General features: G+C 34.3%; 1 protein-coding gene across 6 annotated transcripts; it reads left to right on the top strand.

The window, feature by feature from the left end:
* Nucleotides 1–19,061: 19,061 nt before the first annotated feature.
* arm (armadillo) lies at nt 19,062–46,651 on the top strand. Of its 6 annotated transcripts, XM_089634853.1 has the most exons (14): nt 19,062–19,173; nt 19,529–19,592; nt 22,994–23,221; nt 25,181–25,391; nt 26,735–27,317; nt 28,195–28,344; nt 32,323–32,460; nt 33,526–33,681; nt 35,736–35,918; nt 37,140–37,349; nt 37,811–38,080; nt 40,033–40,099; nt 43,201–43,235; nt 44,823–44,958. In XM_089634853.1, the coding sequence occupies exons 2-13, from the start codon at nt 19,556–19,558 to the stop codon at nt 43,203–43,205; spliced, it is 2,238 nt and encodes a 745-aa protein (XP_089490979.1). In that variant the 5' UTR covers nt 19,062–19,173; nt 19,529–19,555; the 3' UTR covers nt 43,206–43,235; nt 44,823–44,958. The 6 variants fall into 6 exon arrangements, with proteins under 6 accessions (XP_089490979.1, XP_089490978.1, XP_089490976.1 ...); XM_089634852.1 differs by lacking the exon at nt 43,201–43,235 and having other exon boundaries at nt 28,195–28,341; nt 35,736–35,906; nt 44,823–46,651; XM_089634850.1 differs by lacking the exon at nt 43,201–43,235 and having other exon boundaries at nt 28,195–28,341; nt 44,823–46,651.
* Nucleotides 46,652–72,089: the final 25,438 nt, after the last annotated feature.

The raw sequence follows: 72,089 nt of genomic DNA, 5'->3' as shown, positions 1-72,089 counted from the left end.
TTCACACTTTTGTTGCTCTCAAGGGAAATTTTCTTTTCTTGAGTGATGTTTACGACGTTGAACCTTTTTCTGTCATGTTCGAATGAAATTTGAGAAATCATTAGCGAATTCTAGAGAAATTATATAAATACTGGCGTAGACTATTATAATACCAATTTTGAAAAAGAAAATTAAAATATTTTCATATTAAAATATCATATTTTAGAAAGGTACCCACTTTATCGCTTGTCTGAATCCTTCAGCAAGGAAATTTGAGTTCATTGAACCAGTTTACGAGGACGAATAACCACGCATAAACAACCGAAATGTAAAATATGATTTAAGTTTTTTAATAACACATCTGCCCTGATGATGGACACTGCAATGCTGTCCGAAACGTTGGCTAAAGAAGGAGTTAGCGAAACACGGCATAACACCCCAAAAACAAATAACAAAAAAAAACGAAATGTATTTTGTATTTTTGATCATCGCGTATGGTCACTTTGTCCAAAACAAAACACGTTCACAAAATTTCATTAAAATCGTTTGGGCGGTTTCAGAGATTAGCGTGTACGAACACAGTGACAAGTGATTTTTAATTTGATTTTTATTTTTTGATATTAATGATATGATATGTTCCACATATTCTCTACTAAAGACTAGTTGTTTCATAGATTTTGCAAAATTCATGAAATTTTAAAGTCAATATTCTATTTCTGTAAAAGTCCTATTAAAGTTCTATCACTATGCAAGTGCTGGGAAAGTCTAAAATTGGTATGTTTGATGATCGCGCATGGTCACTTTGTCCAAAACAAAAGCCGCTTTCAAAAAGCTACAAATATATATTTTTTAACATACAAAATTACTAAACACAAAACTAAAAATGTAAAGCGTAATTGTATTTATATATAATATCTACTATCGACAGTACGACCAATAAATAATATCGCAATCATACGTGTTCATCAAAAGTAATAAACCATTTTTGTTCCATTTGCAAGAACTCTATAATATATATATATATATATATATTTTTTTTTTTTTTTTTTACAGTATTACCGCACAAGAGTCCCAACTGCTCCCGTCTGGAGCCAGTGAGACTATGGCATCCCCAATTGGGGTATGTTGTGAGGCTGAGGGTATTGGGGAGGGGATGGAGATGGGGAAGAGGAAGGTGAGGAAGTACCTGGCTATTCAGATCTGGTCACCAAACACGGCTAAAGCCATTTCAAGCAACGTTTCAATTCTGAATGGTGGTCTTACACCAGGGCGATACTGAGAGTATCTTCCACTCTGGAACGTGCCGCAACTATACTATATATTATTTTAAATTAATTAATTGTGAAATAACACAAATTAATCAAATAAAATTTATTTGCGCACGCCGGGTTCGAACCCGCGACCTTCGGATCTGTAGTCAAAAGCGTATACCACTAGACCACGCCGGCCGTCAGATGGACTTTTATGCGTGCGCTCAATGAATCTTGGACATTTGAATACATAATAACATTATCAAGTATTCTAATAAAATCAATTATTTTACAATATTCCAACATTGCTTTAAGGACCATAATAATATGTATTACAAAATTACAACTTTCCCTATTGTGAGTTCGTAGATATTGCAAAAAAAAGTTTTAAAGTAACTCTATTTTTTTAGCAGCATAGTAAGTCTCGGGGTGAATATACGAATTCCTAACATCAAAATTCAATACAATTGAAAACTAAATTTAAAACGTATATATTATTCACAAAGTTTATAGTATTCGTACTGATGAAGCAATGCCACAATAGGGCGCGCGCAACGACTTTGGTATTATGAAAATCAGGACGTCAAACAAAAATTTTCTCAAAAGAAATCATTAGTTGCAACTTCCAAACGAATACCTTTATTTGGAAAGCGAAGTCAAATTACTTTTGCGTTACTTTGAGTTAATTAGAGACATCATGGGTTAAATCGCTGCATTTTAAAATAATTTCAATTATTTTAATAATTCGAATGAATTTGCGTCTCACACAAGTTTTATATCTTCTGATGGTTTGGCCTTTTTCACCATATGGCTCGTCGGTAACCGGATAAATCATAATTTCTAATGACTTTATATCACTTTCTTTTCTTTCTTTCACAACATCAAGTTTCTAATGACTTTATATCACTTTTTAAAAGTGTGTTGAATCGTCACTGTGTTGAGTTATCATGGAACCATTATAGTCGCGAGCGATGTGATGAAATAAACAATGAGAGTATAGCGCGTGTGTGAGACTTGCATTAGAACGTACATTATTATAATAGATATAAATATACGGCCAACGAATATTCACTTATCTTGTACCTTATATATTTGATAAGATGCTGATGGATGTAAAAATCAAATCAAATTGCAACAGTGAACTTAAAAAAGAAATTTATTTTAATTGATCAAGATTTTCTTTATTGATATTGTTTATAAATACACTAATATTCATTGATTTTTTGCATGTAATTGTATAAATATATCTATGAATGTGCTTAAGCATGTTTATTTATTTATTTGTATTAATTTTCGGGAAATCAGGACAGTTTACATTTAATCAGTTTGTACATATGTATAATATAGCCAAAATAAAACTAATTACGGATTTCCTTCTTGTGACTTTACCTCTACTGAGACAGCATAATATGGAATAAGTAAATTAAATTTGTAAGAAAGGAATATGTATTAAAAAAAATATACAAAACCAAAGATTATATAAAACGAAAATTTACAAAACAATACATTTTTAGCCATGGAGAGAGTTTGTAGATATAAATGAAATCATAATTGAGATATAAACAATAGAGACATAAAATTTATTCACAAACCATCAGAGAAATATTCTTTTATGGACCTCTCGTATTTGGTAAGTTCGCAACTAAAAATATCAACCTTGGATAATACGCTATTGTAATTATTGCATAGACTGTTTAGGCGAGAATTCTGCTTAGAGTTCGTTTTGCATTGATCAACCCTGAACAGGCTATAAGAGTGTGTTGAACGCCCAGGTACATTGAATGGAAACTTGTTTAGCAACTCTGGGCATTGGATATTATTGTGTACCTTTGAGTGTATGTATGCCTATGATGTATGTTGACTGTGTTTTATCTATCTATGTACGAGTACATATGCTATGCCTTTGTATTGTAGTCACTTTAAATGTTATTCTTCTTTATCTATTTTCTATATTGTGGCTTTATTATTATGAAATTGACCCGCTGACACACTGCTTTGGCAGTTTAGCAGGTGTTTGTAATGAAGAATAAAAAATATATATTTTTTAATATTTATATATGTATATCTATGAGGTTGGTATCTAAAACAGTCATATTGAAGATAAAACGAAGAACGTAAAATATATGCTTTATTCCGCTTTTAGTTCAATAATAGTGGGAGCTTTCGATATTAAAAAGGCTTTTAATTTTGTGTTAAATCAGGATCAATACATAATTATATTAATTTTTTTTCGTAAGCCAATATTATGTTAGAAATCGCTTTAATTAAAGAGCAAATTGTACAAAAGCCTTGTGAAATTTTAAAAAAAATACATTGGCCCTTTTAAAAGCAAGCCACAGATATCCATTTGACATATAGAGCAGAATATCATTTCAAGGTTGATGTCGGCAGCATTTTTAAATAACGAGTAGGTTTTTCGACTAGTTATTTAAAAAGGTACGCATACGGAACCGGTTGGCGATATAATTCCCCCGATTGTATACAGTACAGACATGAGAGAAAAATATAAATAAATAACCATATTGATTTATTCACGCGTGTAGATATTTGCGAGCACGTAAACCCACGTACTAAATATAATATTATAGTGAATGGCTTACCCTGATTGTATTATCCCAGCTTCCACTGACAAATGTGTCGGGATGCTGGTGGCTCCAACTCAGCGACACCACTTTACTCAGGTGAAACCGGTCTGCTTCTTGAGGTGGAGGAAAGAAGTTGGATTCGAGGCTGAAAACACCTGTTATCTAAGAAAAAAAAACATTTAGTTACATCCTTAGGAAATAGATATATCGCGTATTTATCTGTAGGCTTTATCTTAGATATACCCATATTAAATTATTTTGATGTATCTCATAAGGTTTAGCCAGCTTTAACAATGCAGTGCATATAACGAAAACATATTTTTACGACTTGACTATAAAACATGGAATTTTCTCTACTTTCTATAAATATAATATGCATGTTTTATATATGTTAACCTTCCGGAAAAAAAATTCTAAAATATCATGAAAATCTTATCAAAATCCTTTGCGTAGTTTAGAAGAACTAAGCGCACAAAAAGACGGACGAGGATAGCGACTTTATTTTATACTATTTAGAGGATAACTAACTAGCTATCACGCCGTTTCCCCGTAGGGGAAAGCAGAGAGGACGGACCGACAAACAACTCTGTCTTCAACACTCCTTGTCTCATTCACATTCATATATACTCTTCTATTATTCTGACTCTTGACTCCCCGATTCAAGTATCTGATTCACTCGATCGTTTCACGTCTTCATCGAGCGTCCCTTACTTCTTCTACCATTCACAAAAAAAATAATGTTACATCATAATCTCTATAAGGAATACTCTTTTTTTCTGGTTAACTAGGTACATTTTCATACATAAATATTATTTATCGAACAACTCAATTTCTGTCTGACGAAATTGGCGTCCGAATTATGGGACATAATTTATCTTTGAATTTATTAGGCATTGATCACCCTTTTGTGGATAATTTGATCGTTTGTAATAATTAATAAATCATTACCATAAGGTTTAATCAATTTCTTAAAATCACCATTAGTATTCTCATCAGTTTGCTATTAGGAAAACTAATAACTAGCATTCAGATATGATACCGAACCCTTTAATTGCTATCTTAATTGTTTGCTCTTAGCGGGTGTAAAATAATTAAAGTGTCGATGATTTCCATACGAATCAAGCACTTCGAAGCTAACACGCATGGTAACGAAATCAGCTAATATCAAAATCTAGAACTGTTCTGATTTTGATCAGAAAATTAACGAAACCAATCTAAATGAACCTTCAAACAGCCTTAAACAGGCCCGCCGTAAGTGAGGGTGCAGTTCGTACACCGCACCCGGGCGGCACGCTTAGGGGGCGGCAAATACAGCGATCTCGTAATGTTCGAAATTATTCAGTACACTCAGTAATTAGCAAGTACAGCATTAGGCAGCCAGTGTTACCAACTTAACCCCTTTAAATTTACATTTAGCTATAAATCGAGGTTATCAGCTTAAAATAGCGTGGTCAGATATTTTAGCTTTTTCAGATACTTTTAATTTTCCTCTATTTGAACTCCACCTTTGTTTTCGGTAATGAATGAATGCAAATTTTGGAAGCGGAAATAATCCCACTTCCGATCAAGCTGAAACTCGGCATATAGACTCGTTGTCGATGACAATGCATTCCATCAACTTTTGTTGGCAATCACACACGTACACAGTACACACCCGGACGTTTACGCATTTCTCTGAAATCAGAATACATTAAAGCAGTTAATCCACATATAAACGTAGGTCCTACCCGAATGGCATTTGTCGATGTTGGTAAAGTTGTCGACTCCAATTCGTGGGTAGAAAGGTTCAATCGTCCGTCAAAGATTTTTTTTCTTTAAGTTTTAAACGATATTTTAAAAGTTCACCACAATTAAGATTCTTGGGGAAGAAGGTTCAATCCTGAATATTTTAATTAAATAACTTTGTTTTTTCTGGTTATTTTTTTTTACTGCTATTTTTATTCGCGTAAAATGGCCATATAAGGGTTGAAATGTGGGTATTTTCTTTATTTCAAAATTTCGCTAGTTTTTTTCTTTGAAATTCTCTAGCGGTGGGCCTAGCCTTAAGGCAAATATAATAACACTTTAGATATTATTGTACGAAATGTATATAAATACCACTACACCATAGATAAAAGAAACAACGCAAATGGTTCACGAACAATTATAATAATGAAACCGTGCACACAATGCGTGTCGCCAACATCGTGAACCCATAATATTATATTTCCACCTTCATCATATTATATTTGTATTTTTCTGTTAATTTTATAAACTTAAAATATTTCAATAGTTAACAAATCAATGAAAAATATTTATTTATTTATTTTATATTATAGCAACAAACAGTACTTGATTTACGGAGATGAAACAGAATACAGGAATAAGATATTTCATGTTGGGTACTTATGATATGTTTCCTAGTAATGTCTGCTAAGTGGTACGTTTGTTCCTTAATTACCAGGTGACGTGTGTAGTTTATAGGTGTGTGTGTGTGACGTATGTAATGAGGGTGTGTGTGTGTGTGTGTCTGTATGTATGCGCATTGAATAGTTTAAATTATTGACACGATGGCAAGTTTGAATTTGGGCAGTGAATCCGAAAAAATGTCGATCTTAGAGTTAAGGCAAATATTTAGAGTATGAAGAGCTCGGTTAATTGGAAAATTAGATGCTGCATTTGTTTTATAATTAAGCGCGTGGAATAGCATTGTATGTCGTGTACGTCTCAAAGGTAAGTAAAAGTTAATAAGGGACAGAAGTTCAGTACAGTCAATGTCATTGTTTAAAATTCTGTGTATAAATATTGAGTCAGCTACTGCTCGTCTTCGCTGCAAAGTTTCAAATGTACACTCAAAGTTATTGTTGAATTTGTAGGTAATATATTTTATAAATTTGTTTTTGATACGTTCTATACTATCTATGTAAAGTTTATATTGTGGATTCCAAATAGGCGATGCATATTCCAGTGTACTTTTGACTAATGCGAAATATAACATTACATAATATACATAATAATATGCATTTTTAGTTGTAATGTGTAAACTTTCTTAAACAAGATTATTGTTATTATAATACTACAAATCGCGTCGGTGGACGACGCGGCGCTCCGCCTTTATTTCTACCTGCACATCAAACACATAAAATTCATTGGCTCCGCCGCTATGATAGTCCGTGCAGTTTGGTCGTAGCTTGGAAATAGTCTTCACGCTTCCTTGCCATGTCTTACCACGGAGACTAGACTTAAAATATTGAAATACGTACAAAGAAATCTATCTGCGTTTACGAGAAAATATGTTGATTCCTTTTCTTTGATACATTAAAAAGAAGAACGGAATGCTTCCTCGCAAGAATGAACGGACGTCCCCGATTTCATTCGTAGTTCGTAGGAATCCTTTCAACGCGGCGACATTTCGTATTAAATTTTGCATTTGATGTTTCTCCTTTCGAAGTATAGGATTGAGAAGGATTCAAAAACTGAAAATAGAGACTGCCAAAATATACAGTACGATTATCAGAATCAAATACCTACTTGAAGGGGGTTATAACGTACAATATACATGTAACTGTATATCATAATAATAATTTTTCATGACTTTTGATGGAGTAATGGTTTAGCTGTGCCGCGTTCCATCATTACTACCTACATCAACAGGAAAATGGCGTGGTAGTTTTCTAGTAGCACTTAAAAGCATACTGAATTATTTCTAGCACCTAGAGAACACCCCCCAATTTTCCCACGCCAAAATCGTATCTCTGAAAGTTCCGCTGTCACTTATCTTACGGTTACATACGTCGTTTATGGGAAATGGGGAAAGATTACAACAAATCTTTCATCGGAATAGCTTATACCTTACACTAATGCGATAAAAGAGAGAATATTTAATTATTTATAGGACTGACTTATAAGACTTAATGAGGAATTTTATTAAAAACACTAAATTTCGTTTCTGAATACCAACAATAATGTACTGTGTAACAAACCGATCAACTACACGGTGAACAATGACAATTGCTAATTTATTTAATTTAGCTAATTTAATCTCTTCAAATAATTGGAAATCCGATTACAAACGAGATAAACACATATGAATAAAGTCACACAAGAATTCAAAATTTCAATCTTTAAAAACTAAATAACTACTTCATAACAATAGAATAATTTGATTTATCAATCCTTAATAATTTATTATTACCTTTTTCGTTTGTACATCGTATATCCTGATTCTCGTGGATCTGCCTCCCACAGCCATCAAATTTCCGTCGGAAGAGAACTCGATTGAGCCAACATCGTAATTCTCTGAAAACCATTAAAAATATATCTTCCCATTTAATGTAAAATATATTTTTTCCGCGAATTTTGTTCCCCGCCTATGAAACGGCATTTTTAACATGACTAAAATTAAATTTTAACCAGATGAAAGCTTTGATGTTTTTCTCACGGAATGTGTATTTTTCTGTTTTAATAATAACGTCCTGATTATTTATTATTTATTCTTGTGTAGGAATGAATGAGGATTAGCGAAATGTTTTAAATAAAGGTTGGCTCAGAAAAACCATGCTTCCAATTTGTTTATAAACTTAATTAAACCCTCTGACGTCGATGGTGAGCTTTTTGGTCTGGAATTAGAACAATTTTTCGCTCACATCTTCATGTTCATCATTGATTATAAAACTTTGGACACAGAATTGCCAAAGTCATTGCGTGGTATTATTTTCTTCATTTATGAATGATACCTAATTAAAAAAAATTAAAATATTTGTGTGTTAATTGTACAAATGGAAACAAAATAATTAATATTTTCTATTAGGCCAGAGCAACTGGCGCAAAAAAGGGCGTCGCGATCGTAATTATTCCGGTAGTCCCAATTTTTTTATACGTTTTATAGACAGGTCGCATGATGTAAAGTCCAAGTTGTCGACCTTGGATCACATGTGCAAAGGCCGCCATTTTGAAAAAAACAGCTGAAATCGTGCCAAAATCTAGTTTTTCCCAAATACCTCGTTTCCAGTGAAAATTTCGGCTAAGTGACTTATAAAATATAAAATATAATAAATTTAATAGGGCATAAAATTGCCTATAACTTTTTCCAATCAATTTTATTGGTATAAGGGTTGTAATTAATAAAATTCAGGTATCTACTCAGATATCTATACGTGCAGCCAGCGCGGCAGTTCGAACTTGAAGTGACTACGATAATAATAATAAGTAAGTAATGGATAATAATAATAATTTTGCACAACACATTTTCGTGTAATTCTAAAACATTAAGGGATGCATTGATTCTCGCGGCGGCGGTACCCAAAACACCATTGCCCAATTGGGTATGTCATAGTATCTGACCTCTTTTACCAGATTTGAATATTTCTTTAGTAGGAAAACTCCTAAAATTTCTTTGTGGTTTTAAATTAAAGTGAAAATGGTAAAATAATACACAGCCGTTATTTGGCGCTTCTAAATGAATGAAAAGATTGATCCTGGGTGTTATCATTTGATTCAAAATTCATTATATAATTAAAATTTAATTTTAAACCGACGAGAGAGGCTATCTCAGAATTTTCGCTAAACCGGGTTTTCGTAGAAAAGATAATCAATTATAAGCCTTAAGTGGGTAGACGGTACATTCATACTTGTTTAAATTCCTTTGTTTTCTTACAAATATATATATTTATAAAAACAAAAGGATAATCAAAATATTAATTTCATATATTTACGAAACTATTCTCGTGGTACATTATATAAAAAAATCTAAGATTTTAAAAAAGAGACCCTTGTTTGTGTAGTGGTATTGTGTATTATAAAATAAAATATTTAATTTAATAATAATTTTGTTTTTGTTTATAAGCTGAAGATTGAAACAAAAAAAACACAAACGGAACATTGTCGTGTCGAATCGCTAGTGTAAATTTGTTTTGAATTCACAAATGTCGCTACTCACCCAGTTTGATTGAGAATTTTTTGAAACTTTCAATATAGATGTGTATTTAAAAATAATTTTCCAGTAGGTATTAAAACTATCATATTTATTGGAGCACATATTATATAAAATAACATTTTCGTACCATAGCAATTTCAAAGCGATTTTGGTTTTCAGTGCAGAAGTAGGTAGGTTCACTAGGGTCACTAGGTACCTACTTTAAACCCCTCTCATAATGTAACTCTTTATTAAACCTTAGTATAACTACGACATATCCTGATGAAGAGAACATTGTTCTTAAAACATGTAGATTTTGGAACTAATAAAGTGGTCTAGGTCTGGAAATAGTACAACGTGTATATCGGTCGCTTGCGGTAATGTGTAGGTGAATGAATGAAGAGCTGCAGTGCCACGCAATTCGCTTCGCGCTGTATACGAGGACCATCAGTTCAGTTTGTCAGCTCTACGTCACGTCATCAGTCGACCGACGGTACGCGTGAAGCTATTTCCAACCTAAACAAAGTAATTGACTATTATTACCCTTGACAAATACTTGGTCCTCTTGTACCTCAGAAGGCATCACCCTCATGCACCTGACGTAACCCAATTCTTCTGAAACCATCGCGAAGTCGTCGATGGTTGGATGGAAGCGCGCACAAGTAGCTGGCACTTGCGAGACTCGGATCTGACGGATGACGTCACCGCGTAAGCCATCGCGAAACTAGAATTGAGAGAATACAATAAGGATTTGTGGTATGCATCACTTAGTGGCGGGCCATTCTAGATGTGATGTCAGAAGATGTCATCGATGTATATTTAGTGTTAATCTCTTTATTACAGAGGGGCCACACTGGGTTTAGACGTCACTCATGGATACTCAGTGTGACTATTTATCAGAAGGGCTGCTCTAGCCCAACCAACACAACATATAGAAATACGCCATAGTGGCAAAAGAAAAAGATATCTCAACCTCCCGATCCGTCCTTTGTTCCAATAACAGTTTACAATATTGATTTAATTTGAAAAAATCCAAATTCCACAGCATACGAATCGATTTCTTTAACAAAAATTTCGTCTAAGGATTATACCTAGCAAAAACAGTAATTGCATTCAATTCAAACATTTAATAATATTATACCCAACTCAATTCCCGACATATTTTTGACTCGCTGTCGGCATTTAAGAATAACATTGCTGGTGACTTAATCAAAGCGCACTCACAACCCTCTACCAACAATAAATAATTATTAGACATGGTTATAGTGTAAATGACAAAAGTAAACATGTATCATACGAAATGAGTCGAGCAGAAACAATAACCAATTTTTCATTTTCTAATTGAATGTGGAAACCAGCGTGGTTAGTTATTTATGCTTTACAAATGAATGCTTTTATTTACACTTCTCGACGTAGGCGAGTTGAAAAAAAAACGCAAGTTTTTCCATTTAACATTCATTTCATCAAATTTTAAAGTGGAATCGCTTTCAACCATGCAAAAGTTGAAGGTGGGGAAGGCAATATATTTACGGTTGAAAGCATTTGTAGTAGGGGAGGATTTTTTAAGGGGTGTTTGTTTACGCGTGTGGGTACTAAATTAACGGTATTGCCCCGTTTGTGTGAAACCTAATACTCAAAGGGTAAAACCGATGTGGTAGAGATAATAATAGATTATGTGCTGGGGAAGAATGTGCATGCTTATGGTGTTATGCAAAGGGGTTTATCGGTAGGATGGTTCAAACTTATTCAATACAATTACATTATCATAGTTTTTTTATACTCTCCAAATATGGATCCTTGCAGACAAAAGGTCGCACAATTAGAGTTTATGATACACAGAGAAAAATTAATTCTTGCTGACAAAAGGTCGCACAATAAGCGTTTATGATGCACAGAAAAAATAGATATTGCTAATTTATTAACCCTTCAAGCTTATTTGTTCGCTTTTGGGAACAACTCGTTTGGTCTCATAGAAATCGTTGTTCCCTTACTGATATGGTGAGAAATATGATCTAAACAGTGTTAGAAAGAGAAAACACCATGCTTTATATTCAAATCCAGAAGGTTACCACAGAAGAATTAAAATGTGCATATTTATGAAACCACAATCTGAAAAAAAATAACCTTTCAAAAGAGTTTTCAGTTTTTGAATACGTTCAAAAATATTCAGTTAATTTGGATTTGATTGCAAAGCGGCAATACTAAGAGTTAAATACCATAGATACGTGTTATCCATGCAAAAGTCCGCGATAACCGACAAAAAAGTCAATTGACAATAACGTTATACATTTGTTTCACAAAATGCGTGTTTTTTTCGTTATCATTCGAAATATTATAAAAAGAAAAAATGGTTTTATTTAAAAAGGGATTTTTTCTACATTTGAGAGCATATTGGCTGTTAAAAAGCTCACGGCGTCTTTTCTCTCCAATCGACATTTGTAAAAGGGTCGCCAATCAAATTAGTAAGTAAATTAGTCCTCCATAGTCTAGTCGACAAGAATTTGAGTAAAAATGTTTTGTGATTTGATTCCGGGATAGCGCAAAAAAAAACACATTAACAAGTTAACAAATAAGGCTCTCAGCAATGTATTCATAGAACTAAGTCTATACCGCTGCACTCCTAACTGTGTATCAATTTCTAGGGCCTTACTAATAAATGTGTTTTAAATTTTAAACAGCTGATAAACAACCATTAAGTATGTATGTATGTTGCCCAAAATCTTAAACTTGTATGGCAGAGACCACCATCAAGCTTTCGTTCGGCAGTGTGCCAGCTATGTGTGTAACTATATTTTACTGTATGCTGTATGGTACTGTGGATTTCAAACTCCGCAGTGGAAAATGGATTAGGTGACTCGGATATTTTAGCAAGAGGTTTTTGGGTTACCACGCGTCAGTGGCGGTTTTTGGGGTTGGAAAGTGGAGAGGCACAAGCGTTTTTTTTAAGTAGGTATTATGTACAAATCTACCTACCCCTAACTATACCTAAAATAACAATTAAAACTATTACGCATGTCAAACTGTTATAATAATAATAATAATGTGCAAGCATGATCAAGTTAACTACTAGACACATGCTGAAAATTCACTCGATTGAATTAATCCAAGATATAGCGTTACTCCGTAGGCACTGCCGTATGTTACAAAACGAAACAAATCTTTGTCAATAAAGCTTATTGTAAAATATCAGTTCTACTTCAGAAGTGCTCGTTGATTGAAGCTCTCATCAAACTAAACAACGTGCGACCACGTCAGCTTTCGTTCCGTGTGACTTCTCCACCCCCTTCCTCCCACATGAAATCAGTGGCTCTGGGAGGCGGGCCCTATCTCCGCCTCACCAATGTATCACTGTACTGGCTTTGTGAAATAGCAGGGCAAGCGTAAATCCACATGTGGCAGGCCGGGGCACACTTGTATGGTGAGTTACTTAAAGAGAATCAGTCCTAGTTAAATGCGAAAATAATATTGGGTAATATTTAAATTGTATTTTTGATGTGCGGATACGTTTAGGTTTATCTTTTCTCCCTTTTCTCCTCTATTTTTGTAGGGAGGCACAGCCTCCCCTGCCTCATTGCGCGAACCGCCACTGCCACAACAAACGTTTCCAAAACTACAATATACACTCTGAAGCATTTTATAGTAAACTTAAAAGTACCACAAAGGCCGACAAACTAAGCAGCCTCTTAGCGATTCACGTTATCAACCGACCCTTCTAGTTCTAAATGTAAAGAGTTTCATCTGCATTAGTATATGGTTTAATAACCATTCCTGATACTATATGTAACTTTTTCATTATCTACGGATTGAGTAAAAGAGTTTAGTATAATGAAATTTCACCATAAAACACATTTTTTAACACTGACCTTTCCGAACTACTACTAAAAATGTAGGTATAGGTCCGGCCTATTACAGGCGAATTATTTTTTTTAATATATTTTACGTCTTTATGTCCGGGTTAAATCTTCCCCACAGGAAAAACTAAACCCTTCCACACACTTTTCCACAAATGATCATCTAGACAATCCACATTACGCAAGTGCATTATATAAGCATAATAAATACAAAACAATGCAAGAACAACTTTACTAGTCAACTCATCAAATATCAAATGGGAAAATAATTCACCGACTCCAGATATTTTCATATCAGAGGGTTCGGCTCGGTAGAACTTCTAACTGGACCGATAAATCCTACTGAACCTTAATATAAATATTTAAAAATATCTTTCGTAATCCTATAATATAAATTCATTGACAGATCTAATACGCCTAAATTTTGAATGAGAGAGCTAGGTATAATTCCAGTAGCCGAAATAACAACAATTTAAATGTTTATTGTATGATCAAACCGGAGCGCGATTTTATAAAACTTATTCCATTTCAGTCACGGTGGCGATTGTAATAGAATAGGTACTTATCTAGCTTTTGTTGCGCAATATCATATACCTTTTCAGTCCATAGACTTTATTTTAATGAGCTTGGAAGATACATTATGAAAGCAAGTCTAGTATAATGCCGTCGGGCTTCCTGTGCAGGCGCTATTGGAGCAGCCCGCTCTGCGACGACTTGTCAAGGCGTCAAGGAGCCAAGGTGCTGATAATACACCTTATACAGCGCCCTTGAGATTTTTACTGGCACCAGGTGCCGTTTGGCTGAGGGCCGATACTGAATGCAATTTGTAGTTGGTTAGGTTGGCAAAAACTAATTGCCACTTTTACATGGATTTTAAGAAAATAAACTTTTACATGGATTTTAAGAAAAGAATACACCTAGTGAGTTATCGAAAATTATTAAGAAATTTTTTTAAAATGAAATAACAGTAAACTGGATTTAAAACAATATTATTAAAACATTTAACAGTAACAATTATTTTTATAAGCAATAATTGTTCGCCTGAAACACTATCCGCATTGAAAAAATCTCCTGATAAAAAATACATGACGCCAACGGGACTCGAACCCGTGTCCATTCGATTTCCGGTCGAAAGCTCTGACCACTGAGCTATGGAGGCTTATCTCTTACCCGCGAAATTATTCAATATATGCTAGTGTTTCATTCAACAATTACTGCTTGTTACATTTTTTTCACCTGAGAACAACCAACTTTATTTTATATGAGAAAGGCATTGTAAGTGCTAACTCTCTCACTAGATGGAATGGACACGGGTTCGAGTCCCGTTGGCGTCATGTATTTTTTATCAGGAGATTTTTTCAATGTGGATGAGTGTTTCAGGCGAACAATTATTGCTTATAAAAAATAATTGTTATCCTTTGTGCTATGCATAAATAAAATCTTGTCTTAAAAACATTAATTTATAAAAAAAATAATAATTAATATTTGACAAGTTCAAGTATTTCACCTAAAAAATGTAGACAATTTGTCTCAACGCCATCTAGTGAGAGAGTTAGCACTTACAATGCCTTTCTCATATAAAATAAAGTTGGTTGTTCTCAGGTGAAAAAAATGTAACAAGCAGTAATTGTTGAATGAAACACTAGCATATATTGAATAATTTCGCGGGTAAGAGATAAGCCTCCATAGCTCAGTGGTCAGAGCTTTCGACCGGAAATCGAATGGACACGGGTTCGAGTCCCGTTGGCGTCATGTATTTTTTATCAGGAGATTTTTTCAATGTGGATGAGTGTTTCAGGCGAACAATTATTGCTTATAAAAATAATTGTTATCCTTTGTGCTATGCATAAATAAAATCTTGTCTTAAAAACATTAATTTATCAAAAAAATAATATTTAACAGTAACATAAAATAATTTAGAAACTAGAACAACACTACATATAAGACAAATCTCTAAAACTAAATTACCAACTCTACTCTATTTTGTAGGATTCAACAAAGTGCTGGTATTGATTACGCTTAGTTCTATAAATGAAGTCAATAAATATATCAATAGTACCCCCTAACTTGTTGCCCAGATCATGCATCCTATTGGTTAGTGAATTTGTCTGATAGTTGGTTGTGAATGTATTGTATGAGAATGTTACATTTTGTCTTGTGTACATGGAATTTAATAGTGGCAACGATGGCTGGGCTGTCAATTAAGTTGTCGATGACTATGTGTAACACAACGTTTGACATAATTCTCCTGTCAGACGGCGTTATTAGATGCAATTGATTCCTCAAACTGACATAATTAATGCATTCAATTGGAATTTTGAGCTTAAAATTTACGTATCTAATAAATGTGTGCTGAACTTTTTCTACATTTTTAGAGTGAACAAGGCAAGCAATATTAACTGAATTACACGACTTTAAAATTTTCGACATTGCTTGCCCCAACCTAAATCTTTCAGATTCGGATTCCCCGGCCCAAAGTTAGTATAAAGATAACTAGTTTTATTGTCAGAAAGCGTTCAAAATGGCCAGTTAAATTGTTTGTGCGTCGAAATTTTAAAGTCGTGTAATTCAGTTAATATTGCTTGCCCCAATCTAATTCTTTCAGATTCGGATTCCCCGGCCCAAAGTTAGTAGGTATAAAAATAACTAGTTTTATTTTTTAGGAATTTCGCCCATAAACCGAAGTTTACCCGAATTGAATTATTGTCAGGCAATTAATGAATCAAATTAATTAATTCTGCATATTCATCAAAAGTTCACATAACTTACTTCAATACACCCCGTGGTATGTGAGGTAACAAGAAAAGACCCAGTCATTGAATAATCGATGCTAAGTATCGCCCCGTTTCTTTCGGGGTAATATGTTTTGACTACCGATTCATTGACAGTTGACATCCAATATCTCACATAATGTTCTTCGATACACCTTTCCAACTTCCTTATAACTTTGGGGTCTGTAATGTCTACTTCTGCCTCGATTTCTTCCATTGGAACATTTTTTTTTGTATCTGTCATTTTGGTAGTTACTTTTGTAAACAACTCAATGGTCACCACTAAAAGCTAATTGATTTGTGGACTCTGTACAAAGAACATTATTATATTTCTTTAGAATATTGTTTTCTTGAAGTAAATATAAAAAAAAACTTATTAGAGGACTCCTTGTCACTGTCTTGCTGGAAAATTTAATCCGTTTAATCAATAGCGTTACTTTTTTAAAGTCGTTGTAAATTCAGAACAGGTGTAATTATTTGAATATAATTATATTGTGCAGGAACTTTTGACTAGTATTTGATTAGGTGCCTACCTCAGATAAGTACCTACCAAAGATAATAGAATATTTTATTATCTTTGGTACCTACCTACTAATCGGATTTAGTTTGGAGATTTATTTTTCTTAGCTCGCGGACGAGCGAAAACTATTCCAAAATTCAAATTTCAAAAAAGTCTCTCTTGCGCACACCTTCATACCGTAATGAATTTTTATGCCCGCAAGTATCTGTTGAGACGCAACTGTCGCCGCAACTCAAGTATTTCGTCTGCAGGCTGTTTAATTTGTTCTGTATTTCATGGTTTTTATTTAGTCATTTCTTCACGCACACTTTGATAGATTTTGTGAAAAATCGTCGTTTTAAAAAAATACTTCTTTCTTCGTTAATCCCACCTTTGCCGCCTGCAATATCGTTCTATCAATATTTACTTCACAATATCCATTAATAAACAACTCACACAATATCAATACCGTATTTTATTGAAACATTTTCATTTATCTAAACTGAAATGATGGCGCCACGTAGAGACAGTGTGAGAAACAGAAACATAGGTACCTACTTACTCCTACGTTTATTATTTCTTCTCGAGTTCAATTTCATTAGATAAGAAGTCGTGATACTCCATGTTTGTGTTACTGTACTATTTCTCGGTACAATAAAGCTGCTGCCACACGCAAAGCTCACATCAAAAGTTAATGTACAGCGCATCATCTTTTCTACCGACACACGACGCTATCAAATATTTCTTCCTATGGTAGGAGAGGGGGTCAGTTGAATTCGAGAGCGGCCGAGGAACATAATTTCATCTGTCAAAGTGACAACTTTACTTACTGACAGCTTGAGCGCGTTTTCGAAATGGATGATACTTGTCGCCTATTGCTGGATCTGTTGGACAGCTCATCCTCAGATGATGATGCCGCCAACTATATAATTATAAATGCTATTTATAAAATTTTTAGATTTTAAACAATCTGCGCGTAAATAGCGCATTTTCACATAACCTGACATAACCTCTCCGTCGAATCAGGAAATTCGCAGTTCGCACGCCGATCGACGAAAGCGACATACAATAAATTATTGTAAAATAAGCTCACGTCGATTTCCAAAAATGTCGAAGGCAAAGGCGGCAAGGACCAACACCAGGGCAGGGAACGAGAAGAGAGCACGAGAGCTGACGAGAGCAAACCAGATTACCCAGGAAAACAATCAACAAACGAACAAACTAGAAGCTTCTTTATGTAGGTATCAAGCCGTCCAACTTTATCAAAAAACCGAATGATATTACCATATAAACAAGTGAGATTAAAAATATGATTAATTTTGAAAGGGCGAAAATTTGTTTACTTCAAATTCAAATATTGATTATATTTATATTTTAAATATATGTTAAGTATGTTTGCCAAATAAAGTTTTTTTTATGTTTCTAAATTTACTAGCACACATGACGATATGAGCTAACATAATAAATAAGAAATGCATTATTAGGCTGCTTATGTCATGGCTGTCAAAGGGAACACGGAACTTAGTTGGTAGCTCCGTAATTAAAATGACCCCCTCTCCTTTTTACGGCGGAGAGGGGGACGCATAACTTTTCAAATATCGCGTCGGGAGCGGTTACGTAAAATAAATTCGGTTAGCGAAGTTCAGAACCACACTTATAGCGCGTTATCTTTTTACGTGTGTCGGGTCTGTATGGGATTGTATGGCGAGCGCTATTGTGCTTTATATTATCTGTTGATGTGAGCTTTGCGTGTGGCAGCACCATAAAGATTGATAAGTACCGACTTCTTATATTTATTTTTATCGAAATAACAACAGCAAAATTATTAACATTAATGCCATCTATGGAGTCAATACGAAACCCAGCGAAAATATTCAACTGTCGAACTTTTAGCATTTGTTCATAGATGTCGTTCATATTTAATTTTTATTCAAATGTTTTTATTACACAATCCAACAGACCGGCTTACTTATAAAAAAATATGTAATCAAATAAATAGACACGAAAAAATAAACATTCCGCTTTTCACCAACAATATTAATATACTTATTAACACAAATATTTGCTTCCTCCATAGAAATGATTTACGTAGTAATACCAAAGAAAAGTTTTGACAAAGTTATCATGTTTTTGCATTTTTGATCAAAATTTGCCGGGAATGTCACAAAATCAATAACTTTTTTGAGTAAGAACCCGTAATTCAGTCAACGTAAGATTTCACCAATTTAACGTGGCAACACTTGCGCCGCCATTCTGTATTGCTGCGGAGTGTTGCGGGTGGATACCGTTTTCGAAATCGATTAATTGTTTAAATTTGATTGGAGATAAATAAAATTTACTTGGAGGTGAGGTATATTGTTAAAAACCGAGATTTATGTTTGATTTTTGTCTGAAAATAGCCTAAATCGCTTCCGACGGGTGTGGTGTCAATGGACGCACACTAGACTGTCATGGAAGCTGTTTTGTTGTGAAAACATGATTGTGTATTCAGAATTACTACGTTTTTGTGATGCGTGACTTGATAGGGTTGTTTTAAAACTGTTCAATCGTCCAAAGTGGTTCTAATCAAGTTAGTGGTGCACCTGTTTGTTAAAAAATGTAGATGCACTTGTTCTATGCAACTATACAGCGTTGCCAGTTTTGCGTGTATACTTTTCGTAGCTGAGGTGTACTCATCTAGATTTTTTTCTCCTATTTCAGGTGCTGTATACAGCTTCCTAAGCAGCTATGAGTTATCAGCTGCCCCCCTCTCAAAACCGGACAAGTAAGTAACACTAATCCCTATTAAAAATATGTACGTTTTTTATAGGTACCTCATTATAATGAGTCACATTGAGGTAAAACTCCGAACAGTTCCCGGAATTTCTCACAACATTCCAATCGCAGCCTTTTTCTTGTTCTAATTCACTATGGATTATTGATGGCAGCCTCTTACTTCTTCTTAGGGTGTGAAATGTAAAAATAACCATCTATAAATAAAAACATTTCCAACAATACACACCCATAAGAAACCATTCTCACACAATACTTATGTACCTAGCCTCTCGATTTCATGGTAGATGTTTATCTAAAAAGTATATTAATTTATGATATCACTCTTGTAAAAATTATCACTATTATTTTTAGGCAGTATAAACTGCTTGGTACACATTTAATAAAAGGGCAAATACCTAGACAGATAAGATGGGTTACTTGGAATAAAAGATAAGCCACTGATGTAGCAATGGGAAGTATGATAAATAATTTAATGTACTTGATACTAATAGCTGTGTTAAAATATGCTCAGAATTAGTTGGTATTTCCATTGTTGAATTTAAGCTGCAAATTGAGCAATTTAAACTACCTACTCCATTTTACTAATGTTATGAATGAACTGAGTGTGGGAACCAATTAATAATTTAATGAAACAATATTATTTAAAGTACACATTCATTTATTTTCTGGCTGTCTTTTTGAATTGTTAAATTATAGATTTGAGAATTGAACCCTATTTTTTTTTGCACCATTTCATGTCAAATGTCAAATTGCCTGCTATTCCCCTTCGAACCTTAAACAAGTAGAGTTCAATGCCCTCTCAACCACTCTTCCCGTTAAATGGCAAAAGTGACTTAAATAATTATTTTGTGCAATACCAAATTAGTTGTCTACTCAGGCTCTCGCTATGAACAAGACAAATTTTATTTTGTCTTGATTTTGACAGATAAATGATATTTCAAAGTGCGCAATCGAAAATACGATGCGAGCTGAAAATTGTAGCAACGGTCTTGAAATTCCTTACAAAAAAATCTGTGCAATTTTCCTTATGCCAGAACTCACCATTTGAGAGATTTTGCTGCTTTAGGAAACCGATTTTCTGCTTTGTGTTATAAGGTCATCTAACTCAACAATAAACTTTCATCACCTTTCTAAACTGGCAGTGCCAATTAAAAACATTATTTCCTTTGTATACGCACGAAGTGAACTTATTGAAAGTTGTTGTAATTGATAGGATTAGTGGTGAGAAAATGAGATGGCAGTGGTAAGAAAAATTTAAATAGAATCTTTTCAAATCTGAGTCATTCAGAACCAGTCTATACTAGTTCCAGCGAGAGCTTGTATGTACGTCATCTACGATCGTCCTCTTAACACGTCTTGTGTGAAAACGAATAAGACAGAAAATACTAGAACAATGGCGTAACATACAATCTCTCAATGGGAATAGTATATGATATTTGTTACGTAAATAATATTTTAATTCTATATTTGAATTGTGGAGTTGCAAAACCCGCTCTGGTATTTATCGAACTTCTGGGGATAGTCACGAAAAATTATTTGGAACACCTTGAACACGTAAAGAATATACCTTTTATGCTAAATATCAACATAATTATACATTATTCTTTAAATATTTAGCGAAAAATATTAATTTCATATTTATTTTCAATTTACTTCAAGTACTTTTGTAAATGTATCAAAATTGGCAGAAATTTCCTGAGCGGGTTTTGCGTTGCCACAACTCATTTGAAATATGCCTGCACCTTTGATTATATAAATGTCTAGATGGAGTGTCGCACTGTTATTCCGACAGAAAGAACAGGCCAGATTTGAAATACTTGTATGCGTGTCACGCACACAAGTACACGCAACTTATATCGTTGACGTAAGCGCTTAACGTCACTGTAGGCGTATTGAGTGATACCAGCTCCCTAGTATTTCCCAAAAAAGTTGGGAAAAAATATGTTTCGATTTTGCGGGACCTATAATTCGTTTAATTTTGAATACATTTAAGAAAGATAGTTTTCTACATAAATATAATGATATAAATGAAAAGAAAATCATTGTTAAAAGAGATTTATTTTTATTTGATTATTTTTAACAAATAAACAAGAAATACGGAAAATAAGAAAGATACATTCCTAGACGCTGCCAAATGGCCGGCAGGTATCGCTGTGTCTAAATTTAAATTTTTATCATCATCAATTAAAGAAGGTGGCCCACAACCAGGTAAATCTATACCTACCTAAAAATATATAGGATCATTAGGTATTCTGTAAAATATGCATGAATAAAATTAAAAGTTTACTTGATACTTCACCAAACAAACCTGTCACATTTTTTTTGTAATTTTAATAGATAAACAAATTTCGAATTCATAACTCTTTTAAATATAGTGTCAACGCGAAGAATTTACAAACACTTAAACACAAAGACAAACTTTCACATTTATAATATTATTATATATAGTTTACTTTGGGTAATTATTAAAACCTATTTTAAAATTAACAACGCACTCATGGGAAATTTTTTTATTTACTAGATTCTTATATTTCTTAAAGAGTCATTTAAATTTACTGAATTTAAAGTTAATGTTCTTTATAAATAGAACGGCGTCATTTGCGCCTTGCAATTTTTACCTTATGTGGGTATTTTAATTTGAAGAACAGGCAACCCTGTAAACAATGCGTCAAAATATGGCGTTGTCAAGACTAAATTACACTATTAAAACTGAATTGTTTCTTTAACTAAATGGTTATTATATGGCTTTGAAAAGGTAACTTACCTATGATAGGTAACATTTTTAGTTATTTTCAATCGTCCTTTGTAATTTCTGCACACTGTTATAGCGCAAATCGTCATTTTCAAATGTCACACAACACGTGTTTACCGCACAGCGATAGTTTCACAACTGAGCGGACTGAACGAGCTTATCAGCCAACAGTTGGCTGATATTTTTTTTGGCGTTTCGTCGCTCGAACGCTCAATCTAGACATTTATATAGTCAAAGGCCTGCACATAGTAGTTTACTTTTGCAGGCCATTTGTAAAATTGGAACTTTGAAAAGCATAAAAATTTAAAGAAAATGTTTTAAAGTCATTAAGTACCTACCTAGGATATATTTTAATTCTGTATTTGAAATGGGCACACATGGCTTTCTTTTACAGGCAATTTTTGAAAGTGGAACTTGGAAAAGCATAAAAATTTAAAGAAAATGTTTTAAAGCGATTAAGTACCTACCTAGGATATATTTTAATTCTGTATTTGAAATGTGCATACTTGGCTTTCTTTTGCAAGCTATTTTTAAAAGTGAAATTCAAGTTGAGTTAAATCTGATTATATTTCACAGGTAACATTTAGACATTGTTATGCATGAAATTGAAGAATTGTTTTTTTTTTTTTTTTGCATAGTGTCCCACAATAACTACCCCGGGCCAGAGGTTCCGATGGCCTCCAGCAAGGAGCAGACCCTCCTCTGGCAGCAGGGTGCCTACCTGGGCGACTCCGGCATCAACTCTGGAGCCGCCACCCAGGTGCCCTCCCTCTCCGGCAAGGAGGACGACGAGATGGAGGGGGACCAGCTCATGTTCGACCTGGACCAGGGCTTCACTCAGGGCTTCACACAGGACCAGGTTGATGGTGAGTACATTATCATATTCTTACCTGATTTTTACCCTAATACAGATATCTGTGCTCCTGGACTTTATCTGGCTTGCACTCTTATTTCTTGAAGCGAGATATAGATAAATGTTGCAGTTTTTGCCTTTTTAAACTTTCCTCTAAAAGAATGTTTTAAATGGAATGTTCTTTTATATGACAAATGTATACAACCGCAACTGTTACATTTTCTATGTTACAAAAAAATGTAGGAATAAAAATATGTATTTAACATCTAAAGATTTCATGCGTTGATATAACCCGATAAGTTAGGTTAGGTTCACTAAAACATGATTAAAGTATGCTATTTGTTTAATTTAAAACCAGTGGACCCCGCAATGCTTTACTATTGCTAATGTCTTTCTCGGGCGTCCCCGACTTCTTCCACCGTTCAAACTTCTCTAAACACTCCTGGCACTAATAAGTACAAACTTTGAAATTTTCATCTAAATCTATCGACTGCTTTCCGAGATTTGCGAACACAATTAAAACACAGAGGCTGAATATTAGAACTTTAATATTGGTTTCAAAACTCAGCCCTCATCAAAAATTGTGTGAAAAGCTATCTCGGAACCGAATTATCGGTGAATGATTATTTGTTGTGTGTGTATGCAAATTATTATTTTTCATTAAAACATGTTAATTAACATGTCCGCTGTCATAATATTGTGACAGATGTCACTCTGTTGCAAATCTCTTCTGTTTAGAAAAAAAATATTCTTTCTACAGCTGCTGATGTTATTCTTCATCAAATGTCATGTTGACACAGAAATTAACATGCATTCTTTTTATTTTGACGATAATTATTTAACATTTTATTGATAATTAATGTAATTATTACATACATTAATTTATCTTCAACTGGACTTGACACTAACTTTTCCATCATAATTTTTTTGACCAAGTCACGTTGAAAAAATACAATTTTTTTTTATTAGCGTTTAACAGTCTTTTTGACAGTCTTTATACATTCACATTTGACAGCCTTTATACATTCACATTTGACAGCCTTTATACATTCACATTTGACAGCCTTTATACATTCACATTTGACAGCCTTTATACATTCACATTTGACAGCCTTTATACATTCACATTTGACAGCCTTTATAAATTCACATTTGTCAGCCTTTATACATTCACATTTGACAGCCTTTATACATTCACATTTGTCAGCCTTTATACATTCACATTTGACAGCCTTTATACATTCACATTTGACAGCCTTTATACATTCATATTTGATAGTGTTAGGAATTTTTATCATTATCTTCTTTTATGTTGTACCTCCTGTCAGTTAAATTTTACCTTGAAATTTTTCTATTTATGGTTATTATAGACATACGAAATAATAGACCTGCCTATGAGGGAAAGGAGAACAAACCAAGCTGCGGAGAGCGGAGAGGTGGCGTGACCACCTCTCTTTTAAGTGGTTTGCCAATAAATTAATCTGACAGTATACAGGCAACTTGCATTATCCTATCGGTCTTCAAAAATAAAAGTCAAGTCTGCTAAGTAGTCCCTTTTACAATGGCACGTAAATTGCTGGCTGCACGAAAACCTTAACTGCAAATCCCAAATTGAGTAAACAAGAATTCAGGTGTTCTTCGAAAATCGAATATTTTGTTGCAATATTTAGTTAGACATTTTTACAAATATGTCATAATTTACTCACCTCACCTTACTTCACTTTACTTACTTCACCCGATTTGTAGGCGATTTGAACCAACTTTCAGACCCTGTTCAGAAAAGTCCCAAAATGAACTGCGATGTGCACCGTTACCTTACTACATGGTCTGGTTATTTCAATGTGCGCTCTTCGGTGGTCAACGTACGACTAATGTCATTGGTTTTTTTTTAAAGTGTTCTCGAACTTCAATACCGAATTATTCAAGCAGTTAAGATGAGATAGTATTAACGCAATTATTATTTTAATTCCAGACATGAATCAACAGTTATCCCAGACACGCTCCCAGCGCGTGCGTGCAGCCATGTTCCCAGAGACCCTGGAGGAGGGCATTGAGATCCCGTCCACCCAGTTCGACCCTGCTCAGCCCACAGCTGTGCAGCGCCTCGCTGAGCCCAGCCAGATGCTCAAGCATGCCGTGGTCAACCTGATCAACTACCAGGATGATGCCGATCTTGCCACACGGTAAAAACTTTTGCGCCTTATCCGTCATAGACTCTTGTTGAATCTTACCTTGTCAACTATTGTTTGTGTCTTTTACTGCTTAGCCATTATTTTGGTTATCTTGAATGGCTGTTCTTAACCCTTTCAGACTTGAATTAAAATTGGTAGTGGTAAAACATATTTGATGCTTGATAACCACTCGAGTGATCGTTTTAATATTTGAAAAACGAGACGAGCTAGCGTGATGTTTCAACGTTCCATTTGTAAATTTCCCACCCACATAAAAAAATCATACCCCCCTTTTTTAATATACTGATTATAGTGCTACATAGTCAATGAATCCTCTCATGTTATAACGTAATATTAAATTACTGATTTATAAAGTAATTATTAAAATGTTAATTTTATAAATGCGCAAATTCTGCGCATTAGTTCCTTTGAAATTGCAGTGCGAGGTACTTACTTATTCAGGTCAACATTGGATATTTTTTATTTCTGTATGTTGTCTATGGCCTAATTGATAATCACAGATTCAAATAAATATTAGAAGACGCAATTAATCACTGACAGCTGTTCAAAAGTTTTATATGAAAATCTATTAAAGAAATTGGGTTTGCTATCTGTCAAACTTGAATGCACTAAATTTGGATATTTAATACATTTACCACGAAGAACTGGTAATACACTAGAAATATACATTCACTGTCTACAATTATTAATAAGAATAATCTCGATTCTTGCTTTGTTAGTTCAATATATTATTTTACACGTAGATAGCTTATTTCACAATAAGAGAAATGATGCGGAGAATTCACACTTTGTGTTTGGAAAAAATGGTAAAAACACATTATTTTTTAATTCGCATGAGTTGAAAACTATGTTAAATAGATAGATAATTCTATTACACTGGTACATTCAAATAAATCAAACACTTACGCTATTTAAACAAGCGCGCTTTCGAGAACAAACTTTCGTTAACTTAAGAATAAACGATATTGGAATTTAGATACATATAGAATCGGCCACAGGATGTCGATTTGTGAAATATCAATAAAATGGGAAAGTATTATGTCAGCTTTCTACTTACGCAAACTGTACATAAGACCGCGTGAAGGTTTGAAAAAATAAAAAAAGTTTTAACGTAAGGCTCAAGACGTTTTGCAAACTTGCCATAATATGCCAATTGTCTTTGATTAATACAAGAAAAAAAAATGCCTGTTCATATATACCAACTACCTTTCACCACATTTTAACTTAACCCCCGAAATATTGTGCAATGTTTTCTTTCTTTTAGCAAATACAACTGAATCTGTTAACATTTTTCTTAGTCATCTCTAATTGCAATGTTATTCTTTGAATTCCAGGGCTATTCCTGAGTTGATCAAGTTGCTGAATGACGAGGACCAAGTGGTGGTGTCCCAGGCCGCCATGATGGTGCATCAGCTCTCCAAGAAGGAGGCCTCACGCCACGCCATCATGAACTCTCCGCAGATGGTTGCCGCCCTCGTGCGCGCCATCTCCAACAGCAACGACCTCGAGACCACCAAGGGAGCCGTCGGAACCCTGCACAACCTCTCCCACCATCGCCAGGGTCTGCTGGCCATTTTCAAGAGTGGAGGAATCCCTGCTCTGGTCAAGCTTCTGAGCTCGCCAGTGGAATCTGTGCTCTTCTACGCCATCACGACACTGCACAATCTCCTTCTTCATCAGGACGGCTCCAAGATGGCTGTCCGTCTCGCTGGAGGGCTCCAGAAGATGGTTGCTCTGTTGCAGCGTAACAATGTGAAGTTCCTGGCCATCGTGACTGACTGCCTGCAGATCCTGGCCTACGGTAACCAAGAGTCGAAGCTGATCATCCTGGCTTCTCAGGGACCCATCGAGCTTGTGCGCATCATGCGCTCTTACGATTATGAGAAGTTGCTGTGGACTACATCTCGTGTGCTGAAGGTAAGACATGCGGCAGGATGAAATTATGAAACATTAGATGTTATATAACATTTTAGAGTGGAAGATACTCTCAGTATCTTCCTGGTGTAAGACCACCATCCAGAATTGAAACAGCTTAAAATGGCTTTAGCCATGTTTGACAGCCAGATCTGAAAAGCCAGCTTCCCCACCTTACTCTTCCTCAACTCCTCCCCCACCACCTTCAGCCTCACAAGTACCCTGATTGGATCACACTGGATCCAGAGGGTTGAGAGCAATTGGGAATGTGCAGTATTCACGTTAAATATTTTTTACCCATTTTCATTCTCCGTGGATAAGTATACATATCCTGGGGATAAATAATAAAGACATTAAATAAATGAGTTTAAAAAACAAACACATGAAACAATTCACATAGTTCCCCTATTTCAAGAGGTTAAAGGTTCATTTTCTGTATTTAAGGTAAACCCACTTCAATAATATATATTCACAGCAAAAACGGGTTGTTTCGGAGAATTTGAACAATTCATAAAATTTCAACATTCATTTTCAAGTTATGTGAAAGATTTTTTCAAGTTCTGTTTTTATTTCAGTTCTTTCAAGCAACTAGCCTATAATGATATAACAGAACTTAAATAAAACCAGACTTTCACGGAACCCGAAAATGAATGTTGAAATTTGATGAATTGTTCAAACAACCGTTTCCGAAACAACCCCTCCTTAATGGTTTTATTATTATTATTTAATGAACATTCAGCATTCTGCTGATGCCCTCATATCTAATTTCACAATAAGTTTAACGGTAATTGAGTCTGATATTCTGTATTATAATACGCCTGATAATCTTCAAAAAGGTTTTGCTTTATGTATGTATATTCATGAATCTATCTGGTTCCAGGTTCTGTCGGTGTGCTCATCCAATAAACCCGCCATCGTGGAGGCGGGCGGCATGCAGGCCCTGGCCATGCATCTGGGCAACCCCAGTGGCCGCCTGGTGCAGAACTGCCTCTGGACCCTGCGTAACTTGTCTGATGCCGGAACCAAGGTAGTAGGTTACATTTTTATTGTTATCATTTTAACGCTGCACAATCGTTCCTACCCTCCACAAGATACCGTAACGCCAGTTATACCAGTTAATGTCACGGGTAAGTCACCATCAGAATATCGCTTGGTCTATGGGCCTGCCGCAACAGCCTCTAACCACTGTCTTCTGTATTATATCGCTTATAGTGATACAATATTATTTTATATCATCTAACAGCATGCCTTCTATGATTTTCATGAGATGCCAAATTATTTGGTTTCTTTCTCTCAAAAATATCCATAACAGTCGCAAAATGGGCTTTTGTAAAACTAATCTCTCTCATAATTATTTAAAAACTTTAATACGTATTTTGCAAAACTTTTTAATACTCACCCAATATGTATAATATGCTTCTCTATAACATTTATATTTAATGCTTCCACTAACACCTCAAGGTTTTGGTTATTAACAATTTCACTAATTCCTAATTGCACGCACTTTTAAAATGACTATTCTAATGTTTTTGACCTAAATAACTAACATCAATAACAGAAAATATGCGATTCAACTTACTGATTCTACAGACCGTAAATAGTGATGGGCGTTGATCATAAATATATGTGACGGCCGGCATAGTCCAGTGGTAACGCATTGGACTGCCATTCCGAAGGTCGCGGGTTCGAACCCGGCGTGCGCAAATAAATTTTATTTGATTAATTTGTGTTATTTCACAATTAATTAATTAAATTAATTAAAATAATAAATATAGTATATTTGCGGCACGTTCCAGAGTGGAAGATACTACCAATATCGCCCTGGTGTAAGACCACCATTCAGAATTGAAACGTTGCTCCAAATGGCTTTAGCCGTGTTTAGTGACTAGATCTGAATAGCCAGGTACTTCCCCACCTTCCTCTTTCCCTTCCCCACTTACCTTCAGCCTCACAACATCCCCCAATTGGGGATGCCATAGTCTCACTGGCTCCAGACGGGAGCAGTTGGGACTCTTGTGAGGTATTCACTATAAAAATAAAAAAAATATTTCCAAATTATTGATTATTTTGAGAAACTCCTCAGGATTCATGCCTATTCTGTCAGAAGGTTGGAGTTTGTCACTTTACGATAAAATCTAATTAAATGGAATGTTTCTGAATATATCCAAAAACTGTTTTTGAAAGATGATGATATATGCTTTGAAATATTATTATTAGAATATGTAATCCTATATTTTATGAAATGGCTCACTTTTCATTTTTTGTATCTAAAATTACTGATAGTGAAAAAATATACAAAAACATACTTATTTTATTAATAATAAACGTAAATCACTGTTTTATCGTTTCATATAAAAATAATGAATTACAAATTCACAAAGTCTTATAAGTTTTTTGAAGTGAAACTTCTCTACGCGCGTTATGCATTTTCGAGGACCGGAGTAAAACCAACTCATGACCGTCACGAAAAACCGTGATTATTTCGCTATAGGAGCCTAGCTTATATTATATACCTAGTTTAGGTCACTCTCCAAACTCAGCTTCGCGGTCTAGAGGCAGAGCGCCCGACTGTCGTCGTGAAGAACCGAGGTTCGATCCCCACTTTAACTAATTTTTTTTTCTTATTGTGATTTTTTTAATACGAGGAAAAGTGATAAAATGCTCTCGTGCTGCGACTTTCTCAGGCATACATATAAGAAGATATCTACATGATTTGTAATAATGTAGTAAAAAATTACATAAATTTGTTAATTTTAACCGAGAGTCTCCCGAAATGTCTAAATCCATTTAGTGAGACTTTAGACCGGCAGGTGTTCACTCGAGTAATTGGCTAGAAGTAACGGTCGGTACCTATATGATATTTTGGTCGAAATATAGCTTACAAATCGAGCCCGTAGAGTCGCTCGGTATTTTGATTAATTATTTTTATTTTGAATCATTAAAATTACTAATCAAGGCTGATAACGCGACTAATTACCCTCGCAGACGTGCGTGACAAGTTTTTTTAGTAAAAAACACAGCCGTAAGTGAGTTTTTCAAAATTTAGAAATGTTTTTCAAATTCAGACTCCATACGGGTATGAGACTGTTAAAACACGATAGATCTTTTTCAAAACGGACAAATATACGGAAATATTTTGAAAAACGACAGATATGACTTCACACTCCCGATATATCTTCCATTCGACCCTATATAAAGCGTTAACCAGACGTTATGTGATATTATTCATTTGCCGTGTTTGAAAACGAAAATTTACGCGGGACAAGTCAATTGAGGAGAACACGTTGTATACGCGATTCTCGTCGCGCGAGATACCTCTCCTCGCGGTCTAGAGGCAGAGCGTTCGACACTCGTTATGCAGGACACGGGTTCGAATCCCATATTTTTATAACTTTTTATTTTTTTTTATCACATGCTACTTATAAATATGTCAATATTAGGAATCTAGCTAAACGTTCATTTGTTAACAACACGCCTATAAATAAATTTATGCTTTTTAAAACTATAATGTACAGCATTCTGAATAATAATCATATGAAATGAAAAGAGAGAGGGAAGAATACTAAAAGTTTCACTTCCGTCGTGCGTAGGCTTGCCACACACTGTATTTTTTTTTTCAAATTGCGGTCGGAACCTTTGTTGCGATTTCAATATAAAGCGTTTTATTTTCTTTTTCTAACACTGTTTAGATCGTATTTCTCGCCATCACAGTAAAGGAGATACAAAGATTTCTATGTGACAATTTGAGTTGTCCCAAAATGAACAAGTTAGCCTGAAGTGTTAAACATTTGAAATGTTGACAATTCATATGTACAATTTTGAAAGATTTAGGCTTGGTTTTAACAATCAAAGCTGAGCGAGACCTCATTTAAATTAAGTAGAAATTACGCATAGCGGAAATCTTGTTTGAGTCCAGTAGACACCACAAATGCTATCAAATTTAATTAATTTGATCTATCCTTTTTTATCACATACACAAACCCGGCAATGCTACGCTATTGCTAATGTCTTTCTCAGAGGTCCCCGACTTCTTGTACTATTCACACCACTCTCTAAACACTCCTGCAACTAATAAGAACAAACTTTGGAATTTTTAGCAAAATCAGTTGAATCAAAATGAATTTATACACACAAACAAACATTGCATTTAATTTATGTAGATTTGTGAATACAGTTAAATGTATATAGTTAGAACCCAGCATAAGCGATTGTTCAGTTTTAGCGGTGTAAAGCGACCATTAGTATCTCGTAGAGGACATTGAATCATTAGCTTGATAAGCGTATCAATAGCAATTATTTTTATACATAATTCGATTGTTACAGTGTTTTGATTATCTACAATTTTAAATAATATCTGATCTTTAGAAATAACAATGGTGGGCTCATAGACATAGACAATAGTTGTGTAATGCATATAAACAACTTGGCAATGTCAGGAACTTAAGTGAAAAATATTACAACTTAAAAAACATGTATTCATATGGATCAATGAATGCTGATTCTGATTATATAAGTTTTATTATATAAACATAGAATTATTAACTCATCATTTAAAATCCTAAGAGAAATTTTCAAATTCTTTAAACACCCTGTGATTGGTCGGCGGGTTTTGACAGAACTTACATCGCTACCTCGCGTGTCGGTCGGCCACAAATATTTCTAAATATTTTGATTGGGATTAGTTGATTTTGATTTACATTGAAATCATTTTGGCGGGCTTTGAATGCAAATTTTTAAAATTATTTAAACTGTAAAATTGACATTTGTAAAAAAAAAAAAACTATATGTAAGTTGGAAGGTAAGTTTTCAGATAGAATCAGTAAGTTGATCAGTATGGATTGTGTAGTATCCAAAATGCAAAAAAAAAACTTTTTGGAATTCATACAGCATAAAACGCTAAAGTATATATTAATTGTAGATATCTATTTTTATTATTTCTGGAATAATTGAAAACAAACTGACTGATTTATAGAACTTTTTCTAACGCATTTCTTTTCCCGTTTGTTAGGTTGATGGTTTGGAAGGTCTCCTACAGAGCCTGGTGCAGGTTCTCGCCTCCACCGATGTGAACATCGTCACATGCGCCGCAGGAATCCTGTCCAATCTGACATGCAACAACCAGAGGAACAAAGTCACCGTTTGCCAGGTGAGCTGACAGATCGTTTATCAAGAGCTAAGAAAAATTATCAAGGGGAGTGATCATAATGTGCAAAAAGTGTGTGAGAAGAGATAAGAAATGGATTCTGTAGGGACAGAAATTTAACCTTTACAACTGGCTTTTTCAACACATGGTATTCCATCATGCTGCACGTTTTTACATAATGTTTGTATTTTGAAGAAACTTCATGGATCACATATCGAGGGCAAAGAATGTCATCTACAAAAATGTACAAACGGAATTCTAAGTCTTCACTTCAAATAAGGTTATCTACAAAAAACATCTATAATTCGAGGGTTTAGTCAAACAACATTATCTACAAAAAAAACATTCCAATACTAATTTATTGGTATGTACGTCTTTTTGTAGATAATGTTGTTTGACTTTAAGCCCTTGAATTATTTGTACATTTCTTAAATTTTATTTCACTGTCAGGCCTAGCTAGAATGATTTGTATGTTTTTTTGTAGATAAATTTGTCTTTAAGCCCTCGATAATATGTGGCAACAGCAGAGATCAGGTTAATTAATATATGTATAACCACTCGAATTATGGAGATTTCCAGGTGTTCGGGTTTCGATTCGGCCATTCCATTTACTTAGTATCATATATGTATCCAAATATTAATATGGAAACATGAGATTAACACATTCGCTGCCAGGAGCTTTTGTTACCATTAAAATTACATATGATTGGTTCGCCTGTGAGAGTGACTGGCACTGAACCGGTGAATGATAATGAGTCCACCTAGATTTTACCGTTAATCCCATATTTTTAGGTTTTATAAAAAATTTTACTATAATCTAAATTTATAATTCATTTCCATTCATAAAAATCACCTACCTAAATTTGGGTAGTTATCGCTCGAGTGGATAAAGAGCTTTTATCAACATCGCTTATCGTCAAAACTGGTTAAATTTGAGATGGAAATGAAATAGAATACTTCCAAGTGGTTAACCAAAAAAAATATTAAAACGTAGAATTGTAAGGAGTCCTACGGTAGTTTTATTGGAACTGCAATTACACTTTGTAAACTAATGATGTTTGTTTTTAGGTTGGAGGTGTCGACGCACTTGTGCGCACTATTGTGAATGCTGGGGATCGTGAGGAGATCACCGAGCCAGCCGTGTGCGCACTGCGTCACCTTACATCGCGTCACGTTGAGTCTGAGATGGCTCAGAACGGAGTGCGTCTCAATTACGGTTTGCAGGTAAGCTATCCAGTAATTACATGATAATGTGAGACCAATACATTGGCAAAATAACTTATCTACATACATTAGCAACCAAATTTTGAAGATGTATAATAATTGTTTATAGGTTGTTCGATCCTGAATGGAAAGTATTGTACTGCTTAGTCTTCTCGTATGCAGGATTCTGAATTTATGACGCAAGCCTTTCCGTGGCTGGGAGATTGTAAAGAAACTGTTGTATAAGGGTTTAATCTATCTTCTGGGCAATCCACCCTTTAGGCTCACAACAACCCTGCTGAATTAAATTTTCCAGCCACTTCAAATTTAAGACAAGACTGCAAATGTATCAAATTAGCAGATACAGTAGAACCCCGTTAATTCGAACCCCGATAATTCGAAAAAACGCGTAATTCGAAATTTTCGCCAAAAAAATTTCTGCAGAAAATTTTTTTCATACAAAATGGTTTTTTGATTCGAAATTCGTTAATTCGTAATTCGAAATTTATTTTTGTCCGCGCACGAAAATTTGTTCGTGTAATTCGAAAAATATAGATTTTTTGCGAAAATAAATCATAATATTTCGTAAATCTGAATCTAAAAGTCAGCCGTGGCGGTAAAACGCCGAAAAATGTATTTTTACGTGGTTATACATCGTCCTAATTAGTATTATTATTTTGTAAATCTGAATCGATTTACACTGGAATGTAGTACTTTTTCAAATTTATTTCGAATATCCGAGTTTGAAGGGCCGAGAAAATACGATTTACGCGGATATATGTCGTAGTTTTGTAGATTTGTGAATCTATTTAGTTAGAACCCAGCATAAGCGATTTTTCAGTTTTAGTGGTGGAAAGAGACCATTAGTATCTCGTAGAGGACATTGAATCATTAGCTTGATAAGCGTATCAATAGCAATTATTTTTATACATCATTCGATTGTTACAGTGTTTTGATTATCTACAATTTTCAATAATATCTGATCTTCAGAAATAACAACGGTGAGCTCATAGACATAGACAATAGTTGTGTAATGCATATAAACAACTTGACAATGTCAGGAACTTAGGTGAAAAATATTACAACTTAACCACTCAGAACATTAGAACGTCAAAAGACGTAAATATGATAATAGCGGTCAAGACATTAGAACGTCTTTTCACGTAAACGCGCGAGATTTTACAAAAATCGATTTATTTCCATCACTAGTATACGGATTGCCATGATTAAAAAAACAGAGTAAACAATCGTCCTAATTAGTATTATTATTTTGTAAATCTGAATCGATTTACACTGGAATGTCGTATTTTTTCAAATTAATTTGGAATATCCGAGTTTGAAGGGCCGAGAAAATACGTTTTTCGCGGATATATGTCGTAGTTTTACGAGTTTACACCAAATATCTGAATTTAAAGAGTCGGCCGCGATGAAACCCGGCCGCGAAATCTCGATTTACGCGTAAATATATAACATTTTTTCGAATTTATTGCGAATATCTGAATTTAATGGGCCGGCCGCTATGGTAATTGGCCGCAAAAATAAAGAAATAAATGGTATTAATACGAATTTATTCCTAAAATACCACCCAGATTTGAAGAGGCGGCCGAGAAAATCGATTTTCGGCGTATTTTTTATTTTTTTTTTTTCATAAAATTTCGAATTACGTGGGAATTTGTTAATTCGAAATTTGATTTTTGATGTCCCGTGGATTTCGAATTAACGAGGTCACGGTCACCGTCTCGGCTGTTTTTTAGATTCAGATTTACGAAATTTTATGATTTATTTTCGTAAATATCGAATTGTTTCGAATTATACAAACAAATTTTCATGCGCGTAAAAAATAAATTTCAAATTACGAATTTCGAATTAAAACACAATTTGTATGAAAAACAAATTTCTGTGGATATTTTTTTGGCAAAAATTTCGAATTATGCGTTTTTTCGAATTATCGGGGTTCGAATTAACGGGGTTCTACTGTACACAATTACATGAATTAATTTCATAGTGTGAACATTATTGACAGGCTTTTTGATGTAGTGTAAACAATACTAATATGTACTTAATTAAATTACCAGGTGATTGTGAAGCTGCTCCACCCGCCGTCCCGCTGGCCACTGGTGAAGGCCGTGATCGGCCTCATCCGCAACCTGGCGCTGTGTCCCGCCAATCACGCACCTCTGCGCGAACACGGCGCCATCCACCACCTGGTGCGCCTGCTCATGCGCGCCTTCCAGGACACGCAAAGGGTAACCGGCAGGGTACTGACTGTCCCTTTATTACGCACTGCAGATTAGGTTGACGCAAAAGGGATGAATGGATGAATGCGCATTCATATTACCTTTATTCATTATTTATGCAATTAATAATTAATATAATATTAAATAATTAATAAAGGTAATAACAGATTTTGTAGCTGCACCAAGTTAACTCTACACAGATAAGTTTGTACATCTGTAACTGAATCTCCTCTACTGTTCATGAGAGTGTTTTTTTTGATTATTTTATTAGTTTATTCTTCTCTCTGCAGCTGACTCATATAATATGTGCTATTACAGTTCCCGTACGTGACTGAATCTCATTTTACTATCAAACTTATTTAAGGCAATAGTTTGTTTATAAACTATTGCATTGCTGCGGGCTATGATAGTTCACATTATTAGCATTGATGTCAATATCAATCATAATTTATATGGCTTTAGCAAATAGCCTATAACTATTGAATAAATAAGCACATAAAAAATGCCCTGTGGATGTGTTTGGTGATCCAAATATTTGCCCAATCGGGGCTTAAATTTCCAATACAAAAATGTGTTTAAGGAAATTCAAATGGGACGGAGATCTACAATGTCAGGCAAGTGTAAGTGAGATAGAGCGCTGGGCTGTTGGGCTGAATGAAACATTCAAATTATTAGTGTACATTCAAGATGCTCAAAACTTTTTTGTTTAAAAATAATACGAATACTGGACAAGAATCTCAACTGCTCCCAAACATCCAGTGAGCTAGTGAGACTATGGCATCCTCAATTGGATTTGTTGTGAGGCTCAAGGTAGTAGAAAGGTGGAGAAAATGCGAAAGAGGAAGGTATGAAAGTACCCGACTATTCAGATTCGGTCACCAAATACGGCGAAACTAAGTGCTAAAATTGCTCGCACAATTGTGGAGCAATTTTTTGTGCAAACATTAGAGCAAATTTTGTGGAGAAGTCTTCTTTAGCTTTGTGTCAAAATTGTCATGTCATTTGGTAGAAATATGTATTGTCATTATTCAAATTCAGATTTCTGCACAATAATATCAGTTACCTAAAGAAAGAAGACGATTTTGCATAAAAACTAATTTGTCTTGCTTGTGCCTTAAGATAGTTTTTCTGCATTCATGTGACTTAACGCAAGATGGTTAGTATATTTGAATGAATGTTAGCTATTTATGCACCATCCGCCATAAAACAAATCAGCAACACTAATCACCCTTTAATATCCAGCGCACGTCCGTATCGAGCGGAGGGGGTTCCGTGACCGGAGGGGCGGGCGGGGCCTACGCAGATGGCGTCCGTATGGAAGAGATAGTGGAGGGAGCCGTGGGCGCTCTGCACATCCTCGCACGGGAATCGCACAACCGTGCGTTGATACGCCAGCAGAATGTTGTGCCCATCTTTGTCCAGCTGCTCTTCAATGAGATTGAGAATATTCAGGTAACTATCTTTTTATTATTGTATATTGCAGAAAATGTGAACTCTCTGTTAAGTATACTTACAGACATATTGAAATAATTACAGCTGTCAAATCGGTATCAAGGACTTCAAGTCAAACAACATATCTACAAAAAAAAAAAAACATTCTTATTAGGAGAGAGGAAAGGATAAACATATTTTAAAATTTATATTAACTCAATTATTGTTAAACTTATTGTGAAATTAAATACGAGCGCTTCAGCAGAATAATAATAGTTATGTCTTTTTGTTGATAACATTGTTTGACTTTAAGCCCTCGAGTTGACAGCATTGGCAAGAAAAGGTTGAAGAACCCCAATACCTTTAAATCGCACTACTATGTAAATTGTTACTCAATTGTATCTGTATGGTGACGATAACTCCAGTTTCAAATGATGAAAATCAGTCTGTCAACATCCTCAACAATTGTATCATATCAATAGCGCGTTGCCGCCGGCGTGCTCTGCGAACTGGCCGCCGACAAGGAAGGCGCTGAACTAATTGAGCAAGAGGGAGCAACCACTCCTCTAACTGAGCTTCTGCACTCCCGCAACGAGGGCGTGGCCACGTATGCCGCCGCTGTGCTGTTCCGCATGTCCGAGGACAAACCGCACGACTACAAGAAGCGCCTCAGCATGGAGCTCACCAACTCACTCTTCCGCGAGGACCAGCACATGTGGGCCAACGACCTCCCCATGGCGCCTGATCTACAGGTAAATTTTATTTCCAATTGGAAATGTTCATTATTTTTATTGTTTCGATGGCAGAGTAATACAGAGAGAGAATCGTTTGGATCATGCTATTGTTACTGTTTTTACACATTCTTTAATTATTGGGGAAGAATCCCAATTGCCCACAGCCAATGTAGAATATTGCGAGACAAAAGGAAGTGGTGAGGGGTTGGAGATGAAGCTTGGGTGGTACTTTATTATTCAGATGTTATCACTAAACATGACTAAAGCCAATTCTTAATCTTTGACAGAAAAAGAAACATGGTTCCATTACTTTGTTTATCCATACTTTACAATATAATTTATTTTTCTTATTTAGCTGTTTTTAATTACAACCACTGGAAATCTGCCAATTTTTCGAAAATATCCTAATGGCACTAGTATAATTTGTTTGTAAATATGTATGTTTTTATTAACTGCGTACATATGTTAATGAATAAAGAAGTATATAGGAATACACGACAAATAGTGCACTGTACCGTCGGCACAATGCTCTCATCGTGGTTGATAGTTGTTATGGGTTTAAATTTATATAATTTTTGTGGTTAAAAACGTCATCGTTTCCATTTTAGATCATTTTGATGTCGTGGTTACAAAGGCTTGAGTCGTGGCTATTGCTGTGGTTTGCGTATTCACGTGATAGAAACCCAAATTATCCTCACCCAAACTCTGTAATGCTCTGCGATCTAAAAACTTTCAGAGTTGAATGCAACTGATTCACCTCTCATTATTCATTTGTATATTATTCATTCCATTTGCAAATTAAACATTTAAAAGACTGCAAAAATTTTTATATGTAAAGAAACTTTTGACTGCGTGAATAATGATTGTTTTCCTTCACTTTAAACGTACACATAAAGTACATCAATATATATTTTTTTTAATTCTGTCATCCATGTGTTTCTTTATATTTTTGCTCTGAATTCATTATGAAATTGGTATGATATTTATTTCTCTAATAATTACGGTAAAAGAATTTGATATTAGCAATACATTTTGAAACTACAAAATTATATGAGAGCTAAATACCAACCTTGTTTAGGTGTGATTTAACATTCCACTGTCAAATAACCGAGCTAAATACATATTTTTTATTTTGCTTTTTCACAATTTGCAAAAATGCTTCACAGTATATACAACACATTACCATGAATCGATACATCCCTGTGAAATAATATAGATAAATAAATAAATGCTTAATACTTGCTTCCCCATCCTGTTTGCCATCAAACACAGGTTTGCTTAGCTTTGACCTAATCTACGCGGCTATTGCAAATGCGATCCATCGGTGGCTATCCCCGTATGCGGATGTTGCAGATGCGATCCATGAAGTTTCAGTAAAGCACATACATTGTGTCAAAATGTGCAAAATGTGATGGGATAGATGCATGAAATGGCCATAAATCTTAAAGATTACCCAAGCTAATCAATTTCATTAAAAAAAAAATTTAATAGCTTGGATTTTTTATTTTTATACGTTTTGAGAGCGGTGAAAAGCGGATAAAAATTTTACAATCTGAAGGTAGCTACACACGTATGTTCATGCTTGACGGTGTGGCTCGATCGAACTTGTTGACTTTAAAGCAAGTTGCGTCCAAACTCTACACAAGACGTCATAGATATACCATGCAAGACGCTCTGTCAAATCGTAAATTTCTGTTGAACATCGAGCAAGAATTAGGGCTCTTAAATGTTTTTCGCATCGAATCGAGTGAAATCGCATTGAGCGGGATGCTACACACGTTGAGACATGTTTGATCGTAAAACCATGGAGCATGAACGAGCTTTAATCAGTTAGTTCACTGGCGTTATTTTCTGAATCTTAAATCACACTTAAACATTTAATTTCACATAGTATTTTGTTGTTGGTCGTTAGAGGAGTGTGTTTTTGTGTTTTGTTGGTTTAGTATTATTTCACCTGTTTTACAAACTAGGATATGCTGGGACCTGAACAGGGTTACGAAGGTCTGTACGGATCACGCCAACCGTTCCACCAGCAAGGTAATGTCTCACGATGCACGCAGATGCCGTGCACCGCTCTTTGTTGTTAATCTTCACGCTTCCTCCCCTCAAACAAACAACCTCATGTAACATCCCTAACACTAATATTACACTACTATTGGGGTGGTTGTGGTTGAACTGTTCTTTACTTCACATTAGTGTTCGCATTGATCATTGAAATCTTAGCAAGCTTTAACTCATTTTAATTATGTACTGTTTCTTTGCTTTTAACATATATATTTTTCATATCAGGTGACGTTCTATTGTCGCCAGAGTGGTTTATTTTTCTTGATCGAAAGCCTTTGTGATGAAAATATCATTATCTATGATTTTCAATCTTATTCAGTGTCTTTAGTTAACTAACATTGTGTTTACATATTATCATAACGGCATGTGGTAAAACCATGAGTGTGAGAAATGTCGAGATTTGTGAAAAATGCTAGGATCAAGTAAGGCGCAGTGAGTAAGATTTAGAAAAAGACGCTTAGATGGTTAGGGCAAGTAGAGCGAATGAACGAAGAAAGGAGTTTAAGGAGAATATGTGATGCGAATGTGAATGAATGGTAGAATAAGTCGGGGATGCCCGAGCAAGTCACAGTTCGATCAAGTGAACCAAATACTTGAGTCGAGCCAGGTCAAGAGTCAGAATAACAGAACGGTATGTATGAGACTATGTATGAATGAAATAAGGAGTGTGTGCCAAGAACGGGTTTTTTTTTTTTTTTAAATATGAATACCGCACAAGAGTCCCAACCGCCTGTAGATACTGAGACCATGGCATCCCCGATTGGAGTATGTTGTGAGGCTAAAGGTAGTGGGAATGGTAAGGAGATGGGGAAGAGGAAGGTGGGGGAGTACCTGGATATCCAGATCTGATCACCAAACACGGCCAAAGCCATTTCAAGCAACGTTTCAATTCTGAATGTTGGTCTTACACCAGGGCGATTCTGAGAGTATCTTTCACGGTACGTGCCACAAGTATACTATATATTAATTTTAATTAATAAATTGTGAAATAATACAAATTCATCAAATACAATTTACTTATGCACGCCGGGATTGGAACCCTTGACCTTTGGCTTGCTAGTTGAGAGCCTTACCCCTCGACCACGGATGCAGTCCATCCTCTCTGCCTACCCCTGCGGACGTGATGGTTAGATAGTTCTCAAACAAGCAAAAATTTTCTTCCAGAATCCGATGATATGAAACCATAAAGACAGCAATCCCGTTTGTGTCATGGTCCATTCATTTTTTGTAATAAAATAGTACTTCGGATTTCAAATTGATTAGAAATATTGTGAAGGAACTGCAAAACAATAATCTTAACATGCTATGCATCATCTTTGTTCATACACCTGTCGTGTGTACAAATGATTTCTGTGTCTGAAAAAATATTCAATATCCAGTTACATTCATATCATCTTTGGGGATGTATGTGGAGGGTATTTTTAAGGAAAGGAAGGAGAGGAAGTTCTGGGACTGAAAAGTTATGAGAAGTTGGTAGATATCTGCGGGACACTGTGTTCAGGAGTGGCGGTTGTATGAATTCATCCCTCCCACTGCTGTGCAAGGCGATGGGTTGAGAGAGTCTGGCTGGAGAAGCAAAAGAGCCTCCTTCAATCTGTTTGTGGTCAGACGCGTCCGCCGCTAAGACCAGGCCTGCGATTCTGGAGTTAAACGATCAATCGTTTTCATATGCGCCGTCTTCGAGTGAAAAACTACTAGTCGTCGCGACTAACTTTTTCGAATGTTTCAATTTTACGTATTCTTGAGCGTTGAACGGTCGAAGTTGGTAGAAGAGATGATTATATTGGCACTCCTGTGAATATTGTCTATGTTCCTGATGTTTTTGGGATTTCTATGGTGTGACTGTCAAACAGACAACAGTTATTCGTTATTCAAAACAGAAATGGCTGCGGGACATATGTATTACAAATTGCCAAAAGCAACTCTTAATTGAGCTTGTAAGCTCCGATAAAGACTTAGTAAGTGGGAAATTTTCACCCACTTTTACATTTGCGGAATTCGCACGGTAAAACAAAAATTGACAGCTAGACTAGATTTTGACAGCTAATTACATAGAAACGCCAACAACCTACCAATCGCTGCCCTGTTTCTACTGGTTATACCCAGTAGTTGTTGTGTGGAATGACTTTTGACGTTTGGCGTCGAAGTATGTACCTTCGACCAATTTCGGGAATAGCAACGACGACCAACGTACGTACTTTCGACGGCGATTACGAGCGCCCTCGATTCAGGGATAGAGCCCCTGGACAAACATCACCCCATGAATCCGGGCACCCCTGCTAAGTAGCGAACCACTTGGGGACACCTATGGAAGGCAGATTTACTTTATGATTTTTAGCATTTTACCCATGTACATATTTTATTATACTAGACTTGTTACCATTTCAATGTTTAATGTGAATTTTATTCTAGTCCGTAGCAAAAACTTTTCGATTTTTCGAAAAAGATTTCCTCACACAGTTTTTTTTTTAGTGCTTTCATTCACCCGGCTCATCCTGATATCATTACAACTTAGATGTAAATTATATTAGTTCACCGAACATAGTTGTGGTTAGAGTGTTTAGACAATTTCATTAGCACATTATTTATCATTTACCATATTATTGAAAGGAATAACCACAATAATACATCATTACATATTAATTATACTAACATAGATATTAATAGGCTTCTTAAATCTATTTCATATGCCACATCTTGCGTACTAATTTATGTGCTTTTGATGTTGTTCCGAACCTAAATTTTCACAAATATTTCATAATTTTATAAAACTAACAATGTGATTTTTTAAAACTTTAATTATTAATTAATAATTACTATCTCCAATTATGGATAATGTTGTAATGCAATAATTATTATTTCTGCAAATTAAAGTATTCATTTTTTAATATGAAATCGGTTTCAGATTTGTTGTTTTTGCACAATATTGAAAACACAATGGTGAAAATTGTTGTTATGTACTCTTCTAGTGGTGTGGCATAGAATTAACATATAATTATTGTAGAATAGAATGTACTAATCTGGTGGTTGGTATTTGATTCTTAACATGTTCCCATTCTAATCTTTTCATGCAGCTTAACCAGGGACCAATGTATCACTAAAAAGCCAGGTGATGTGGATTGCTTTTTAATAATGTTGTATGGTGTATAATTTCAATGGGCTTTGCTAAATGTGCAAATTTATAAATTACTAGCAGGCGCTAACTTTAAAGTTTTGAAGTTAATTTCTCTAGATTTTTATAGATGCACGGTCTATATGGGTCTTGACTAAAATTGTTTTCTTCGTTGTCTCATTTTATTATGTTATGTTACTTAACCTGTTCTAATTCTTCTTGTGTACGTTTTGTCAAGTTCACAGAAAAGAGTATGGGTGATTTGGCATTGCGATTTTTTTCAATTCATTGACAGTCACACTACTATAAAATGTATTTTACTTGGTTTTAAAACCTTTTTTTAGCTTTAAAAAAGTCTTTATTAATTATTATAGTGATTTGTTTTTGGGGTATTATGCCGTGTTGCGCTACCTCCTTCATTAGCCAACGTTTCGGACAGTATTGCAGTGTCCATCATCAAGGCAGATGTGTAATTACATATTACATCACTGTAACACTTTTGGCTGTGAAAATCTCAAATCATTTCTCTCTTAATTATGTCGAAATTAACCTCGAAATTGTTGGAAATCGTCGTTGCGCTTGCAAGACCGGGTATATGAGTTTTACCAAATTTTACAGGGGAAGCAAAAACTTTCCAGTTTTTTTATTATTGAAATGTGTCTGCAAACAACGTTTGTATGAGAATATGTACATATTTCGGGATTGGGCCCGATTCCTTGATTTATTTTAAAAAAATTGGTGTAAAACATGTTTTTCTAAAATGTCTGCACGTAGCTGGTGTTGCAAGCGCAACAACGAAATATCGATAGGCAAGTAAACCTCTAAAGGTTTGTACAGCTGTGAATTTCTAGTCAACTTATGTGATTGTAATGTGATCTTAACAAATGGAATCAATTCAGGTATGGTATTCAGCGCATTTAGATCAGATTAACAAATTTTATGATTTATTTTCGCAAAAATCGAATTTTTACGATTACGCGTACAAATTTTCGTGGGCGGACAAAAATAAATTTCGAATTACGAATTAACAAATTTCAAATTAAAAAACCATTTTGTATGAAAAAAAATTCTTTGGATATTTTTTTGGCGAAAATTTCGAATTACGCGTTTTTTAGAATTATCAGGGTTTGAATTAACGGGGTTCTAGTGTATTACAAATGTTTTTGCTAAAGATTGCAGCAAATCTTTAGCTGAATATTATTATCGCTTTTATTATCCACTTAAGTGATGGAGATTTCCGGGTGTTTAGTTTTCAATTCCGCCATTTGATTAAATTAATATAAATACGGAAATATTTGAACTACTTACTGCAGTTTAAAGCCAATGAATCCTCCCATATATTTCACCGTTCGTCTCATAATTTTAGGTTATATTAAAAAAAAATTAAAATCTTTAAATTTACTATTCATTTTACATAATTCCTAAAAATCACTATTGCTCGAGTGGGGTTATCTGTTTTCTGGTAGTTTTATTATAATAATTTGGCTTGAAAATAAAATTCTTCATTATAGGACAGTAGTAATCAGGATTTGTTTGTATCAACTCTTTTATATGTGAAATTAACTAGTGTTTTTCTGACGGCAGGCTATGAGCAGATACCCATAGATTCCATGCAAGGGTTGGAGATCGGCGGAGCGTTTGGGATGGACATGGAGGTTGCCGACGACGCAGGAGGCGGCGAGCTCTCCTTCCCGGAACCCCCTTCCGACAACAACCAAGTGGCCGCCTGGTACGACACGGACCTCTAAGTCCCATCTATCCAACAACTATCCCAAACAATCCATTTGACTCTTTCATAGTTTTATTTTGTGATAGTTGAACATTACTTGTTCCATTTCAAACTTTTTATTTTATCTAGGATGGTAAGCTTCATTACTTCATTTTTAATCTATTCACAACAAATATTATAAATTATTCCATTTGTATGACGAAGTACGAATCTAATGTTTTTAAATTAAATTTTGAATCCCTTTATTTTGAAGGATGTTTAATTATGATTTTTTTATTGAAGAATTTCTATGTGTTGCAGAACATGTTTCGACAGTTTAATGGTTGTTAGTTGTTTTTTGTTTTTTTTATTTTTATACCATAATTTTTTTTAACATATTTTAGTAACTTAGATAACTTTATTTGATTGAATGTAGAAAGAAATATTAAACTTTTTTTAATAGAACATGGATTTTTTTCTTACTCAGTAAAACCTCATTCCCTTTTAACGATGACCGTATCGCGGACAATTGTATAAAGTGCACAAATCCGTAGAGGGCGCGGGTGAGAAAGTGAAATTCATGTTTTCTTTAATCAATCTTTCTTAGTGAATACGTAATAGCATTATGTTACGTTAGTTTCATTATGACTTACTCTAATATCTGTTAGGTGAAATGTTTAGACTGATAATTTCATGGGATGCCCGAGGGGAATTAAGTTAATTGGATGACATTGTAGTGTGCATTTAAATATTCTGGATTCTATTCATTGATAGAAGTAACTAGGAATGAATGTTGGAAGTGTTTGCCATATCGGAGTATGAAAAAAATCCACATCAGTATTTTGAAATTGAAAACGAGAGCTTATATTATTAAATGGTAATAACTTTTTATTATATTATAATCTTAGATGAATATTGATAATTATTGTAGATGTAATTTGATAGGTATAATAATTATTATTGACATCATGTATGTATGTGACGATTTTTGTCATATTTCTTTTGTAGAATTTATAATATTTAATTATAAATAACGTAAGCAGCTGTAATAACATAATTTGATATTTTATATGAGCCAAAAAAAAAACTTAAAACGTTGATTTGAATTACAGGCAATTTAAAGTTAAGAAAGTGACATGAGTGTTTTGTGTATTTAAGTCTTTTTGCCACTTGTTTTAATATCTTTAGATTATCTTACTGGTTTCTGCGTGGTAAACACTAGGTGATTTGAGAAATAAAGGGGGAATCATAAGAATTCCTATTTGCAAAGCCCAGTTTAAGAATGCAGACGAGCGGAGATATTTAGTTGTACTTTTCCCTTAAAAATACTGATAAAATTGTCAAAGCCGTATATCAGTGGTATGGTTGTTTCGATTTAATTCAAAATAATTTATTACCTGCAAGATTCCATGTACGGACATTGCACACAATTAATTCCCATCTTTTCGAAATTATGAAATAAATAAGATGCACTGATAAAGTTAAGAATTTAAAATATTGCACTTATATAATATTATGTGTTTACTGTAAATCCACATGTTCCCATTATATAATGTGTACAATACAGAAGTCTCGTTGTTCTCAATCTGTGTATTTCCTTTTGGGCGAAGCAGTTGTAGATGTATTGATAATTTATCCTTTTAAATTTGACTTCACGATGTATACTACGATGGTTTGATAAGATTATAACTATTGAATTAGTAAATGGTGTTTTACTTTTTATTCCTTTCCTTTGCATCACTTTTTCAATGATATAATTCTACGCGTGAAGTTGAGTTATCAATTAAAACAACAAGGATTTGAAGCAGAGACCACAATTGTACCATGCATTTGTGGAGTGATGAGAAGTTGTCCGAAGATAAAATGGAACTAGAGCAGAGAGAATTTTGATGAGCAGTTTTTTTTATTTTTATTATTTGATACTGCATCGGCGTCTCAACTGCTGGAACCATAGAGGCTTTTACATTAGTTTTTCAGATCCAGTCACAAAATATGGCTAAGGATTTTTGATTAATTTGTGTAAATGCACAATACTTGGATTAATTTCAGTTCTGTCCTAAAGAACCCCATATGCATTGAATTATATTCTTTGAATCTGTGGTATTCCCTCTGTCACTATACAGGTATGTCCCAGAATATTTTAAGAATACACTTGTATTTGATGGAATTTTTTATGTGAACTTGTAGGTATTTGTATAGATTCTTGTTTGGTTCTGGAGCAAGGGTGTAGCTATAGCACTCACTTGGGTGGGGAGGGGCGTTCCTCCCTAGGGGTGGAGAGGAGGGATGGGGAATATTTTTTAGAAAGTTTTTTGGGACTACTCTGCTACTCGTCTATTATTACATGACTACATCTTCGATTTGGGTGGTGTATATAGGTACCGCTGCCCTAGGAACTATTTATTGCATAGCCAACCCCCCTGCCATAGGTCACCCCAAGTGGTTCGCTACGTTTAATGACTCAGCAGGACTGTCCGGGTTCACTGAGTGAGGTTTGTTTGGGTGTTAACAGTGGATCTGCAGGGACCCATGGGTACACATTTGAAAGTCAACCTACAGGAAAACAACAAACAATAAAATAAGTTTTCTATAATTTTACTGTAGGAGTTCATGCAAGACAGTGCTATGCCACCTAACAGTGATTTGGATGTACATATATGAGCATTTAAAAGTTTAAAATAACTATGAAATTTCAAAATACAGTGTATTACTTCAGGAAATATTCTTTTGCATTTATATTGCTTATAGAATCTGAATGTTTTATTTATGTAGGTCAAATAGAATCTGAATGTTTTATTTATCTAGGTCAAATAGAATCTGAATGTGTCATTTATATAGGTTAAATAGAATCTGAATGTGTCATTTATATAGGTTAAATAGAATCTGAATGTGTCATTTATATAGGTTAAATAGAATCTGAATGTGTCATTTATATAGGTTAAATAGAATCTAAATGTGTCATTTATATAGGTTAAATAGAATCTGAATGTGTCATTTATACAGGGTGTATCGGCACTAACCCGACAAACTTTAACCAGCTATTCCTTAGCACATTTGGAGTAAAAAATGTTATGGGCACTTTGCTGTCCGGTAGCATTTTTTTTTCAATTAAAAACAATTTTTTTTTAAATTTCCACAATACATCACTGTCATTGGCATGCGTTTCGTGTTCAACAGCTGTTATAAGCAAGTATGTCAAAAAGCGTCTTCGCTCTTTCGCACACACTAAATAATAATAGTTAAAAATGAGACGAATGGTGCCGTGCTATTTCGTTGTGACTATAAACGTGCGCCAATATAGGTACACACGTGCATTATTCAACGGAATTCGAATAAAATATTTGCCAGATGGGTTTTCAAACTTTGTCAAAGGATAAAACAGTGGTGACATGTGGTGAAAATATGAATAATAAATTTTTTATTAAAAAAAAACGTTACCGGACAGCAAAGTGCACATAAGATTTTTTACTCCAAATATGCTAAGGAATAGCTGGTTAAAGTTTGTCGGGTACGTGCCGATACACCCTGTATAGGTTAAATAGAATCTGAATGTGTCATTTATATAGGTTAAATAGAATCTAAATGTGTCATTTATATAGGTTAAATAGAATCTGAATGTGTCAATTATATAGGTTAAATAGAATCTGAATGTGTCATTTATATAGGTTAAATAGAATCTAAATGTGTCATTTATATAGGTTAAATAGAATCTGAATGTGTCATTTATATAGGTTAAATAGAATCTAAATGTGTCATTTATATAGGTTAAATAGAATCTGAATGTGTCATTTATATAGGTTAAATAGAATCGGAATGTGTCATTGATATAGGTTAAATAGAATCTAAATGTGTCATTTATATAGGTTAAATAGAATCTGAATGTGTCATTTATATAGGTTAAATAGAATCTGAATGTGTCATTTATATAGGTTAAATAGAATCTGAATGTGTCATTTATATAGGTTAAATAGAATCGGAATGTGTCATTGATATAGGTTAAATAGAATCTAAATGTGTCATTTATATAGGTTAAATAGAATCTGAATGTGTCATTTATATAGGTTAAATAGAATCTGAATGTGTCATTTATATAGGTTAAATAGAATCTTAATGTTGCATTTATATAGGTTAAATAGAATCTGAATGTGTCATTTATATAGGTTAAATAGAATCTGAATGTGTCATTTATGTGAATATGATCACCCAATGCCAAGGTAAATACTATTATACCCGAAATTAAAACACACAATTCAGATTGCCTACATGTTGGTATCCCTGCGTTGTGTACATGTGAAAATATTGAACTGGTTAAAAAATATGTTTATTTAGGTGTTATTATTGATTGTTTTTTCAAATGGGATTTACAGATAAATAAAGTCTGTGAACGACTGAGATCTATTATTAGTAGATTATATAAATTAAAATTTTATGTTCCAATATGCACACTTCGAATAATTTATTTATCACTAGCTGAATCTATCATAAGGTATGGAATTACAGCTTGGGGATTTTCCTCTAAAACAAATATAAATCATGTTCAAGCAGTTCAAAATTCTCTTGTTAAATTATTAGCTCATAAAAGTTTATATGAACAAAGGCATAATGTTCCACACCTATATCAAAATCTGAAAATCCTCTCGGTAAGAGCAATTATGTGGTATAAAATAATTTTTCAGCACATAAATAGCCCTATGTACATAAATAGACTGGAACACACTTACAATACTCGATTTACATTAAATGAAGGACTAATAGTACCAAAGCATGTAAACAAATATGGAAAAAGAACGCTAGACTACATGATACCAAATTGTTTAAATATGTTACCTGCAGAAATCAAAAAATGTACAAATATAAAAAGAAAATTTTTGTTGAAAAATTGGCTAGCTGAAAGAAATAGTTTGTACTAGACTCTAATACAAACTATTTCTAACTGCATATGCTTTAATTGTTTTTTGTTTTTATTTTTATTGTATTACACCTCTCATGATATGAATGTATACATTTGATATAATCTGTTTAAGTTAAAAGCACCCAATGACAAACTACTTTAAAGTAGTTTATTGGGACTTTTTGATTTTTGTATATTATTTTTGATATTTAATAAAAAAAAAAAAAAAAAAAAAAATATAGGTTAAATAGAATCTGAATGTGTCATTTATATAGGTTAAATAGAATCGGAATGTGTCATTGATATAGGTTAAATAGAATCTGAATGTGTCATTTATATAGGTTAAATAGTATCTGAATGTGTCATTTATAAGTCCTCCATCACAACACAAGCAACATTTTCAGCTTTCTTGTGGTGGTAGTAGGAGATTTTCAAATATTGTCAGGTTATTCGTAACCCGGGAATGTTTGTCTTTCTTTTTAAAAATTAAAAAAAATAAATTAATATAGGTTAAATAGAATCTTAATGTGTCATTTATATAGGTTAAATAGAATCTAAATGTGTCATTTATATAGGTTAAATAGAATCTAAATGTGTCATTTATATAGGTTAAATAGAATCTAAATGTGTCATTTATATAGGTTAAATAGAATCTAAATGTGTCATTTATATAGGTTAAATAGAATCAGAATGTGTCATTTTTTAATTGTGCCTACTTTACCTATACATATAGATATAACAAAAATACAACAATCTCGGAACTGCTTTGGAAGTACGGCATCCCCAACAGGATAAGTAACTAGAGCAAAAGAGGAAAGGAAAATTAGTTATAAATCTCAACACCAACCGGTTTTGGAAGCCATTAATAAAAATATGGAGGTTTAAACAAAGTTACATTAATGTATAGCCACAAAGTGATACATAGCTACTACATTAGTTTTATTGAATGAGTAAAGTAAAGTAAAGTAATATCTAGAAATGACGTTGGCTACACTGATGCTGTTCTAGTGAAAGTTTGTTCGGCGGCTCCAGGCTGGTTGAGTGGAGGTGTAATTGTTGGAGTTGAGGTCTGAAGAGCCGCAAACGCCTATGCAAAGAGCCGCAGTCCACCCCTGGTCTAAGTCGTTGTTATAGTTTTCTACTAAGTTTTAAACCCACGCATACCCAATTTCTACTGATTTATAACAAGTTTCTCGTTAACTCTACAAGTTTTTATCTTCCAAATAATTATGTTTTTAAAGTTAATATATTTTACTATACATTTGTTATGCCGAAAATTTTAATTATTTGAAATTCCCTCGATAGAAAAAAATCGCAAAGTAAGCTCTGAAAAATATTAGAAACACATTTTGTCCTGTTATTTAATATGCCATAGCCATGATAAAATTCACAGTGTATCTTTAAATGCAACTAAAGCATTTTTAGAGAGATTTTTGGTCTATTTCAAACGAGTCGTGTTTTATTAAATATTTTCGCTAGATTTATATCATTTTTTTATATTAGCGCCCTTCCGCTAACATTCGTAGTTACATATCTCCCTTTCAAATTATCTTTGAACGTTTACTAAGCGGCCTTAAGAAGCTTCAATTACCTCTCTTCATTAGTAAGTGGAATCCAAATTGTTGAGAAAACAATTTTTGGTGCGGGTCCATGCCTTGATAACCTAGGAATCTATTTTTTTGATAATACATACAAAATTATCTGTATCGGCACCTGGCGCACTGCCTACCCGATTTTGTGAGAAGGTTCCAATTGTCAATAATACCTAATCAATCACCCAGGATACAGGATCAATAAATTTATGAAAAATCTGTTAAAGTTTATCCTAAATTTGACAAGGAAAATCACTATACCTCAATATCTAAGATACGTTATTTTGATTTTTGCTGCCTTTTTTCTCTTTCCTAAGAATGTATTTTTTTTTACTATTAATCCATTATCTCTGTAATTTTTAAAAAATTATTTTTTATGAATGAATCATCATTATACACTAAAAGCAAGAGTTCATAATTAATTTCAGAATTTCCACCCTTTCACCACAGGATCTAGAAAATTGATGCCTAAATTCAACGCTTGGAGGTAACCCCTCTAGGCAAATTTACATTTGTTGCAATGCATTCAACTATGTGAAATATATTGATGCAATTAAATTAAACCTGTCGGTGGCCGAGTTGACCTCGCTCTTGGGTACCACTCAGGCGTAGTGTGTTCAATTCCTCGGCTGGCTAAGTCATCCATCACAACACAAGCAACATTTTCAGCTTACTGTGGTGGTAGTAGGAGATTTTCAAATATTGTCAGGTTATTCGTAACCCGGGAATGTTTGTCTTTCTTAGAAAAAAATAAAAGAAAAGGTTTTTGCATACAATATAATTAAAATAATATTTAATTAATGGAAAATACACATAAAAACTAAAAAATGAGATTCTCAAAATCATTATTAAGATTGAGAAAAATTTGCCGAATTTCGGCAATTGCGGTTACAAGCCCTGCAACGATTCTCATCTTATGGCTAACTTAGTAACCATCATGCCGTTTCCCGCAGGGGTAGGCAGAGGACGGACCGCCAAACAACTCGGTCTTGGCACACACTTCTTGCCTCATTCCCATTAAACATACTCCTATCTATTTTCTGACTCTTGACATGGACCGACTCAAGTATCTGATTTACTGATACTTACTTCGTTCATCCTAGACACGAGAGAATGTAGATCTTCCATACTGTTAGCAATCAGCACCGTATCATCACATCATCAGCATACAACAGACAACAGACAACATACTTTCAGACTACTCAAATTCGCACCCAATCCCACCTCTTTCAAATTTTGCATCTTATGGCCTTCTTCATATTCCTCCTCGATTTCCCTCACAGAGTACCTTCAGAGAAGTTTTTCCCTGTCATCTGATCATCTGGTTTCCCATCATGATCATACTTCCTCAAGAAGCAGTGCAACTTGCACCCATTTACAAGAGCGTTGTTGAGGCAAGACACAAATAAAAGCCAGTACCACTCTTGGACTGAAACTGACCCGAATATTCCTAATTCCGTTGTCATGGGGGTCAACACCACCCAATCCAACAATATAATTTCGCATTGGCGCTGGGCAAACGATTTTTTTTTTCATGGTTCCTTTAAAACTTTTTTCCTATGTTGATTTCTGCCAACTTTGCACTTGGCTTACTGAATCCTTTCAATTATGGTTCGTGGCCACTATTTCTTCATGGTTGTCCTGCCAATGGAGTAGGTATTTTGTTTTCCACGTCTACCACTGCACCTGTAATTAGAAGAGCGGAGAGAGTTACACAGTGGTGATGAAAGCTACACACAAGAAAAAAGTCTTTTGGAAATTGCTTGCCTGTCTTCAACTTACCTAGAGCTTCAAGGTTAGGGAATCGAACTCGTTAACAAATTAATGCCAATTGCGCACATTTTCAAATCCTCGAGGATCATCAAATGATGGGATGAATGATGAATGTTTGGAGCGGTTTATGGTCCGGTGGAGTCATTGGACCTTACTTTTTCGAAAATGAGGCTGGAGCAACAGTTACGGTGAATGGATCGCTATCGAGAGATGATTAATGATTTTTTATGGCCGGAATTGGATGGTATTGATCTGGACAACGTTTACTTTCAACAAGACGGCGCTACGTGCCACACAAGCATCGAAAACATTGATCTTTTACGATTGAATATCAAAATAACACCTCTTGTTGGAAAACCTTGTATAATGACAAATTACAGGCGGAGAAGTAGGTATTTTCGACATATTTGATAACTGTGTGAAAACCGCAGACAAACTACTAGTTTGAATAAAAATCACTCCATCAATCAGTTTGGGGCATGCTAACTATTGTTAACCAATGGCGCCTACAAACATCTGTCACAGCTAACCTCCAAACGTTGCGTGCATGCATCACCTACTTTATATAATATATCTTATGAATGTAGTACCATTTTGAAATAGTATTGCGGCCTTTTGCTAACATTACGTTGTTTACACATTTATTTTATCTATTTTTAAAGATTTTTTGAAAATAGTTCTATTTTCACGGATTTGATAAACAGTTAATTAAAAATCATAAAATTTATCATATTGTGTTATTTATTGATAGGATTACATTATTACACAGTTATTTATAACTACCTAGGTATAATGAATTTATTTAAAAGAAATTAATGAGTAATGTCTTAACAAAATATTATGTCGGCAGAAAATTTTTTTTTTTTAAATATTACCTACAACGGTGGAAACTCTACCTGGCAAAATATTATGTGTTTATTGCACGAGAATTTTTTAGAATTATCGCAAGCGGCGCAAGTCTTCTTACCACGATAGGTAAAAAGGTAACTAACTTAGGTAAATAGTAAAAATAGTGCAGTAATCACTATGTGCAGGCACACCTGTAAAGCTGTAAATCCCTTATTTTAAGACTTGACAAATGTAATACCTACTAGGTGGGTTACTAATGGAAAATTAATATCACAGCATATGTAATATGAATTATCAACGTTTATATTGAGTACCTACTTTGAAATATCACAGCATAATATGAACTGGCAACGTCCATATTGAGTACCTACTTTGGAATTTTTGTAGCGACAGGAATAGAACCAAATAGAACTTTCTCGACCATCGCGCTTTGTATGCCGTCTGTAAAAACGCAGTAGAACTGCATTTATGGCGTAAATCTATTTTATTTTATTTGCGACACACAGAAAGAAAGACCACCATTCAGATTCACAACGTTTCTCGAAATAGTTTTAGCCGTATTTGGTGACAGGATCTTAATAGCCAGGTACTTGATTCCCAACCATCATCTCCTTCCCTTCAAATTAATCGATGGCGGCCGCCAGGGGCCTCGAATCACCAAGGGGCCACGTAATCGATTGATTCTTTGTAAAAACTGTTACATACTCACTAAATATAATGCAAAAGCTAAAGAATTATTTGTGAAATTAAAATATCAATATCTAACGAATGAATATTGGATTCTGCATCCCCTATAAATGAATATCTCAGTTTCTCTTGTTCAATAGTCTTCTGTAATATAAGTGGGGGATGGTCGGGGACTATTATATTACAGAACGAAGCGCTTTCTGTCACGCATTTTGCAGCATCCGACTTATGTCGATTGCTTACCGACCCATAAGGGAGCGTCTTGCTGTTAATTTTCCACTCACACAGAGGGGCTCAATCTCTGTTTAAAATAAATGTGTATTGATTAGGCCTGGAAGTGACTACATATTTGATTGGAATAGCGCATTCATGTTGCGGAATGTTGCCGGAGCAGAGTACAAAACAGTGTTGCCAGCGAAACGGTTTTCCCGCCAACAATGGCCGACACAGATACGGGGTCACAATGGCGATTGTTCTCAAGAACCCCGCCGGATTCCGAATTCAAAGTTCCGAGAGCGTGAAATACCAGCGCCCTCCCCCGAGGTGGCAACGTGTGGAAACCATTGTAGTTCCGTGCCAATTATGATCGGTGGCAAATGGCAAAGCGGGAATAATTGGCACGTCAGGGCCCGTGACAATAATTGAGAGGTAGCCTGTCATCCCATCATCTACTATATAACTACCTGTCTATACTGTGTTCGATTTCTATGGCCTGTTCATCGCCGTCGCCTTGCCTCGGCGGTTTTGCAAATGATTTTCACCCGCTCATACAATTAAGTACGGCGGTGTCAGGTTATTTCCACAGATGCTCCGAGAGCATTGTTGTTGCGGAGGGACGCGGAAAATGAACATCTATACAATAGATACAGTAGATCAAGGTACCTACTAAGAAGTTATAAATGATAAGAGTCGAATAATTTGAATGTACCTACATGCCCCCATTCACGGAAAGTGTTTGTATATTTCCAAGATATACCTACCTATACTTTTTGGGTTAACATTTTGGTTTCCGAATGTATAAACACAAATCAAACGTCTAATCCCGCCGTAGCAAATCGTGTTTTCTTTGGTAAATCTATATTTAGATCTGAAATCGTCCTCCTATAGCGCCGAAAATGGGTCTCACCGCTTTTCATACGTTTCCGTGCGCGAGGTATACGAAACCGGTCAAGGTATTCGCAGTATGCATGCGCGTGATTTTGAGTAACTTTTTCTACTAACCCGTTCTTATCCCTCCGTATTATCTATTATGAGTAAGAAGGTTTATGTTTTAATCTATTTTATTCTTTCTTGGGTTTTTTGGTTTCTTTTCCATTTTTAAATCTTTAGTTGTACAAAATATGTACGTAAATTTATTTAAATTTTGCCTGTCCTAAAACTAGAATTTCTCCTAGTTCTTCTCAAAAAAAAAAAAATTACAAACATATTTGAAAAATGACAAACTAGCGTGAACCTTTTTTTCCACTTTTTCACAAAATCCACTGTAGCGCTGTCCCCGACTTCCCAGAGAAGTTGAAACTTTTTTTGTATCACGTATGGAAGAGTATACGTATCATCTATTTTTGTCATAAAATTTTTAATGAATCCTACTCTAATACATATAAACAAGATCACATAAAAATGATAAATATTTTTTGCTTGTCTTTATCGTATAATGATTTGCACCAAATGTTTTTTAATGATTTTATTAACCATCATAATGATTTATTTTTGGGGTATTATGCCGTGTTGCGCTACCTCTTTCTTTAGCCAACGTTTTGGACAGCATCTCAGTCTCTATCATCGGGGCAGATGTCCTTATGATCCTGATGAAGATGATGGATGATAGACACTATAATACTGTCCGAAATGTTGGCTAAACAAGGAGGTGGCGTAAAACGGTATAATACATCATATTATAGCCAATCAACTGCATTGACTATCGACATTTTTAACGTCACTTACAGACAGTTCCGCACCTGTCTTTGATGTAGGTTACAAAATAGTAAAACTTGCCCGATGACCTTTAATACTTACATGTGACTCAAATTTGTAATCTTCTCTGTAATAAGTTGGCGCATAACCATTTTATGGAGAACATGAATAAATAAATATACTTTCCTATCTAAGCCAAAAGTAGCTAGTATTTCGAGAAAGTGCTCCTGGCACCAGGCAATCTTAACAGCACTAAAATCGAGATAATTAATATATATTATAATATATTTCTAGTTATAAGTAATCTATCACAAAATAGTTATGTGACGATGATGAATTTAGGAAAGCATATTTGCCTTTGAATTTCGCTAATCGTAATTTTGACCGGTTGTATGAACAACAAGTCTACCGCTATAATTGATATCGTTTTCATAACCATAGTGCACTCATTTTTGTTTAGTGGAAGCAGTCGATAAACCTTTTTAAATCTTAGGTCACTGAACTCATTAACTAGTTAAGCTATCTGCTTTGCTCCCATCTCAAAAAGAAAGTAACATCCAATATTTTTACAATGGATTAACTTATTGAGTAAAATCTCAAATTGTAATATTTAATGATTGAAGACAATATTGACAAAAACAAGAAACGTGAAACAGATTTAGTCGCATCTGGGAATTGAACCCAGAACCTGTCTTGCCGAGGTATTGCTCTGACCACTGAGCTATTTCGAATGGATGGAACTCCCGCCCTTTTTAATTGTATCATACTTCGATTGAGAGCTACCAAAATTATGTTCACATTCTTTACACATATTTTTCAATTTTTCAAAATAAGCAAACGCATTGTAACTTGACATTTTAAATAAAGAAACAAAAATACTTGTTTTAGGTCACTTCATTGATATATTTTACTCTCTACTGGTTTCGGTACCTCCGTACCATCATGAGGAATTTTATAAAAATTATGCTATTAAATACAGAATTTCATTTTATGTTCATATTTTTTGGCTGCTATCTTTGTGTAGGATTCCAAGATCCTACCCGAATTTAATTGCCATTCTAGAGAGATTGGATAAATAAAAAATCAGGGTTCAATTCCCAGATGCGACCGATTTTTTATGTTCACATTTTTCGTTTGAGAGTGGTTAATATTGTCATCTTGTACACGTAGAAAATGGATCCTGTTAAAAAATTGATAGCATGCCAACTTCCTTATAAAATATTAGACATTCAGAATATATTGAGAACACGTGTTTTTTTCCTAATATATATAATGACGGAATGCGACAATATCAGTATTTATATGAACACGTGTTCCAACGTCCAGATAAAACATTCACTTTTGACTGATGTTAGGAACTCTTTAAATTGATTGGTTAAAGGCCTGCAGTCCTATTTTTATCAGGAAAACGACTAATTTGACCACATTTTTAATAAATTAACAGATTTTCATATTAGTAAGTTTTCTCCGTGTAGTTATGCCATATAATTTTCCTGAAAAAATGTCCTTCGTCCTGACATGAGTAGTGGGTAGTGAATAGTGAGTGGGCCGCTGTAGCTCCGAGGAACCCATAAAGGCGAGGAGGTGTGTGTTTGCGTATTACCCTTCCAGCACACGTCAATATCTGGAAGAAACTTTTCCGGGCGTCTCCGGGCGGAGTATTTGGCTGGAGATATAGGAGAAGCGCATTTTTAAAGGCTGGCACATCACGTCTTTTTATTACATCTCTATTTTTCGCATTTCAAGAAAAAAACAAGTGATAACGAATAATAACAATCGCTTTCTTGTATTTTGAATTTATGTGAATCAATGATTGTGTCTCTCGGTTATATTACTATCATACCGAGAGACAGCCTGGGTTCTCACTGCCTCGCAAAACCTGGTCCGCCATCAATAGGTTAAGGTGCTCCCATAGCCGCTGTGCCCACATGATGCACAGATGGGGCCTTAAAGAGTCGGCGATGTGTGAATGTGGTGCGGTGCAGACTACCGAACATGTGGTCAACGAATGCCCGCTCCATTCATTCCCCGGCGGGATTGATGAGGTTCACATGGCGACGCCTGAGGCCCTAATATGGCTCGCAGATCTAGATGTCCCCCTCTGACCCCCCACCATACGAAAGAAGAAGAAGAATGATTGTGTCAAAGATATTGCAGTATTGTCTGGTTAACATTTGAATTTGATAAACTAATTGATTTTATAGACGGTGAATAAGTTTTTGTTTTTCCGTTTGAGAGTAAATGACTAGATCTCTTAATTTTACGTATATTTAAGGCGGTTTTATGAACCTAGCGATCACAGTTCGTCAAAAACCGGACTTTTTGACGTAAACTAAACATAATCTGGCCTTCAACTAGGTCATTAGAAGTTATTTGAGAAAAGGCGATACTCACCTGGCACTGTACATTCGCATAAAGTACTTAACCTCACAAACTCCAACTTTAAGTCAAAGCTAATGAAGATTAAATTGTCTTAATTATTATGTTTTCATCTCGTCTTAAATTCTTTCTCTTCCCTACCACTAATATTAAAAGACAATAATTGTTTCTGTGATGTATGGTAATAAGTTGGGTATTCAAGCGATAGATGGCACTAGTCAGAAAGCTCACTCCAGAGTCCGACAGATGTCGCTAGAGTGTAGCAATTGCCTGTGGGGTATCCTTGTCAGACTTCAAGCTTCTAGAAACAGAGAATTACCAACCCTCGGGTAATGAACAGTGTAGTTAATTAATCCAGACTTAATTTATTGTAACGTAAATAAACGTAATTATTGTAAAGAAATTTTACTTTATCAAGAGTTCCCAAGACACAGAATTCTATTAGTAAGCAGAGATATATTACAGTTTCGTTTTATGTATTGTGGAATACCTATCGATTTTTTTCTTCTTTTTTCACAGTGATTCATGAGGGAAATAATTTTCCTCAAGGCCTATGTCATTTTTGGGGATACTGGGTGGAGGAAAGTAAGTTCTGGGAAGGAAAATGGTATGAAGGGTGGGTAGGACTCTAGGGATAAGTGTGTCCAGGAGAGACGGACGTGCGAATCTCAAGGCAATGAATGGGTCGAGAGGCCAATTGGAGAACTCAAAGGGTCTCTCCAAACAATCATCTCTCAAACTGGCAAGTCACGCAGCTGGTGGGCATGCGCATCCTGAACACATCTTACTCGGTGATCTCGGGTATCCCTGCTAAATCACATGGCGAACCATCCAATCCCAAAAATGTTTCCCGGGGCGGCGGTACCCAAAACCACCTCCCAAATTGAAGATTCTGGTAACCCTCCCACTATTATGCATTTAGTTTAATATAAACACAAATAGAATTTTTCGTTCAGTAGGGATTTGAATATTTTTTTGTAAGGTTCTCTTTTCCGAAGTGGTTTTTGAGATAGCCCTGTTAATTTGAAGGCCTCACAAGGGAGCAAAGAGAGATAAAAAAGTTTGGCAAGTAGTTAGCGTGGGGGGGTGGCAGGAAGAAGGGAGGGGGGAGGGTTTCTGCAAAAAGAAAGACGAAACGCTGCCTGAAACACCCCCCAAAACTTTTATTTAGGTTCAGCCTATCGTAAATATGTATGCCTCAGCCAAAACGACTTTTCTCAAAGTACCTGGATGTGCGACTCGGTTATTTTTCAGCGGAAATACTCCCGGATTGTATTACCTGTATATTTATAGAGGCCGCCCAAATGACTGGAATTTTATTTAAATTTTCCACTTTACGGATTATGGCCCGATTGAATTGGAATAAGCCTTTGCTCAAAATAAGTAGGTACCAGCTACCGATGTCTTAAAAAAGTTGATAATTATTAATGCACAGGGTACTGGCTGTGTTTCCATCAGATTTCTAACAAAAAGTGGTTATATCAAATCAAAAAAATACATCATTTTAATATTAAACTGAAACCAAAATATATTATGATGTGTCCTTTCCGGTCAGCTATCTACCCCATTCCCCATCCCTTCCTCATCCATTTTCCATCCCTTCCCCATCCTGTCTTCATCCTTTTCTCACTCTTTACCCATATTTTCCTTTCAAAACCATTCTCCATCCCTTGCCCTTTCCTTTCCCAACCCTTCCCCATTTTATCCCCTCTGTTTTCCCAATACTTGTATGTCCCTTCACCATACTCTTCTCATTGCTTACCCATATTTTCCTTTCTAAATCATTCTCCATCCCTTACCCTTTCCTTTCCCAATCCTTCCCATTTTCACCATACTCTCCTCATTGATACCCATTTTTTTAAACCATCTTTTTCACCATCCCTTCTCCACTACTTCTCAATTTCCCCTTAACCCTCCTCATCCTTTTCCCTTCCCCATAATTTTCGTATCCTTTACATACCCAATTTATAATAATATTGTAAATATTTTGTTATTCTATATTTAATGCTTGTAATCTACTCGTTAGGTAGGTTCCTTTGTGAGATTTAAATGCAAAAAATAATAATCCGTAGATATGGATTTTCATATCCTTAACCTGGCAATTAGGTACTTATTTAAAAATATTTTCTCTCTGAAAAAATTTCTCCAATTATTATTTTTCGCTGCGGAAAATACTCACCCTTAAGCCAATCAGAGTTTTCCTGTACTTTAAAACCTCCCTGAAAACGGCAGCGTGGACCTACTACTGATTCCCTGACACCACAACCAACAGACTTGAGCTAATTAAACTGAATGTAGGTTGTCAGGTTGTCAGATTTTACTAAGGGTGGATAAGGGGTCCTTGGTGATAAAAAATATTATTTTATGGTGTGAAAAACTAAAATCAAACAACTAAAATATGTTTAAAACTGCCCGTTTTCTGAATAACAGAAAAATTTTGTTCTGACGAAAGAAATTAAGTGTCAGTCTTTTTCAGTATTAAAAATAGTATTATTTTCAATTTCGGTCCATGTCACCTAAAATCAATACATATTGAAAAGAAACTCGCAATCTCGGCGATGGTGGATATAGCCTACCTAGAACTAACTACTTTTTTAATTTCACTTTTCATTGTGAGATTTAAACTTGATCCTAGATCTAAATTCTTCTATTATTCAAAAAACGGGCAGTTATGTATTATGTATTTATTATGTATTTCTATTGATTAATTTTGATTGGTTGGAATTTCACCGTGTTCCTAATACGGACATGCAAGTCACCACTGCAACAAATTATATCCCTTTATTACAAGAGTAGGAAAATTCGGCAATTCGAAATACGTGTATAAAGCAAGCCAAAGGTCGCGGCTTCAAATCCCGGCGTGCGCAACTAAATTTTATTGGATTAATTTGCGTTGTTAATTTATTAATTAAAATAATAAATATTATACTTGCGGCACGTTTTGGAAGATACTCTCAGTATTGCACTGGTGTAAGACAACCATTCAGAATTGAAATGGCTTTAACCATATTTGGTGACCAGATATGAATAGCCAAGTACTCCCCACCTTCTTTTTCCCGATCTTCTTCCCCTCCCCGCTACCTTCAGTCTCACAATATTCCCCAATTGGGGATGCCATAGTCTCACTGGCTCCAGACGGTTGACCCAGTCTTGGCTCACTCGCTTTGCTTCATTCACATCGCTCTGTTATTCTGACTCTTGACGTGGCCCGACTAAATTATTTGGTTCACTTGATCGCGGTGTGTGAGATACATAAAATGACAAGATTTTTTTTTTTTTTTTTTCTTTAACTCGAATGGGAATTATAAATTTATTTATTTGTTTATACCCCCATTGGGCTTTTACATACATAGTTAATTAAAAAATAATATTCTAAAGATTGCAGGTTCACAAAAGAAATAGTAAAAATACATATAACCATATCCATTTGACATATTATAACAGCAAATAAATAGTACAAAAATAAGAATATTCCTACTCCTAAGTTATACAGACTTAAATTAGTGTAAGAAATGTAAAGTTTATATGTAAATGCTAGGTAGTGGCAGCAGTAACATGATACAATACGACACATATAGTGTATGAGGCCTTTGAGTTAGAAAGCTAACGAAATAATTATTGGCAATAATTTAAATGTTAACAAATATACTGCGTTTGATAGGTTGTAGTGTCCTGCTAAATCGAGGGCGATCGGTCAGCCATTTTACATAGTTTATATAAAAATATTGTGAAGATTATAAATATAGAATAGTAAAGCAATAATATAACATTCACCATTAGACATATAAAACCAAGCAAAAAGCAAATCTAAACATGATAGTTTGTAGGTATAAGCCTGTTTTGTCAATCTTGAGGAAATAATTCAATAAGAGGTGCAATAGCTAGATGTTTATTGTTTTATTTTAAAAGTTCTAATATTTTGGTTTTAAATTTGGAAACCGATTGGAAATGATGACATCGATTGAACTATATTTGTTTCCAAGTAATTATTGGCAGATTTGGTAATAAAACATATAATTGTATAATAAAATATAAAATATATATAGATAAATATATAATATAATATATAATTTGAAAATAATACACCCCTTAGTCAAACTCACGAAAAATAGTTTATCTGTTGTTTTTGTCTTATTTTTTAAATTTCTTTAAATACAGAAAAATATTCACTTTTTCTTGCTCAGGTAACATTTGGGTTCAGTAGCAATAGTTTTAGTTCCTCTAAGGCTGTAGTCTGTAGTCTGTAGGTGTGTCACATTGTGTGGGAAGGCATCAAGTTGTCACAAAGCCTCGGTCCGCTTTGATACAACTTGGCCCGTTCTTCATTGTCGCCCGTCCCTCGAATGTCCGCGAAGACATTCAAGATGAGATGCTCAATGCCTCGAAATATATTCCGGCATACATTAGATAGTTACAGTTACTGTAGGCAGACAACTAACAACTACTCGTGATGATATAACTTTCAGCGAGATACGGGCGGAATTTGAAAACAGGGAGGTGCGTGACAGCCGAAAATAAATATTACATGTTGCCTGTGTGGCCCGAGAAGTTAATGCGAATGGTTCAAACTCTGTCAAGTTATCGTAGAGGACAACTAGGACATGTATAGCATCTTATTGTGTAATCATATTCTTATTTGTATACGACATTACTCCCAATTTAATAACTCGGTTCAATGTTAAAAACAACGGTTGAAACATAACTTAAGGCGAAGCTTAATGCCAAATCACTATTTTGATTAATCTTTATAACGAATTGGTGTACATTATGAATACCAAAAATATGCTTTAGATAAATTGAAGGTTTTCCTATCGCTTCGCTTGAGTAGAATACAAATATAAAAATAAATTACTCAATAAAAAATATAAATGCAAACTACTAAAAAATATATTTTTTCAATAGAAATGTATGTACGCATAAAGGAAAAAGCTTTAAAAAAATACATTATTATAGCTAAGATTATCTGTGACAGTTGGTTAACTTTTTTGCTTTCTTATAAAATTACTTACAAAATAAATTAAAAACAATTTTTTGCTTGAAGTTGAACGTTACTAGACTCCGTTTGTCAGGCGATTTTAATGCCTATTACCTACGATATAAGGCATACCAAGAATATACACATTTTTGGCTTGCAGCTTCCTCTTAACGTAAAGGTAATAGTTCTTTAATAAGTTTTTCTCTCGTCACTTCAATCGCTTATTATTGTTATGTATAATTTACTTGTAAAATTGAACCTGGAAAAAATATAAAGAATTTTAAATAGAACTTTTCTGCACAGTTATCTGCAAACTTACATTTAAGTTAGAGATTTGGAGACATTTTAGGTATAGTTTTAAAGAGAAAAAAATCTAATACTTGGTACGAAAAAGTTAATTTTGGCCAAAATGTCAGATATAACCCTGTTGTCTCAAGGGACTGGTGACAAAATTTTTTCAAAGGACCCAAGTTAAAAGATTTACTTTTTGTATGTAAGTGGGCACTAGAATCTACATAATTACTTCCTAAATACCGTAAATGATTTTCATTTTCAATTTCGTAGATCTCTAATACACACATTAAATAACCGTTACAACAATGAAATTATCAACATAATACAATACATGATAATACATAGTGTAATTGAATCGACGACTCCATTTCCATTAATTAAATGACCAATTTCCCCGCAACAACAACTATGTTATTTAAGCAACAATATTGTTTAACATTCACAGGACAAAAAGCGAACACGAAGCCTCCTACCTTCAGCGCCCCTTCAGGGAATTCCGCCTCTCCTCCCGCCCAAACCCCGCGATCGCCTCAGGTTCGGACTTGAACAGACTTTGAAACTTTGACAGAAACCAAAATCTTGTTCGATGCTAGTTATTATGTGCAATTAGTCCGGGTATAGTAAGTTTACTGGCTCTATGAGGTGGCGGGCTTCCACCTTTCATTTTCGTGCCAGGAACGCGAATTTGAGATATATTTTACACGTACTACCTTGAACGTACGCAAAGGTACTTAAATATTTATTTATAACTAGTCTACACCGTAGTCCTAGCCTAGGCGGAGAAAATGAGTATTACAAATTTATTAAAAATCTCTTTAAATTATTGTTAATCTGGTTAAAACGGAATTGCAGGCCGTTGCCTGATACTTTTAGTAAATTTCCAAAATATCGGAACACGTGATCATGCACCTGCATTTGCCTTGATAATGACAAAATGCGGGAATATTAGGATTTTTAAGAACACGTGTTCCGACATCGTGATAATACATTCTTATTTTACTAATAGTGTATTAAGAAACCTATCGATTCATTTTTTTTTTATAATTTATTTTTTCTTAAATTTGTTAGTATTAAAAAAGTATAGTGTATTGTCCTCCACGCTAGGAGTTCACCTGTGTTGTGGAGGACTTTTTCAATTGTGAAGTTATATAATAGTAAACAATATAGTGGAGATTAGTTACACAGAGAAAAAATAAAAAATTTAAATATAAAATCGATTTTTACATAGTTTAAATAAAAACAAATGTGAAATCTAACAACATCAAATATTAAAAGGATTGTATCCAGTTCTATATATGTTTTTTGTATTCTGTAAGATTAGATGCTTTATAATGTGTTGGAAGTGAATTGTATAGTTTTATAGCCTGGAATCTGTAGTGTTTTTGTCCAAATGATATGTTGGTTTTTGGTATTAGTAGTTGGTGTGCATGTCTTGTTCTAGTATTGCGAGAAATTTGTGAAGTTTTAAATGTGTTTAGGTTCTTCTAAAGAAAATTTAGTACTTGTTTTGCATATAATTTTTTAATCTTCAACACTGGGAATTTTTTGAATGTGGTTGAAGTGGGTGTTAGTATTGGTATTTTAAGTATTACTTTTATTAAGGTTTTCTGAGCTTTATACAGTGTGTCTTTGTATTTTTTTAATGGCATAGCTTCATATTCGTCAAGGGCCTGCAATTCCGTTTTAAATGGATTATCTAAGAATAATCTGAAGAGATTAAATTTTATGATTGATTATTGCGTGGTAGCTAAAAAGCACAGACCTTTCAAAAATCACAAAATTTGATCTTAGTAGTATATGAATCATACAAAATTTAAAAAAAAATACACATTTTGAATCAAGAATTAAAATAATTTTCTGGTAAAAAAAAATATTATAAGTAGGTACATGGTACATACAACGATGAAAAGGTGAGCACCAAAAAACTTGATAAATCTGTTAAAAATATTGATTTTTAGTTTGGACACATTGTCGTAACGGTATTCGCCATGGTCATAATAGGCTGAAACCGGTAACGGTATAAAATAAAAAAGTTTAAAATGGTTTTATTTTAAATCCAGCCGCTATCAATAACACCCCTTACGTAGATGGCGATAGGGTTTAAATTCCGGTTTAACACCATCCGCCTGTTTTGATTTATGCAAGAAAAAAACATGGCCAAAAAGAGCCTTTTATTTTATTTTGTGGACATTCAGGCATAAATATTTAATTTTTTTCCGATAATTTTATAAATAACTTAATTTGCAACATTATACAATAATATCATATCCGAAAATGGGTTCGTAAGAGGGAGATTTTGAATTTTAAAGCAGTTTTCATAGGTCTTATACATTATTTTTTTCTGGGCTTATAAAAAGACTTATCTAAAAAATACTCGATTATTTCAAAGGCCAAGATGTATTCTACTCGCAGTATTTAATTAAAGCACCTGAAACATTTCTAGGCGACCAAACTTTCAAACCAAAAACAAATAATTTTGCATTACTACGTAGTGCATCGCCTTCATACTTATTGATAAGTGCAGTTTTTGATTGGGAATTTTAAAAATATTAAAAAAAAACTTGTTGTAAGATACATGTTTGGAAAAACGCATTTCGTGTAAGTACGAGCGGTTTGTAGGTTGTTTTTGAATATTTGTATAATGTTTTGGAAAGTTCAGGTATTTCTGAGAGCAGTATTTACAAATTATTTGAAGGTAAAAAAATATTAAAAATACACATCTGCCCAGATGATGGACACTGCAATGCTGTCCGAAACGTTGGCTAAAGAAGGAGTTTAGCGCAACACGGCATAACACCTCAAAAACAAATAACAAAAAAGTAAAAAAATATATATCCTGGATGTTTGAACTAGAAACAACTAAATAGACCACTGTAGGCGCTTTAAAATTTTAAACATGGCGTAAATTAGTTGGATTATTCAACTTCAAGGGGAAATTCTATCAATCTAACGCAGTTTTGTGGTTATGACTTGGTGGTTATAAGTTCGACCTAGTATTAGAAATATTTAAGAATGTGTACATTTTGTGCATGAGCTATTATATTAGATATTAGCAGAGATGTGCTTTATTTCAAATAAATCCATTTCAAATGGAAATGCAAAATGCAAAATGGGTATTTTCCATTTTGCATTTTAAATGCTTTTCTAAAAACCATTTTGCATTTTGCATTTTAAATGCTTTTCTCAATGCATTTTCCATTTTAAATTCTTTTTTGCAACATTCTTCCTACTATCTCTACTCATCGTTTTTTCATAAGCCCCAAATATCAGTCGGTCCTCAACCTCGATATGAGAGATAATTTACATTTGTCAAGTTGCTCCCTGGTAGGAGCCCTGGCAATTGAGTGATACCATTACAAAAAATACTGATTCAAATACTGAACATGGGGCCATGATGCTGTAATATTAAATGTTAGATAGCAGTTTCTATGTTTTTACGTTGGCAACATTTGTCACGCGCAAATTTTTTGTTGTTTCATAATCTGTAGTCGTGGTGTTTTTGGATTTACCATCATGTAATATGTTTGTTCTACATTGATGTCCATTATTAAATGACAAAATTGTTTAAAAATTCTATAATTATTTTAATTGTTTGACGTGAGAAACCATTTTGCATTTTCAATGCATTTTGAAAATAGGTATTTTGCATTTTGCATTTGAAATGCTTTTCTAAAAACCATTTTGCATTTTGCATTTTCAAATGGAAAATTTTTGACCCATTTCCATTTTGCATTTCAAATGGTTTTGGGTACCCATTTTGCACATCTCTGGATATTAGTTAGCTGTGCTAAACACAGCTGATGGCAATAGTCAGAGCTACCGATAATACAGATAACTACAATATCATGATAAATATCACAGCTACCAATATTGAGTCCAGAAAACGATTTATATGGTCATATTTACTATACATAAATTGGTTTAATAGCTATCTACCAGTTTCTTTATATTTTGCGTAAATAAAAGTCTACAGCGTGTTTTCACTGATTTTCATGTGAATTGCCTTCCAAGAACAGTGCATATTTACAATTATTCATTGTCTATCTATGTCAGATTATAAACGGAGAATTTTATTTATTTATATTCTTAATCGGTATTTTAATTTACCGGTAAATTACATTTCTTCTTATTATTGTTGGTAAACCAGTTAAATATTATAACCAAACAGAGCATAATATTTAGCATAGCACAAAGCTCAACCCGCATGTGAAGACGCTTGCCAATTTGGAGTACGTCTCTAGTTTCTAGTTTCCTAGTTGGACCAGCGAATTCAATCACTTGCTGAAACTTTAGCCAGACTGCATTATGTCCTACATGACTGCTACATGACTCTATGCCGGAGGAGGAATGTATGCAGCCGTGGGTTCAGATTATACTAGATAAACCCTCATCAGCACTCTTAACATCGAATAACATTGAGCCCGTGGAGATTTGAGATCTTGGAATTTTGCTATAATATATAAGTTTATACTTTATATACACACTTTAACATCCCTCAACGCAACACAAGTTTTCAAAACAAAACACGTTCATTCACCGCGCTTCATACATTTTTAACACTCCATACAGTGAATTCGACTGATGTAACACATCACTTCACATTTTCAAATTTGGAATCAATAAATAATATTCATACAATACATATTACTCAACACAGACTAGATACTTCCCTTTCCTCTCCTTCCCACCAACCCATCCCCATAGGCTAGTGGAACTCTTTTCTGTTTTACATTAACTAAACACATACATCAGTGAAAACCTTTTGTTGGTTTAATAACTCTACATATTACGCCATACATAATAAAATATTATAACTGCTGGTTTTTCAAAATGTAATAAATATTTTTTTTTTGTATAAAGCAGGCACTTTGTTTATTTGACATTTTGATTAAAATTAAACAATGACTTTGTTTGTAACCACGATTTATTTATTTCAATTATTTTTATACCGACCGGTTTCGCTTAACACATGCATATTCAGGGTATAAAATTAAACTGATTAAAATTTTACAATGTGTGAGTTTATAAACATACAGAAAGAGACAAAATATATTATAAAGGAACAGTGAGAGAGTGAAATTAACATCTTACATAGTGATAGAGAGAAAGAGAGAGGTGAAATCCAATTAGTTACCAAGTTATGTCTACAGGGACAAAATAATTAAGTATTTGGTTTTTTTTTAACAGATTTCTTTATTTCAAGTGCAGTTTTATTTCAATTAAAATAAAATTTTAAGCTTCCTTATGACAAAAAATAAATGCCAGCACCTAAAAAATCCTTTGTTTGTAAGTTATAATTTTGTATTATAGATCGTAGATCGATTGCATCTACGGGTTTGTTGTAAAATTATATAAAGATACGTCTCGTTCCGAGTGGCAGATACTCTCATTATCGATTTGGTGAAAAACCACCGTTCAGAATCAAAGTATTGCTTGAAGTGCCAATTTGCCGTGTTTAGTGACTTTTTCCCATCTAAAGGAGAGGAAATTCCAGGTATGAGGGGTGGGTATGATTCTGGGGTTCCGTGTGTCCGGTCAATTCTAAATAGAATTTTTATTGGGTAATTAACCCAGATAAAGTCTTATAAACATTGTATTTTTTTGTCCTTTTGCGAGTAATGTGCATATTTGAATAACAGCTCTCCGAGTGCGAGGAAATGATGATCATAAATATGTGTTTATATAAGCGCTTTGTTAACCGCACTAAAAAAAGAATTTTATCATATTTATTCCGATACAAAAAAGTCTACACGATGTATAAATATTTGCAACAGAAATGAAGGCCGTGAAGGCCACTCTTTCGTATAATACACCAATGAGTCAGAATGATGTAACGTGCATATCTTGGGTGAGCTCCGGTCGTGATCGTCACATGAATAGAATCATTTATTTACTCCGTGTAAGCAAATTATGTAGGGTATTGTAAGGCTCACGATTCAAGACAGTCAAATCTATTCAAAATACCGACTCGGTGGTTTGACTATTCAAATAAATTAATCAACATAAGTTCAAATCGTATGCTGTGTGGACATTTTGTATTAAACTATTAAAAATATATTATAAAAAAAATATTTAAATGATTTTATTCAAAAAAAAAGGTTATAATAATACATGAACAGTTTTTAATAACTCACAATTTGCAACGCAAGCGTTCGCTTCTGTAGAAGAAAAAATATTCAGAAAGTGTGTGTGATCCCATACATCCCATAAGCATATAAAATAATGCACATACACGTAAAAAGGTTTATGTTTAGACATACTGAATTCAATACTTTGTTTGTGTGAAAGCACTATGAACAAGTTATCAGAATCTTACCTGAATAACTTTCTTATAATTAGCTAATGAGTTATATTTGGTCAATAAAACCAGGTCTATAATCGAAAATATTGTTATATATATAATATCAAGGGCCCTAAATCAAAAGGGAGGTGACATTTTGCTACTTTTCATGAGGGCGAAAATAAAGAAAGATTCGTTTTTTTCCTTGTCTTTCTTAAATATGGGTTGTCATAATCAACCAACACGTAAAAAACAATCTTTTTTTATAACATTACATCTATTTTCAAATGTCTTTAAAACTTTAAAAAAATAGTTTAACTGAGGATTAAACTTTCCTCCTTAGGGACTGGCGTCAACCGCGCTAACAATTGAGTCAAATCCTAATTGTGTAGGACCGACTTTTATTTCGTATATTTACTGCCGTGATGTCATACAATTTCAGAGATATGTGCATATGTCAGCTTGATTGGATGTCGGGAAGTGGGTTAATTTCCACTTTCAAGATTTGCATTGATTCTCACAACAGAAGTGAAATTAAAATTTAACGTTTTCTTTATTTTTCAATCCTTTCCGCCCGGTGGCAATTACTTTGATGGAGTATTTACAGTTATTATGGCTGTTAACGCAAAATATATATATATATATATATATACAGGGTGTATCGGCACTAACCCGACAAACTTTAACCAGCTATTCCTTAGCACATTTGGAGTAAAAAATGTTATGTGCACTTTGCTGTCCGGTAACGTTTTTTTTTAATAAAAAATTAATTAAACATATTTTCACCACATGTCACCACTGTTTTATCCTTTGTCAAAATTTGAAAGCAACATCGCAACTCTCGCGTGTTGCTGCGAACGAAGCCCGTATTACATAATCCAGTACCAGAAAAGAAATATTTTATTTAACAATAATGATTATTCACATTTTTCGTATGCGAATCACTGATTGTCTTCTTGTATTGTACACATCAGTTTTATTTTTGTATCTAAATTGTTTCACCTCTGGAATGCTTTGGTTTCACCTCTTACGCGTTTCACGTATTAAATAGTCTAATTTTGAAACTAAGAAACTAATTAGTAGATTTCCTGAATTTATAATCGAAGTCCAATAATTCTGAGCACTTTTAAAAACAATTTTCCTCACTTAGGTACTTATCAATAATAATAATTGGATTATTTGAACAGCGCCGTTGTTTTTTAAATCACCGTAAGTGCTCTGTCAAAATGTTACTTGCTAGGCTATCCTACAACGTATATTTTTTAATAAATTTAGTTATTTACAACTTCGCGGAATGTGATTTATGAATATTATTGCTTATGTTAAAAGCCTTCCAGAATTACCGGAATATAACGAGCAGCTTGACACACTTAAGTTTATTTCCACTAATTTGAAGGTACAAAGAATGTATAGTTTTAAAAACAATCCCGATGAATCAAAAAACGGTTCATATAAAACTGCTGCGCAACACACTGAGACAAAGGAAAGCACTCACACAAACGTCATGAC

This window comes from Hesperophylax consimilis, chromosome 8 (genome assembly GCF_061612785.1).
Source record: "Hesperophylax consimilis isolate HC1 chromosome 8, BYU_Hcon_1.0, whole genome shotgun sequence".
Classification (NCBI taxonomy): domain Eukaryota; kingdom Metazoa; phylum Arthropoda; class Insecta; order Trichoptera; family Limnephilidae; genus Hesperophylax; species Hesperophylax consimilis.
Note: the sequence above shows the minus strand (reverse complement) of the source record. Positions and strands in the feature narration are given on the sequence as shown.

Coding starts and splice junctions, on each gene's coding strand:
- arm (XM_089634849.1), top strand. CDS start 19,556: ATGAGTTATCAGCTGCCCCCCTCTCAAAACCGGACAA. Junction 27,318..28,194: donor CTACATCTCGTGTGCTGAAG/GTAAGACATGCG, acceptor ATCTGGTTCCAG/GTTCTGTCGGTGTGCTCATC. Junction 35,919..37,139: donor CGCAAAGGGTAACCGGCAGG/GTACTGACTGTC, acceptor TTTAATATCCAG/CGCACGTCCGTATCGAGCGG.